Below are 72089 nucleotides of genomic sequence, written 5' to 3'. Positions count from 1 at the left end.
CCCATAGGTTTTGGTATGTTGTGTTCTCATTTTCATTCGTCTCTATATATTTAGCAATTTCTCTTGCTATTTCTTCTTTAACCCACTGATTGTTTAGGAGTGTGTTGTTTAACCTCCAGGTATTTGTGAATTTTCTAAGTCTCTGATGGTTATCGACTTCTAATTGTATTCCATTGTGGTCAGAGAATGTGCTTTGAATAATTTCAATCTTTTTAAATTTATTGAGGCTTGTTTTATGTCCCAGCATATGATCTATTCTGGAGAAAGTTCCATGAGCACTAGAAAAGTATGTGTATCCTGGTGATTTGGGATGTAATGTCCTGTAGATGTCTGTTAAATCTAATTCATTTATCAGATTGTTTAGGTTTTCAATTTCCTTATTGGTCTTCTGTCTGGTTGATCTATCTATAGGAGAGAGTGATGTGTTGAAGTCTCCCACAATTATTGTGGAAACATCAATTGCTTCCTTTAGTTTTGCCAGTGTTTCTCTCATGTATTTTGTGGCACCTTGATTGGGTGCATAGACATTTACGATTGTTATTTCTTCTTGCTGAATTGCCCCTTTTATTAGTATGTAGTGGCCTTCTTTGTCTCTCAAAACATCCCTGCATTTGAAGTCTATTTTATCTGAGATTAATATTGCTACACCTGCTTTCTTTTGGCTGTAGCTTGCATGAAATATTTTTTTCCATCCTTTCACTTTCAGTTTCTTTGTGTCCCTGTGTCTAAGATGAGTCTCTTGTATGCAACATATTGATGGTTCATTTTTTTTGATCCATTCTGCGAATCTATATCTTTTTTTTTTTTTTTTTGAGATGTTATGTGTTTTATTGAGATATTATGTATTAAGCAATGTTCTAAGGTTTTTACAGAGATTTACTTAATTCTTACTACAACCCTTAAAGTAAATATTATTACTCCATTTGGTAGGTGCACAGAGATGTTAAATAACTGGCTCAATTTCACTGAATTCACAACCTTTTGTTTGTCTGGATGTTCTACTTGTGGAAGCCGATGATATGAAGAATGCAGATGATGGTGTTTTGGATCTTGTTTTGCTTATATATTGTTGGAAATAAACTTAAAAATGCAGTGATGGGGCACAAAAACAATTCTATCTCTCCTCATTTTTTGTGGATGGAGCATCCAAAGTGTACTTTTGGCAATTGCTAGTCATTGGAGATATTTTAACATTTTGCAATTAACAAATTACTTTTATAATATTTAAAGTGAACCAAGCACATCAATTAAAAATAGTCCCAAGACTTACAAAGAATACATAGTGGAGACTTTATTTTGTAACGCAAACTCCAAAAATAGAGTACATTTTAATGTATCCTAGAGCATTCATGTTTCCTAAAGAGGAAATTAGCTTGAGATAAGCTAGCTTTCTGCCAAAGTTAGCAAAACCTATGAGAATTAATGGCAGGAGCACTCTGTTTTGCCCTAATAGTAACTCTAAAAGTTCTTAAATATAGGAAGCCCACAAATTCTGAATAGGTTGTATTTTATGTGTTTAACAAAAGGTAGTGATTTTGTAGTTATGTTTGGTATGGTTTTCCAGCTAATAGTAGAATAAACAACTTTCCAAGCCAATAAAAACTTCTACAGAATTCTATGACTGCATAATATTCCAAAGAATTTAAAGAGAGTACCAATTTGTCTTCCTGAAGTACTATATTGTTTTGACCTTCCACTAGCATTTCAGGATTTTAATTTAAAACCATCTCTGTCAGTTTGCAGGGGGGAAGAGATATTGTTCAAATTTACATGATTTTGCTTAGTAATGAATCTGACCTTCTCTCACATACTTCATTTTGTCAATTACCTGATTTGGGATGGGGGAGGGGTAGGGAAGCAGTGTCCCTCCTTTTCTCTTCCTAAGATATTGCCCATTTTTCTGATGTATGTTCATATCTCCTCACAGTTTTTGGCAGGACTTTTGATTTCACATCTAGTGCTTTCTATTACTTTTTTTTTTTTTTTTTTTTTTTAACAATTAAACAGGCATTAAACATTTACTATACCTAAGTAACACATCAATTAACAGTTAAACAGTCATACTTAATTTCATTAAATATCAATTAATTATTGGATTACTTATTTTCCAGGAGTATACTCAACTGACAAACTCAGAGCAGGGTCTTGAACCCTGTTCAGACAAACACAGGTCAGGGCCTCGAACTCCATACGGAATGGTACCCAGAACACAGAAAGGTAAAGAGGTCAGAGCAGGGGGATTGATTCTGGAAGTTGGACCCAGGACCTCAAGCCCAGGTCCAGAGGCCATGAACCGCCGTACTCTTCCCAATCCACTTTTTTTTTTTTTTTTTTTTTTTTTTAAATCATCATTTTATTGAGATATATTCACATACCACGCAGTCATACAAAACAAATTGTACATTCGATTGTTTACAGTACCATTACATAGTTGTACATTCATCACCTAAATCAATCCCTGACACCTTCATTAGCACACACACAAAAATAACAAGAATAATAATTAGAGTGAAAAAGAGCAATTGAAGTAAAAAAGAACACTGGGTACCTTTGTCTGTCTGTTTCCCTCCCCTACTTTTCTACACATCCATCCATAAACCAGACAAAGTGGTGTTTGGTCCTTATGGCTTTCCCAATCCCATTGTCACCCCTCATAAGCTACATTTTTATACAACTGTCTTCGAGATTCATGGGTTCTGGGTTGTAGTTTGATAGTTTCAGGTATCCACCACCAGCTACCCCAATTCTTTAGAACCTAAAAAGGGTTGTCTAAAGTGTGCATAAGAGTGCCCACCAGAGTGACCTCTCGGCTCCTTTTGGAATCTCTCTGCCACTGAAGCTTATTTCATTTCCTTTCACATCCCCCTTTTGGTCAAGAAGATGTTCTCCGTCCCACGGTGCCAGGTCTACATTCCTCCCTGGGAGTCATATTCCACGTTGCCAGGGAGATTCACTTCCCTGGGTGTCTGATCCCACGTAGGGGGGAGGGCAGTGATTTCACCTTTCAAGTTGGCTTAGCCAGAGAGAGAGGGCCACATCTGAGCAACAAAGAGGCATTCAGGAGGAGACTCTTAGGCACAAATACAGGGAGGCCTAGCCTCTCCTTTGCAGCAACCGTCTTCCCAAGGGTAAAACTTATGGTAGAGGGCTCAACCCATCAAACCACCAGTCCCCTATGTCTGTGGTCATGTTAGCAACCATGGAGGTGGGGTAGGCGAATACCCCTGCATTCTCCACAGGCTCCTCAAGGGGGCACTATATCTTTTTTTTTTTTTTTTTTTTCCCCTTGTTTGTCTTTTTTCTTTTTTTTTTTTTTTTTTTTTTTTTTTCAACTTTCCCTTCTTTTTTCAAATCACCTCTATGAAAAAAAAAAGTTAAAAAGAAAACAAACATACAATAAAAGAGCATTTCAAAGAGACCATAGCAAGGGAGTAAGAAAAAGACAACTAACCTAAGATAACTGCTTAACTTCCAACATGTTCCTACTTTACCCCAAGAAAGTTACATAATATAGCAACATTTCAGTGAACTTGTTCCTACTACAACCATCAGAAATTAACAGACCATAGTCATTTCTGGGCATCCCCAGAACGTTAAATAGCTTATCTGTTCTTCCTGGATTATTGTTCCCCCTTCCTTAATTGCTCTCTACTGCTAGTTCTCCTACATTCTACATTATAAACCATTTGTTTTACATTTTTCAAAGTTCACATTAGTGGTAGCATATAATATTTCTCTTTTTGTGCCTGGCTTATTTCGCTCAGCATTATGTCTTCAAGGTTCATCCATGTTGTCATATGTTTCACCAGATCGTTCCTTCTTACTGCCGCGTAGTATTCCATCGTGTGTATATACCACATTTTATTTATCCACTCATCTGTTGAAGGACATTTGGGTTGTTTCCATCTCTTGGCAATTGTGAATAATGCTGCTATGAACATTGGCGTGCAGATATCTGTTCGTGTCACTGCTTTCCGATCTTCCGGGTATATACCGAGGAGTGCAGTCGCTGGATCGAATGGTAGCTCTATATCTAGTTTTCTAAGGAACTGCCAGACTGACTTCCAGAGTGGCTGAACCATTATACAGTCCCACCAACAATGAATAAGAGTTCCAATTTCTCCACATCCCCTCCAGCATTTGTAGTTTCCTGTTTGTTTAATGGCAGCCATTCTAACCGGTGTTAGATGGTATCTCATTGTGGTCTTAATTTGCATCTCTCTAATAGCTAGTGAAGCTGAACATTTTTTCATGTGTTTCTTGGTCATTTGTATTTCCTCTTCAGAGAACTGTCTTTTCATATCTTTTGCCCATTTTATAATTGGGCTGTCTGTACTATTGTCATTGAGTTGTAGGATTTCTTTGTATATGCAAGATATCAGTCTTTTGTCAGATACATGGTTTCCAAAAATTTTTTCCCATTGAGTTGGCTGCCTCTTTACCTTTTTGAGAAATTCCTTTGAGGTGCAGAAACTTCTAAGCTTGAGGAGTTCCCATTTATCTATTTTCTCTTTTGTTGCTTGTGCTTTGGGTGTAAAGTCTAGGAAGTGGCCTCCTAATACAAGGTCTTGAAGATGTTTTCCTACATTATCTTCTAGGAGTTTTATGGTACTTTCTCTTATATTGAGATCTTTGGTCCATTTTGAGTTAATTTTTGTGTAGGGGGTGAGGTAGGGGTCCTCTTTCATTCTTTTGGATATGGATATCCAACTCTCCCAGCCCCATTTGTTGAAAAGACCATTATGGCTCAGTTCGGTGACTTTGGGGGCCTTATCAAAGATCAGTCGGCCATAGATCTGAGGGTCTATCTCTGAATTCTCAATTCGATTCCATTGATCTATATGTCTATCTTTGTGCCAGTACCATGCTGTCTTGGCAACTGTGGCTTTATAATAAGCTTCAAAGTCAGGGAGTGTAAGTCCTCCCACTTCGTTTTTCTTTTTTAGAGTGTCTTTAGCAATTCGAGGCATCTTCCCTTTCCAAATAAATTTGATAACTAGCTTTTCCAAGTCTGCAAAGTAGGTTGTTGGAATTTTGATTGGGATTGCATTGAATCTGTAGATGAGTTTGGGTAGAATTGACATCTTAATGACATTTAGCCTTCCTATCCATGAACATGGAATATTTTTCCATCTTTTAAGGTCCCCTTCTATTTCTTTTAGTAGAGTTATGTAGTTTTCTTTGTATAGGTCTTTTACATCTTTGGTTAAGTTGATTCCTAGGTACTTGATTTTTTTAGTTGCTATTGAAAATGGTATCTTTTTCTTGAGTGTCTCTTCAGTTTGTTCATTTCTAGCATATAGAAACATTACTGAATTATGTGCATTAATCTTGTATCCCGCTACTTTGCTAAATTTGTTTATTAGCTCTAGTAGGTGTATCGTTGATTTCTCAGGGTTTTCTAGATATAAGATCATATCATCTGCAAACAATGACAGTTTTACTTCTTCTTTTCCAATTTGGATGCCTTTTATTTCTTTGTCTTGCCGGATTGCCCTGGCTAGCACTTCCAGCACAATGTTGAATAACAGTGGTGACAGCGGGCATCCTTGTCTTGTTCCTGATCTTAGAGGGAAGGCTTTCAGTCTCTCACCATTGAGTACTATGCTGGCTGTGGGTTTTTCATATATGCTCTTTATCATGTTGAGGAAGTTTCCTTCAATTCCTACCTTTTGAAGTGTTTTTATCAAAAAGGGATGTTGGATTTTGTCAAATGCTTTTTCAGCATCTATTGAGATGATCAATTGATTTTTCCCTTTCGAGTTTTTAATGTGTTGTAATACATTGATTGTTTTTCTGATGTTGAACCATCCTTGCATGCCTGGAATGAACCCCACTTGGTCATGGTGTATGATTTTTTTAATGTGTCTTTGGATTCGATTTGCAAGTATTTTGTTGAGGATTTTTGCATCTATATTCATTAGGGAGATTGGCCGGTAGTTTTCCTTTTTTGTAGCATCTTTGCCTGGTTTTGGTATTAGATTGATGTTAGCTTCATAAAATGAGTTAGGTAGTGTTCCATTTTTTTCAATGTTTTGAAAGAGTTTGAGTAAGATTGGTGTCAGTTCTTTCTGGAAAGTTTGGTAGAATTCCCCTGTGAAGCCATCTGGCCCTGGGCATTTATTTGTGGGAAGATTTTTGATGACTGATTGGATCTCTTTGCTTGTGATGGGTTGGTTGAGGTCTTCTATTTCTTCTCTGGTCAGTCTAGGTTGTTCATATGTTTCCAGGAAATTGTCCATTTCTTCTACATTATCCAGTTTGTTGCCATACAGTTGTTCATAATATCCTCTTATAATTTTTTTAATTTCTTCAGGATCTGCCGTTATGTCACCTTTTTCATTCATTATTTTGTTTATATGGGTCTTCTCTCTTTTTGATTTTGTCAGTCTAGCTAGGGGCTTGTCAATCTTGTTGATCTTCTCAAAGAACCAACTTTTGGTGATATTTATCCTTTCTATTGTTTTTTTGTTCTCTATGTCATTTATTTCTGCTTTAATCCTTGTTATTTCTTTTCTTCTACTTGGTTTAGGATTGGTTTGCTGTTCATTTTCTAGCTTCTTCAGTTGATCCATTAGTTCTTTGATTTTGGCTCTTTCTTCCTTTTTAATATATGCGTTTAGTGCTATAAATTTCCCCCTTAGCACTGCTTTTGCTGCATCCCATAGGTTTTGGTATGTTGTGTTCTCATTTTCATTCGTCTCTATATATTTAGCAATTTCTCTTGCTATTTCTTCTTTAACCCACTGATTGTTTAGGAGTGTGTTGTTTAACCTCCAGGTATTTGTGAATTTTCTAAGTCTCTGATGGTTATTGACTTCTAATTGTATTCCATTGTGGTCAGAGAATGTGCTTTGAATGATTTCAATCTTTTTAAATTTATTGAGGCTTGTTTTATGTCCCAGCATATGATCTATTCTGGAGAAAGTTCCGTGAGCACTAGAAAAGTATGTGTATCCTGGTGATTTTGGATGTAATGTCCTGTAGATGTCTGTTAAATCTAATTCATTTATCAGATTGTTTAGGTTTTCAATTTCCTTATTGGTCTTCTGTCTGGTTGATCTATCTATAGGAGAGAGTGATGTGTTGAAGTCTCCCACAATTATTGTGGAAACATCAATTGCTTCCTTTAGTTTTGCCAATGTTTCTCTCATGTATTTTGTGGCACCTTGATTGGGTGCATAGACATTTACGATTGTTATTTCTTCTTGCTGAATTGCCCCTTTTATTAGTATGTAGTGGCCTTCTTTGTCTCTCAAAACATCCCTGCATTTGAAGTCTATTTTATCTGAGATTAATATTGCTACACCTGCTTTCTTTTGGCTGTAGCTTGCATGAAATATTTTTTTCCATCCTTTCACTTTCAATTTCTTTGTGTCCCTGTGTCTAAGATGAGTCTCTTGTATGCAACATATTGATGGTTCATTTTTTTTGATCCATTCTGCGAATCTATATCTTTTAATTGGGGAGTTTAATCCATTTACATTCAACGTTAAAACCGTGAAGGCATTTCTTGAATCGGCCATCTTATCCTTTGGTTTATGTTTGCCATATTTTTCCCTCTCTCTATTAATATCCTTTATTGTACCCATACCGAATCTCTTTAGTACTGAACCTTTCTCCAAGTCTCTCTGTCCTGTCTTTGTTTCTCTGTCTGTAGGGCTCCCTTGAGTATCTCCAGTAGGGCAGGTCTCTTGTTAGCAAATTCTCTCAGCATTTGTTTGTCTGTGAAAAATTTAAGCTCTCCCTCAAATTTGAAGGAGAGCTTTGCTGGATAAAGTATTCTTGGCTAGAAATTTTTCTCACTCAGAATTTTAAATATATCGTGCCACTGCTTTCTCGCCTCCATGGTGGCTGCTGAGTAGTCACTACTTAGTCTTATGCTGTTTCCTTTGTATGTGGTGCATTGCTTTCTCTTCCTGCTTTCAGAACTTGCTCCTTCTCTTCTGTGTTTGACAGTGTGATCAGTATATGTCTTGGAGTGGGTTTATTTGGATTTATTCTATTTGGAGTTCGCTGAGCATTTATGATTTGTGTATTTATGTTGTTTAGAAGATTTGGGAAGTTTTCCCCAACAATTTCTTTGAATACTCTTCCTAGACCTTTACCCTTTTCTTCCCCTTCTGGGACACCAATGAGTCTTATATTTGGACGTTTCATATTATCTATCATATCCCTGAGGTCCATTTCGATTTTTTCAATTTTTTTCCCCATTCTTTCTTTTATGCTTTCATTTTCCATTCTGTCATCTTCCAGGTCACTGATTCGTTGTTCAACTTCCTCTAGTCTTGTACTATGAGTGTCCAGAATGTTTTTAATTTGGTCAACAGTTTCTTTAATTTCCATAAGATCATCCATTTTTTTATTTAGTCTTGCAATGTCTTCTTTATGCTCTTCTAGGGTCTTCTTGATTTCCTTCATATCCCGTACTATGGTCTCATTGTTCATCTTTAGTTCTTTGAGTAGCTGCTCTAGGTGATGTGTCTCTTCTGGTCTTTTGATTTGGGTGCTTGGGCTTGGGTTATCCATATCATCTGGTTTTTTCATATGCTTTATAATTTTTTGTTGTTTTTGGCCTCGTGGCATTTGCTGAACTTGATAGGGTTCTTTTAGGGTTTGTAGACCTATTGAAGTCCTTATCTCTAATTTATCAGATCTACAGCTTCGTGGAGTACACTTTCTCTAACTAACCAGCAGGTGGCGTCCACGAGCCACCTGTTCTCCACAAGCCAGCTCTCCCCTGCTTAGCCTTTTTTTTGGTGAGTGGGGGAGTGAGTCTTGTGGGGCCCAATTGGTGTACCAAGCTTGCGTGTGTAGTTGGTGTTGCCTGCCCTGTATGTGGGGCGTGTTTCTGGGCAGTCGGGGAGGGGGGGGTGGCCCTAACAATCAAATCTCCCTGATGATCCTAGAGTTTTAAAGCTGCTGCAATAGTCTAATCCTTCAGTTCAGTCCTGCCACAGTTTGTCTCTGCCACTGACCCACAAGTCTTTGGTATTGGCGTATGGCTCCTGAGACTTGCAAGTGGGCCCCTCTTCCAGGCCGTGCACCCCGGGTCCTCTGTTGAGGGATGACTGTGCTATGTCACAGGTGAGTGCCGTCTCCCCAGGGCAGTTCTGGGCTGCTGGGCTGTGTAGGGAGGCTCCCAGTCTGCTCAAATGATGGCTGAATGGGGCTTTGTTAATTCACACTGCTCCACCTTCCCAGCTCTGGGACAATCAGCTGAGGTTGCAGGGAAGGCTAATGTCCACGCCCAGTTTGTGGTGTGTGCCTGTTATTTGAAGCACTTCCATCACACTGGGTTGTCTAGGGCAGCTCTGGGCTATGGGGCTGGCAATGGGCAGGAGTGTTTCCTGTCCACCAGGATGGTGGCTGTGAGCGGACACCCCCCTTTTCTTGGGAAGTTGTGTTGTTTAGTGAATTTTCTCAGCCACTGGATTATTGCCTTTTGTCTCAGAGCTCTCTTAGTTCTGCTCTTGACTTGACGTGCCCAAATTGCAATTCTTTGAAGCTTTCTGTATTGGGCTTCTTAGAGTAATTGTTTTAGAAAAAGAAAAAAGGATTAAAAAAAAAAAAAAAAAAGGGCCCTCCTCAGAGATCTAATGGGTTATTGAAATGCTAATAGACAAAGCAACCAGGGCCATTAAGGAAAGGTCCACAGGGCAGAGAGATCAGCTTTTCTTCGGGATTTGCATATGCGCCTCAATGCCTGAGCTCCGCCCTTCCCCTTTCTGCGTTCACCAGAACTCCAAAAATCCTCTGCTTTTATTTTGGAGTTTTTCGTGTTATTTTTTTTTTCTATGGCTCTCTCCTCTCTGCTGGGCTGGCAGCTCTCAGATTCTCTGGTGTCTGGTCTCAGTCTATCTATGGTTGGAATTTGAATCAGTAGAATGAGTTTCCGAGAAGGGCTACCACTGCAGTTCTCCCTTCTCCTTCCCGGAGCTGGCAGCCCCTCCTCCCACGGGACTGAGCCTGGCAGGGAGGGGCGCGGGTCCCCTGGCCGCAAAAACTTACAGATTTCACTGATCTCAGCAGTTCGACATTTTCATGAGTTTTGTATGAAGTATGCCCAAAGACAGATTGCTCTGTGGTGTCCAGTCCACGCAGTTCCTGGCTTTTTACCTACTTTCCTGGAGGAGTAACTAAAACTTACAGCTCACCAGTCTGCCATCTTGCCCCGCCTCTCATTTACTTTTTAAAGATTGAATCATTGACCAGTAAGCTGCTTGAGTAGCTCAATTTAATATTCAGATTTTGGCTGCTTTTTTAAAACTTAAGAGGGATTTTACTTTGCTACAATAAAGTACTTACATAATGACAATATAAAATCTGGACCAAAATATTGTGAATTCATGGAAGTTTAACCTAAATATACCTGATACGAGTATATATAGTCAAGAAGGAAGCAAAAATAATCAAATAATCCTTGAGAGTTCAAGGTTCATTTATTTATTCATTCAATGAAATTACTGAATATCTACCACGTATTGTACTCAGGTTGGATACTGGAAACAAATATGATATTTGCATTCATGGAGTTTAAATTCTATAGAAGAGATGGATACTAAATACTTAATAACATGTAGATAATACAAAATATGGCATGACTTGAGAAGAAAAAACTGTAGAGAGCTATGAGAATAAAACAGATTCGATTGAAGAAAGCAAGAAGGCCTCTCTGACAATGTGTAATTTATGGTGGGAGACAAAGAATGATTAGAGGTGAGTCAGATTTATAGGAAGAGGAAGACAGCTCCAGCAGAGAGAGGAAATGTTCAAAAGTCCCTAGATGGGAATCAGAGTGGATGGTTTGAGAAGTGGGAAGATCAGTACAGCTAGAACTTAGTGAAAAAGAGGAAAAAGAATAGAAAAATGAGACTGTAGAGATGATAAGGAAAACCAAATAATGCAGGACCATGGTATAGACATGTTTAAATTTGGCAGAGTGATTGAAGACATATATATATATATATATATATATATATATATATATATATATATATATATATATATATGATGTATGAGATATGTATCTGATACATATGTAATATACATGATATATATATCTATTGAGATCTCTTATCCATTTTTAATTGGGTTGTTTGTTTTCTTTTGCTGAGTTTTAAGAGTCCTTTTTATATTTTGGATACAAGTCCCTTATCAGACATATGTTTTCAAAATGTTTCCTCCTTGTCTGTGGCTTGTCTTTTAATATTCTTAACAGTGTCTTTTGCAGAGCAGAAGTTTTTTGTTTTTTTTTTCAATTAAATTCAGTTTTATTGAGATATATTCACATACCATACAATCATCCATGGTGTACAATCAACTGTTCACAGTACCATCATTTCATCACCCCAATCTATTTTTGAACATTTTCCCTGCACCAGAAAGAATAAGAATAAAAAATAAAAGTAAAAAAGAACACTCAAATCATCTGCCCATCCCACCCTATTTTTCATTTAGATTTTGTCCCCATATTAGAGCAGAAGTTTTAAATTTAATAAAATTCAACTTATCAAAATTTTTCTTTCATGGATTTTGCTTTTTAGTGTTGTATCTAAAAACTCATTGCTAAACCCAAGGTCACATAGATTTTCTTCTATCTTTTCTTCTAGAAGTTTAATAGTATTGTGTTTTCCATTTATATCCATGACCCATTTTGAGTTATTTTTTGAAAAAAATTTAAAATCTGTATCTATATTCATTTTTATTTTTGCCATGTTGATGTCCAGTCATTCCAGCACCATTTGTTGAAAAGACTTCTTTCTTCATTGAATTACCTTTGCTCCTTTGTCATAGATTAGCTGACTCTATTGTTGTAGGAGGACTGGTATAGCATGAACAATATCATTGGGTTGTAATTTTACACCATAAAATTCACTGAGTGAAGTATACAATTCAATAAATTTTATAAATGTATCGAGTTGTGCAATTGCCCCCACAATTCAGTTTTAGAGCATTTCAACCACTGATCAATGATCTCTTGTCCCATTTTTCATTTATTCCCCACTCTGACCCTCAGCCCTAGGCAACCCCTAATCTGTTTCGGTTTCTCTAGATTTGCCTTTTCAGGACATTTGATATGAATGATATAAATGAAACCATACAATTTATAGTGTTTTGCATCTGATTTATTTCACTTCATAATGATTTTCAGGTTCATCTGTGTTATGGCATATATTAATATCATGTTCTCTATGTCTCTCAGTCATCTCTGCATTCACCTTCTTCAATTCCTCTTTTCAAGGAGGGTGATGAAACCTTAGAGTCATCTTTGTTTTTTCTCTCTCTCTAATACCTCATGTTTGACCCAGCAGTAAATCTTGAGAGCTCTACATAGCAGATAATAAGGTCCAAGAATCGAAAGAATGGATGATAGGAGATTAATTAAAAGGCTGTTGAAATAGTTCCCACATAAGAGGATGATGGCTGGCACATGATGGTAGTAGCAGAGATGGAAATAAATGAATAGATTTGAAATATATTCCGGAGGTTAGAACTACCGTGATTTGGGGATGGACCGAATACAAGCAAATGGATCATGCGAGAGCCATTTACTGAGAGAGGGAAACTGAATGAAGAGTGGGTTTGTGGGAAAGAGTTCAAGAGATGGGTAAGATACATAAGTAGGTATTTTAAACATTATTATTAAAGCTTATATGTGAATGCTTCACTCTGATTCTGCTACTCAAAGCAGTGGTCATTTCATAGACCCTATCTTCCTCAACTTGTCAGCAGGTTTTCCTTTTTGAAACAGTTTCTTCACTCATCTTCTAGGATACCACACACTCCTGATTCTTTTCCTATTTCATTAATATCGATTCAGCCTCCTTTGCTAGATTCTTCTTTCCAAGAATTCCCAATATTGGAAAGTTTTGGGATTTTTTCTTATACTTTTTTTTCCCTCTATCTTTACTTACTCTCTAGTTGATATCACCTAGTCTCATTGATTTTAATTCTATCTCCAATGTGATAACTCCCAAACTTTTATCTCTTGCCAGAACTTTCATCTGCACTACAGAATCACTTTGTCAAGTCCACTTGTATTTCTGGTAGGCAGCTTAAATTTAGCTTGTGAAAATCTGAAGCCTTGATTTCCTTGCTTGTTTCTCCCCATCCAAATTTACCTTTCTCCCTATGCTCTCCACTACCCCTCCCAATAAGTGACATCACCATTGATCTGGTTGCTCAGGCCAAACACCTGGGAGGCAACTTGATTTCTCTCTTCCTCTCATATCCCATGCCTAACCTAGCATTAAATCTAGTGCATGTATTTTCAAAATATATCTTGTCTTCTACCATTTCTCACCACATCCGCCATGTCTACCCTGGTCCAAAACTGTGTTATTCTGGTTTCACTTACACTACTCTTGTTTCTTAAAATCTATTTACCATAGAACCATCACAGTGATATTTAAACACTTAAGTCAAACTTACTACTTCCTTTCCTTAAACCACTCAGTGACTCCTCACTCAGAGTAAAAACCAAAATCTTCACATGGTCTACAATGTGCCACATTATCTGGATCTTTTTCAACTCCTAGCCTACTCTGCTTTCACTTTGCTCCAACTACTCAGATTTTCTCAAGCATGCTCTGCTCCTGTTTCACATTTTAGTGGCCTTGAAGAGGACCTCGCCATAAAAGACATTTGTTGATGAGTACATTAATGCATTTCTTGTTAAACATAACCATAAACAATATTAACTTATTTTTCCCACCAAAGCATACTGAAAATCACAAACCAGGAAGAGGGGTTGGAAGAAGAGGTGACACTAGAGCTAGATATAGCAACAGTAGTGATACGTAGCAAGAAGGCAAAGGGGCGATTACAGAAATTCTATAATGATAAATACTCTAACTCAAAGTCCTATAAGCAAGTCAATTCCCCTGCACACTGTTACAGGCACTGAACCCTTAGTTGTAGACTCATTGAGAGTCACAAGTATATCCCTGAATCACAGAGAAAAGGTTAATAGACTAACAACATCAGGAAAGCAAGAAAGGAGCTAAAACAATTTAGGAAAAAAAGTGAATTTTGAAAGTTCATTTTATTTTCCAAAAAAATGTATTGCTTACAAAAATGACTTCTTTTTTTGGAGATTCAGGATTGAGCTTTTTCTCTCTTTTTGCATTAACCCAGTTAAGTGAAATAACTCATATCCAGGGTATGTCAATTGTTTTTGCCCAGATACCATTAGGATGTATAATTGGAGATTTTGTATTAGTATTGGCATAAAGAGATTCAAGATAAATAATAATTCTTTATTTAGCATTAAATTAATGTTTTGCTTTTCAAACATTGCAGCCATGCTATTTTTCTTTATAAAACTTTTCTTCAAAACAGGAAAATAATTCAGTGTCACCTTTTCTCAAAATAATTTATTCTACTTATAAGAAATGTAGAAATAATGGAAAAAATCATCTATTTTTCCATTGCCAAAAGACAAACACAATTAAAATATATGTGTGTGTCATTTCAGTCTTTGTAAATATTGTATGCTCTTCCAGAAGTTCCTCATATTACTTAATTTTTTATTATTGGTATGAATTAAAGTTATTACCATTTGCATAGCCAAACCCATGCAACACCTCAATTTTGTACTTTAAAAAATTAAATCATTTTAATATCCCAGAAGATATGGCTAATATAGTCTAACTATGAATATTGTCCTTGTTTATCTAACAAAGTCTGCAATTTGTTTTGTTTTAAATACTTTATGAAAATATTCTCTCATAATATTAAGAACAAATAAAACTAAGAGAATCTAACATTTGAGTTATAGCATAAAATACTTAGATTGCAAAAATGTAAACAAGTGTGAAATATAAGTAGCTATTTACTCACATCAGTGACTTAATTAGAAAACAAACTTAATTCCAATTTAAAATGTGTTAAAGCTACATAGGTAAGTTAGGATCCCCACATGAAATACAAAACTATTGTTTTAAAATGTTGGAATTTAATAGTTACTTATACTGCCAAAATTGTGGAAAGGACATGTAGTTCATCACCAAAATGGAATAGTGTATTGCCATTCAAATTAAACATTTTGTTTCTTCTTTGAAGGGCACTCTAATTTCGCAAATAAAATTAAGTTGGAATAATCTACTTACACATGCAGAAGTGCTTTACCAAGCTTTTACTCAGGAAATCCTTAATGTTACATTTTTATCTCACTGTCTCTACCCTTGAGAGACACGACAATTTGTTTTCCAAGCTTCTTTGAATAAGTTCCAATGCTTAAACTATGACAATAATCAGAATTGTAAGATGTAATTTGCTCTTACTGGATCTTTTAAATAATTTTACATTTAAAAGACGTTGCAGAGGTCATCGAGGTCCGTTAGCTTCTTGCAGAAATCATTTCTGTGATGTCCCTTACAAGTGCCATCCAGCCTTGGTGGGACATTCCTGGGGCTCATACCTCACAAGCCATTCTCTCCGTAATTACTTATTCATCCTTTCAATATTCATTCTTTCATTATTCATGCATTTAGCCAGTATTTTTGGATATCTACTGTTTTCCTGCCACTGTACTTGACATTGAACACATAAAGGTGAATGAACCTGGAGAAACATGAACCTTATTAAAATGTTTGTTTCTTAAATTGAGTTTATACGTGTCTTCTTGCCACTTCTGCCCATTTGCCCTAAATATAAAACTGGGAGCTGTGAAGAATAATTAAAATTTTTTTTGTTAACATCTAATTTTTTTTTTATTAAGTAAGGTAAAAAAAAAAAGTAAATGTAAAGCACTTCTGTTTTCCAAGAGACAGTCATGCATCCTTTTCTTTCCTCCTTCCAATTATAGTCATCGTCACCCTGTCTACACAGCATGGACACAAATACAAATGCAAACACCTTACACTTCTAGGCTAAAAATATTTGTATTTTTTTTCATGTGGCACATTTTCCAATAGGATTACCATATTTAAAACTACCTTTTGTCTTACAATGTCTGTAATATGCTTTTAAATATGGTAACTGGAACTAAAAATGTAACCAAATCTTTCAAATATGTAACCAAAACTAAACATAGATTTCCATTTGTAGTCTAACCAATAGAGTGGCTCTGTATCCTCGGGTTTTAACACTAGTAGTTTAGTTTAAATTCCAGTAGCTTTTGGACTGGGATGAGCAGGGCGGCCAATCTCTCTCCTGATTCATCTTGAACTTGTGGAGAAATAAAGTACTATGCATTATTCACAGGGACCATTGATAAACTAAGTTTTTGTTTTTGTTTTTATTGCTATGTAAGATTTTGCTTTATCCTTTCTACATTTCATTGTGCAGTTTTAATTGCATCCTTTTGGCCTAGTAACTTTTGGAATCATGATTTTGTCATAGTACAGTTAGCTATGCCTCGTTATTTTAAAGCATTTATACATTTGATACTCTCTGTAACTTCAAGGTATTTTAAAGAAATGTCAACTAGGTTAGGGAGATGGACAAAACTCCTGAAGAAAAAAGATACATCCCTTCAACTTGATAATGAAACAATAATTAGTATTTTTGATCCCAAAAGTCACAGGAAGATCTTACTGTTCAGAATTTTCAATCTTATAAAAGATATCTACAAATGTCTTAATAATAACCTGAAGGCATGCAATATTTGCAGCATTTTCTAGATTGATTAGTCAAATTACCCTACTTAAAAAAGAAAATTACGTTTGTAAAACTTTTCATGCACCTCATGCTAACTCCCAGTTATCCTCATTATTATCATTATTGTTGTTATTATTATTATTATATTTTTATTTGTCAGTAGTAGTGGACCACATCTTTGATGATGTGTACTGGAATTTCATCAGCAATAGATCTCTATTTTATTTTCTTCCTTATCATTTATTTTTAAATTTTTCTAATTTTACATGGAATGAATTTTGTAAGAGAGCACATACTTTGAATTTTCTTTTCTTTTTTTTGGAAACTGGAGATCAGATTAGATCATCTAATCCAATCTCATTTTTAAAATGAACAAATTGAGGCATAGAGAGATACATTTATGTCAGTGTAAATTTAATCATGCATTTCATTTAGTGAGGTCCTTCACCATTTGCCAAGGGCAATCTTAATTTACTCAAAGAAGTTAACTTCCAAGCTGAAGATACCCTCGGAATTTCCAGATATGACTTTTAATCATTATGAAGTTAAGCATTTCTCATAACTATAGTCAAGGGAGTTTATGATGGCCTGACTCCATCTATTCCACATAACTTAAATATATAAGAATTATCATTAGATGAGAAAGGGATAAATTGGATACAGCCATTACATTAAGGATAAAAGGATAATATGCCAAACTGTTGACCTTGCATCGATTACTGAGGGACAGACCAGAAAAAGACTGAGGTGTCTGTAATGTGAGCTGCAAGGCAGACCCAATGTTACTGATGTTTCTGTGATATAAACTTGTTACAGAGAATTTAACATTTTATCTAGAAATAATTCCTTATTTGAATTTTTCAGAGCTTATTTGCAGAGGTTTCCAATCAGCATTAACTGCATAATCATTTGGACAATTCAAAATAAAAAAAGTTATGGCAATTTATTTTTGCTTATTTTTCAAATAAATTCTACTTCTGTCAGCTACACAAGCATAGTATATGAATGTGATTCATTTAGACAAATCAAAATAAAACATGAATAAATAAAACAAAAAGATGCCGTCCTTAAAATGCTAATTCTCTTCTTGCCCTTTATGTCTGAAAATGTACTGCCCTTTGCAAATATCAGCTCTATGTTGGTTAGGCCAGGTCTTCTGAAGTAAAGTATGGTGAAGGATTGAGCTTTTTCTTTCTTTTTGCATTAACCCAGAGAGCTACTTCTGGTGATTGGGAAACTATGCAAGCTTCCACTTTGCTTTGGTTATATGAAACTTGTTTGAAAGTTTTAGTTAAAAAATCATGCACTTATGTGGGAAAGCAAATGAATGTCAACCATGTAGAAATTTGAAAAAGGGATGGTATTCAGGAAAAAACATAATCAAAGCAAACTGGAGTCTATGGTCATCAGTAACATTGTAATATACCTCCATTAAATGTAACAAAGGCAATATGCCAATGCTAAATGTATATGAGAGGGGGATATAGGGGAGTAATATAGGATTCTTGGTAGTGGTGTTATTTGCTGTCCTTAGTAGTATATTGTATTGTATGACATGATATTTTTCTTTTTATCATTTTTTCTTATTGCTAAAAAAAAAAAAATTTTCTTGTAGTAATCAGTATGTTCAAGTGCTGATTCTGGTGATAAATGTACAACTTTATGATGATACCATGAACAACTGATTGCACACTGTGGATAAATGTATGGTATGTGAATATAACTCTATAAAATTGTAGGAAAATATATATATAGGAGTAAAAGTGTTGGAGAAAACATGGTGAGAGGGATGATGCCTCACCAATATGGACTAACTACAATGTGTAAACTCAGAATTGAATCTTAGAACATAGCCTAACGTGGACATAATAATTGTAATAGTCCCTAGATTGTAAGCTCTTACAGCAGTTAACTCTATCCCTGAATTGTAAGGCCTATCTCTAAACTTTGAGATGCTGATCTCCTAGCATATAACCTGATTGGTCTCTGGAACAATGCATATCTCTGAGACACCTGAAACTCAGAGCTAGAGCTCGGCAGATAGGAATGTCAGTATTAGTGCATACAGCCACTGTCAAAAAAAAAAAAAAGCTGAAAAAGAGCCCAGACTTCAATTAGTGATATGAATGAAGCAGGTCTGATTAAGACCAGGGCAAGCCAGGCCAAAGGATAAAGGTTGAAACTGATTGTGTTTTAAAACTTCAACTTTCATATGAGACCAAGGGAATAGATATCTATTTAGTACAGGATCTAAATTTTCTAAACGGTACAACTCTACAGTCGATTTGTTCAAACACCACAATTGCATGTAACTTTGAATAGGAAGTGAGATACGGTAGGTTAGTATAGGCTGGAGTGAAATAGTGACACATCCTAGAGTAATTTGGGCAGATAACAAAAAATATATTTACAGCCTCCCCCTCCCCAGCCCCGAGGATCTGGGGGAAGGTGCGGATGTGTTGGACATCCTCACCTGGACTGGTGTTGATGTTGTCACATACATTGGGACTGGCGGTTTGATGTGCTGAGCCCTCGAGCATGGGACTTGCCCTTATGAAGCTCATTACCGCAAAGGAGAGTCTAAAGTTGTATGCAATGGTGCCTAAGAGTCTCCCCCTGAGTACCTCTTTGTTGCTCAGATGTGGCCCTCTCTCTCTCTAACTGAGCCATCTCGACAGGTGAATACGCTGCCCTCCCCCCTACGAGGGACCCGACTCCCAGGGGTGTAAATCTCCCTGGCAACGCAGAGTATGACTCCCGGGGATGAATGTGGACCTGGCGTCATGGGACTGAGAGTATCTTCTTGACCAAAAGGGGGATGCAAAATGAGATGAAATAGTTTCAGTGGCTGAGAGATTCCAAATGGAGTCGAAAGGTCACTCTGGTGGACATTCTTATGCACTATATAGATAACACCTCTTAGGCTTTAATGTATTGGAATAGCTAGAAGTAAATACCTGAAACTACCAAACTCCAACCCAGCAGTCTGGACTCCTGAAGACAATTATATAATAATGTAGATTACAAGGGGTGACAGTGTGATTGTGAAGACCTTGTGGATCACACCCCGTTTATCTAGTGTATGGATGAGTGGAGGAATGGGGATAAAAACTAAAGGACAAATGGGGTGGGATGGGGGGATGATTTGGGTGTTCTTTTTTCACTTTTATTTTTTATTCTTGCTCTGGTTCTTTCTGATGTAAGGAAAATGTTCAGGGATAGACTGTGGTGATGAACGCATAACTGTTATACTGTGGACAGTGGATTGTATACCATGGATGATTGTATGGTGTGTGAATGTATTTCAATAAAACTGAATTTAATAAAAATAAATCATGCACTTAAAGCAGGAGCATCCCACTTATCAGAAAAGTAGACTCTTGGTGCCTTAAGAGTATATAATTTAATATATATAATTTCAAGGTTAATCATTGTACTAGTATGTACAATAACAGCAGTTATTTATTGAGCACTTCCAATAAACCATATCATATTATTTTTATTAAACTTTAAAATTTCACAATCAATATGTGAATGCATTCTCACTGTAAATCATTCAGTCAATACACATAAATAAAATTCAACAATGATGATAGTCTGTGACTCCAGCCTCCACACATATGCTTCTCTCCAGAACTGACCATTGTTTCTATGCATTTACACACACACACACACACGCATGCATGTATGTATTTACATATGTTTATATATATTTGGTTTTACATAAGTTCTGTAAATGTTTCATATATTATAGGGTCTATCCTCATTATCTATGGATTCCATATTTGCAAATTCACCTACTTGCTAAAACATATTTGTAACCACCATATTGATACTTGTAGAGTTTTTGAAGTCATCCACAGACACGTGCTGGGCAGCAAAAAATTTGAGTCACTCAGCATGCATATTCCCAGCTGAAGTGGAAGAAGATGGCCTTCTGCCTTTTTATTTCAGCCCTCATTCTGTAAATGAGTGTGCTTTTCATAGTATATTTAGTGCCACAGTTTCACATTTTTGCGCTTTTATTTTGGTGATTTTGCTGTTTAAAATGACCTCCAAGCATAGTGAAGCAATGTTCCTAAGCTCAGGAAGGCTGTGAAGTGCCTTACAGAGAAACATGTGTTAGACAGCTTTGTTCAGGCATGAATTATAGTGCTATTGGCTGTGAGCCCAAAGTTAATGAATCAACAATGTATATTAGTACGGTGTTTTTAAACAGAAACACACATATTGATCAGTTGACAAAAATATTGTGACTGAATGCTCACAGGAACCTAACCCTGTATTTCCCGTAGGAGCAATTGTTCAGTATTTGCTAGTTCAGTGTTTGTGGCAAATTTATAGAACATAGTTATCACAGATAATGAGAATTGAATGTATGTTATATATATAAATCATATATTTCATATTGTTTTGTATTGTGGGCTTTTAAAAAACATGCATTTTAATTTACATGCCTTTGATTACTACCATTTAAGGATTTTTGCTTACATTTGCTTCTGTGAATTGGCCATTCATGTTACTTCTTCTACAAATTGCCTGTGTCTACCTTTTGCTCATTTGCAAATTGGATTGTTTGTATTTTAAAAATTAATTTTAAAATAGTTCTTCAAATATTAAAATATCATAGATATTATGTTTTTGTGTAATAATAATAATAATAAATACAATAGCTACTAATGGTCTTTGAACCCAGGCACTGTTCTGAGCACTTTGTGTATATTAACTCATTTAATCTTTGCTGAACAATGAGTCAAGCACTATTGTCCCTATTTTACAAACGAGGAATATTAGACACAGGTAGCTTAAAGACCTTACCCAAGGTCACATGGTTGATAGGTGTAGAGCTGGGTACCAACTCAGACAGTCAAGTTCAGAGTTTACTCTGTTAACCAATGTACAATACTGCTTTTATCCATGCTACATATAGTGAAAAATTTTCTCCAAGACTGTCACTTGTTTCTGTTTATGGAGCTTCCTTTATTACAAAGAAGTTTATATTTTATGTTGTCAAATTTGTCAGTCTTTCCTTTGTTGTTTTATCCCCTTTATGACTTTCAAGGTCTTCCATATTTTAAAAATTTCTTCTATATTTTCTTCTAATAATTTTTTTATTCAATCTGGAATATATGACATGTGATCTTTTTATCTCATATGTTGATAGCCAGGATTTTAAACCAGATTTATTGTGTTTTCCTAGCAATAATTTTCCACTTAATTGAAAGATTCTCCATATCATCCTCTAAATGGCTTTATGCACATGGATCTCCTTCTGTATTCTCTATTCTGTTACACTGATTGTTGTTTCTTCTCTTGTACCAAAACCACACTCAAAACAGTAATTACATATTAGTATTAAAACCGTCACTATAACTTTATGGTATGTTTTTATGTCTTTAAGAATTATTTCCTTACCCCTACCCTCAGCCTTATGTTTTTTAAAAAATTCCTTTGTTTATGTTTCCTAATTCCATTCTTCCAGATGAACCTTAAGACTCTGTTTGTCAAGTTTCTTTGAAATGCTGCTAAGTTTTTATTTTAATTGAATTGAATTGATTGATTTGGGGAGAATAGTCATCTCTATTATATTGAAATCTCCTAACCTGACACAGAGTATATGTTCATTTGTTTACACCTTCCTCTATGCTCCTAAATAAAATTTTGTGATTTTCTTTGTGTTAGGAGTCACAAACTTCTTGTTAGATTTATTCCTAACTCTTTAACAATGTTGCTAATGTGACTAGCAGTTTTTAAGTTATATTATCAAATTGGTTTTTGCTGATGTTATTAATATTTGTCTGATTTATTTTATATGGTGATTTGGATAAAGCCGCTTGTCAATCTGTCAATTGCTTTTCTTGATTTTTCTAGGTAGAATGTCTTTTCTTTCTCTCCAATAATTATATTGTTAAGGTATTTATCTTGTATTTTATTTGTGAGGACTTCCAACACAGTATTGAATAGTACTGGTGTATGGTTTGAAGCTAAATGTACCCCAGAAAAGATCATGATCTTAAAGCTAATCCATTCTCGTGGGTATGAGCCCACTGTAAATAGGATCTTTCCATGAGTAGGATCTTAACTGAAGATGTGAAGCACCTCATTCAGAGTGGGTTTTAATCTTTTTGCTGATGTCCTTTGTAAGGATGAGATCCAGAGAGAAACACAAAGAAGCTGAGAGAGAAAATCTAGAGCATCCAGGAGACGGAGCACCAAAAGATGAAGCAACGAATTCCAAGGGAGAATGACCAGCAGACGCCGCCATGTGCCGTCCTATAAGACAGAGGAGTCCCAGATCGCCAGTAGCTTTTCCTCAGGAAGAAGGTATCATTCTGTTGATGCCTTGATTTGGACATTTTCACTGCCTCAGAACCTTAAGCTTGTAAGTTGTTAAATCCCTATTGTAAAAGCCAACCCATTTCTGGTATATTGCATTTTATCAGCTTTAGCAAAGTAAAACAACAGGTGATAGTGGGTATTTGTCTTCTTGCTGGAATATTTAATGAGTGCTTCTAATGTTTCACTGCCGAGAATGAAGTTGGTTAACTATTCCAGGCACCAATTCTTTGTCAAGAAGTTGTCATCTACTTTTTGTTTAGTTGCTTTATTTGTTTGCTGGTTTGATTGTTTGCATTTAGGAAATTGAGTGGGTTTTATCTAGAATCATTCTTACCTTTAAAACTCTTAATGACCATGTAATTCCAGAGGGGAAAGTGAGGTTCAAAGAGAGGTGGTTAGAGGGGCACAAGGAGCATCGAGAACACTGGAGAAAGGGAGGAGCTCTTAGGAACTAAATGAAACGAATGAGAGGAAACTGTTTCCTCTCCTTCCTGACGCTCCTCTGATGCTCCCCACCCCCCTCCAAAAAAATCAGATGGAAACTGGCTCTAATGGGGGGACTGGCATCTTAAAACCCAAACTCTATACCAGCCCAAGATACTCGACATCTCTATTGTTGTGGTCCAGACCAAAGTTACAGAACCATTATCTGAATTATTCTTGGCATATAGATGTATCCTGTGTCTGATATTTCTGATTCTTGCTATTTGCTTAAACTAAATGGAAGAACTGTTGTAAATTGCATCAACCAAATTGTCCCGGGCCAATTTGGCATTTGTCATACAGATTTAACTGCAGTGTTCATTTGGGTAGAAACGTGTTACCTAAGATTAAAATGTTTGGTAAATATCACTGATTTTGATAATGTATGTCATGCTTTATGATTTCTTTAAAAACTAAATATATATTCTCTTTGGGTATCATTGTGAAATGTCTTCTTAACTATTTTTATGGCTATTGTTATCCATGAACTCTTCAAATTTTCTATTTTTCTGTGAGACTATGGATCCCATATTTTCAATCTCTGTCTAAAATATATACCATGTCTCATCATTTGAATATTTCCCCAAAAGTATTTCTTATTTAGATTCCAGACCCATTTTTTTTTCTTTTAGGAAAAATACAAAGTTATATTCAATAATCAAAAGGAAAACTGTCTTCAAGAAAGAATTTCTAATAACTATAGAAGAATTTTCTGGTTCTGTTTAACCTAATGTCCTTCCACAATAAAAATTTACTTCAGTTTGGGTAAGAAGCTATTCAATAGCCTACAAAGACTATATGTGAAAGGAAGCCAACAATCCTAAGATTGCTGAAATTTATCAGAAACACTATAGGAAAGATGCAAAATCCCCTTGAGTTTTTTTTTTTTTCTCCGCCTTTGGACTAGACTATACCCATAAGATACTATACTGTCTTACACAAAAAAGGAAATGTGCTTCTTTCCCAGGGAGAAGCTCTTCCTAATAATTCCATTGTTTTTCACTAAGCAATAAATGCTAATACTCTCAGGAATAGGGAACCTGCACAGTGCTATTCCTGCAAAAATTTATGATTATCTTACCCCATACAATACTACTTTTCTTCCTGCTGGAATAAATGCAATTGGAAAGGCTGGTATGACACATGAACATCTTATTTTCAGAAAAGACTGCTGGGATAAATTGGCCAAAAATGTAAACTTTTCCATAAAGGAGAAACTATAAATGGTAAATATATACATATACACACACAGATATGTGTGTGTGTGTGTATATATGGGAGACAATTTCATAGTAATTGAAGAGATTCAAATTTAATAGATAGATATTACATGTAATAATTTTTCATTTAATCAAAAATGCCCAAATCTGATGAAACAGAAATGATCATATACCACTGACAGTAACAAAATTAATTCAGTCTTTTTAAAAAGCAATTTGGCAAACCATATCAAGAACAAAAATGATGGATAGCCATTGGTGCATAAATCCATACTTATGGGGTTTTATTCTAAGCAAATATTTCCAAAGAATGAAAAGTTATTATACAAAATCACATTCATTTTATTATCATTGATCATGGTAAAAAATGTAGAAACATCTAGCATCCACAAATTGAGGTTGGTTAAGTAAATTATGGCACCTACACAAAATCCTCAGCAATCTTACTTGCATGAAATTCATCCAAAGGAGATACACTAAAGAATGCAAAATCTAATTACAAAATAATCTCTATTATAGTTTAGTTGCTATATTGGAAAAGCAGGACTCTTGGGATACAATCAGATAATAACATTACGTCTGCCTACTTCCTGTTGAAACTATTCTGTGGGGCTGATTGTTCCCACTTTCTTGGAGAACAGTTAGCTCAGAGCTTAATGATTCTTCCAGATAATGAAAAGACTTCCAGATTTCCATTTTCTGGAAGAGCTTGAAGGTTGTCACTCCGACCTTACAACAAGAATAAAGGTGAGAAACTGAAAATCAACAACTCTGCTTCAATCCATCAGACAACTGAGGTCACAGAGCAAACCACTGCCTACCCCTTCCCCCCATCAAAACTGGAGAGAGAGAGGCAGATACAGAGAATCAGAGCTCACTGGCAGAAGGAACAGATGTAGGGGCCAGGATCTTGTAGGGATAATAAAAGGATAACAGACTAATTCCTGGAGACTGAGCAAGGGGCTGGCTTGAGAGAGAAAATTCCTGGAGGCCCAGATTTAGGAGAGACCCCCACTTTTCTAAGTTTACTTCTAGGAGACCCATTAAATCCCCATGGTAAAGATCAGAGAAAAGTCCCTTCATGCTACTAGAATGAAGCACCCCCAGAGCTTCTGTGGTTCTGTCCTGTGATGGGAAGGAGGGAGCATGGGAGATTTATTTTCTCTTTTCCTACTTTGAACTTCTAGCTTATCTTCACACATTACCTTCCACTTTTTAAGGGGTGTGAAATGTTTTACCTGACTGATATTATTATGAGAAGGCATAAACACTCTTTGGGGCTGGCAGGTATTGAAACTGTCCCATCCTGCATATAAATGCTTACATGGGTTCTTTGGAGCCCTCTTACTTCTTTGGAGCCCTCTTGTTATTGGTGAATTGTCTTTTCTGATAGGTTACTGGCAATTACACCAATCTCTGAGGCATCTTGAATTCTTTATGCTTTTGACATTCTCTAGAAACATTTAAGATACTTTTATATCCTTTGCCCAACAATGTAGTAACCATTCCTTACCAACCATAGTCTCTTATAGTTGAGATTTCCCATGTGTGAGCCATACCAAGCTGCTGTGTCCCAATTCTAGGAAACTCAGTGTCAACAATTTGAAATAGCTTTTCATGTCTTGAAGTGAGAAGACACCCCTATCCTCCTTCATGAGGAGTGGGATAGATGTCATATTTCATGATAGCTCTCTCTAAAAATCGATTTGTCTCTTCCCTTAGTCTCCTAAACTACTGGGGCCCTTTCTTTACAAGTATTTCAGGGTTTCTTGCATTTCACTTAGGATGATATCCATTGTCTTGAGACTTCATAGAAATTGAGTCTAAAACAGTCACATTTTAAAGCCCTAAACCAATTGCATTGTATGATATAATTACAAAGCAGAAGAATTCTAAATATCCAACAATAGTGAAATAGTTAAGTAAATTATTACTTAGATTGACTACAATGTGATCATTAAAAAATGACAGCAAATGTTTAGGATATAATGCTAGGTATAAACCAAATGATACTAAATTACTCTATGAATACAGTTATGTCAAATATATGCATTAAAATATTGATAAACTTTTAAATAATATATTTTTTAGAGAAGAAGAAATTTGTATAAGTTAAAAAGAATTTCGCTTTTTTTCTTAGAATTTTATTGTGAAAGACTATTAACTCATGGCATCTGGAAAGTCTTATCTCTACTATAGAAATGTTATTTGCTGAAATTTGGGTTTAGGGAATATAGGTATTTTTTTTTCCTTTTTCAAATATTTTCTAATTTGTTTGACTTTTGAAATTAGCATTGTAATATTGGAAGCAGGACTCTATAGAAATTAAGACATCCAGGAAAATATCTCATTACTACAAGGTTCTGTTTTAGCACTCTAGAGTTACAAATTTTTTGACAGCAAGGATCATATTTATTTTTATATTCTCAGAACTTGTACATTTAGTGTACATATAAAGGACTCAATAAATACATATTAAAATTAGCAAATGAGATAGTTAATCAACTGTATATTTATAATGGGTCCTATTGTTCTTATTCTATTGTTTTTTTTTTTTTTGTGGCCTTAATTCAGGCTATGTGATCAAAGCATATATAATTAATTTATAGAGGTAAAATGCCTTATGTATATATTTCTCAAGGTGTCTAAGAATGTAGGATAACTTTTTGCTAAAGAATCATAACTTTGTTGTCTGTCTAGCTTAGTACACAACCTTCTCCCTAGTTATTTAACATATTCCTTGTCTAATGTCGAAAGAAGCTGTTTCTCCTGAAATGATAGCAAATTTGTGTTAGGGAGTAAAATTTTTCCTCTTATTTCAGTAAGAAAGTGAAATGCAAATATGAATCACTAGTTATGCAGATTATATGAGAAGCCAACTTGAATAGTTTAGGACAGGCATCATCTTTATGGTTTTGAATATCCAAAAGTTCTGCTTTCAGGTTTTGCTTCTTAATCAATTACCTGACAAGTTTTTACTTCATGTTTTGCTCTTTAGTGACCACTGTGAATAGCATATTAGAAAGAAAATAATCACCTTGGGTGCCGCCACAGCTTGGAACAAGCTTGGTTTGGTTTAAGGAGTGAGCTAACCTTTACAGGGTATCTACTACATCAAGTGTTTTCTATGCATTATCTTGCTTGTTCGTCACATCGTGATGGGTATGTATTACTGTTTCTGTTCTAAAAAAGAGGGAACTAAGGGTTAGGGAGGGTAGGTAACTTGCTCATGTTCACATGTTAAGTACAAAAGTCAGGATTTGAAACCAGATCTTTCTGGTCATAAGAGTCAATAGAGATGCTTTGTTCCCATTTTGTGTAGAACTTGACATGGGATTGGATAAAACGTTCACTCTCTTGGGCATTAGCGTCCTCATCCATAAAATAAAGTGATCAGATTAGATGACCCCTTAAGTTTCTTTCACTTCTAACTCCCATGATGGTGATATCTAAGGATATTATCAAGAGGATTTAGTCATTTTCAGATTCTGGCAAATAATAGCTTTGCTTTTTGGAACCTTTAAACACCAAGGATCACAAGCACTTCATCAACTTTCAGATTGATCATTATGTACTGTAGCATGGACAATTAAGGAGAGCACACACTACTGTGCAAAGAAACGCACACTTCGGAAGCCTTAGTGAACTTACGGTACTGTGGTAGGTGCAGTATCTGGTGCCAAGACGAGACTGTATCTGGTGATTGAGGAACATGGCCTCTTAGAGCCCTTTCCAAGACATTTCTTTCAAGTACATGGAAATGAACAAAGCAGATTGATCAAAGTGCTCTCCTTAAAACTCTTTGTAGTATGATTTCTGCAAACTATCCTTGTGGGAACATTCAGGGCCAGGTTTCTGTCATCTGTATTTTATAATATCCATGGATTGAGAATTCTTTATGTATATTACAAGCAGCTAGAGTGGGAGAGCCTATTACAATTTGGAAGGAGACCTTTAAAAGACATTTTTTAAAAACGCAAAGGCATTACTGCATTAGGTGTAGGATTAACAGTATAATTAGAGTAAATCAAATGGTTCTTACATCGGTTTCATTTTTAGGAAACGTTAATTGAATGTTACCTTGTGCTCTGTCTATATGATGGACTTCCTTAATTAGATTATGAATTTTGGTTTGAAGGTCCAACCTTGGGGTAATTAAAACACTAAGTAATTAACCATATTTACTCTTTGAAAATATTTTTCTCTCCATGCCTTTACCTCTCTTAATGAATGTATGATTCTGAACTTTTTCATCCTTATGAACAAACAGTGTGCGGATTATTGTGGATAGGCTGCTATTGTAGTAAGGAGCAGATTTTAATTTGGATAACATGCTCTTGTATTGGATATGCTATGTCTTTCAGAGAGTGTGGCTTGCATTGGTCATTTCAAAACCCTGCCTCTCTGTCTTGGATAACAGGAGCTCTTACTTATGCCAAGCAGTAAAGTATAATTTAATTGTTGGCATATTTCTGGTAGGTTCTTGGGAACTTGTAGATGTCATAAAGTAAAAGCAAAGGCTTACATGCTTGGGGAAAAAAAAGAGAGGGGGAAAGAAAAAGAGAGTGAACATGAAGTAAAAGATTATAAGGAAAAAAACAATAACAAAAAAACGTGATACTTAGATTCCAAGAGGACAAGTAAGATTATAGACACTTGTGAAATCAAATGAGAGGAAAGACCTGGCAGTGCAGTCCAAGGAAAGGGACTCTGGACAGAAGTGACTTTTGTCTGGGAGGAAAAATGATTCATCAAGATGACCAATGGCTTTCAGAAAATAGAGCCCTCTCATAACTGACTGGAGGCTCCAAGGAGTTCTGTTGTCACACATTTGGCTGTAATTTCCCTGGAGGTCAGCAGAAACAGGGCAGACACTCCTGGGACCCCAAACCTCCTGGGACCCATAGGATTGCAAACGCTGACCTCTTTCCCCCAAATAGCCAAATCTCGAGGTGGTGCTCTAGTGACAGAACACACCAACCACCGCTTTGCCATTTACTCTGGTTCAGGACACATTAGCTCACCACATGAAGCCGATTTCCTCACTGATTTTACAAGTGGACATCTAAATGGTCCTCACTCTCCTCCACCCAATGCACCAGAGCCATATTGACATTAGAACAGCACCACTTCCATCAGCTTCTTCCCTGTTCCCCCAAACCACGGTGGCTTAGAGCAATGCTTCATAATTTCCTGTGGCAAAGGACCCATTTCATTTTTAATTTACTGTTCACACGGAATAACACCTTTGTAAAATACAATAAAATGAATTACTACCAGAGTGAATAAAAAGACATACAAAATACAAGCCCCATCTTGAAACAGATATACATTTTCAACAGATATAAAATTACTCATCAAATCGTTGTCATTCTTAAGACTCTCACTTTCAATCTCTCCTCATGAAGGTAACAGTTTGGAGACTAGCACAGTCCACAGAGCACCCACTGAGTGGACAATTTCATTGACTCTGATGCTGATTCTATACCATGCCTATAGAGCACAATTACTGGAGGAGTTTTTTAAAAAATGAAGATCCCATGCCCCAAAGATCTAAAGAATAGAATCTCTGGGCATGGGCCAGGGCACAGGCATGTAAACAAAGCTGTAAAATTGATTCTGATAATCCATCAGGGCTGAGAACCATTGATTTATGGGGAAAAGTACAAACTTTCAATTCCCCATAATCTGGCTCCAGTCTATCTTTTAAATATTATCTAAATCACTCCCTTCACATGTCCTATAAGCAGTTGACCAGAGCATGTGGTCTTTCCAAAGTATTACCAGGTATTTCCCACCTCTGCCCTTTGGTCTGATACGTCCTCTCTACCATCTCCCTCTGAAATCCAATCCAGCCTTCAAGCACCCACTCTTGAAATAACCCTCATTTGTGAAACCGTTAGTAATCATCCTTGCAAGAATTCATTTTACCCTTATCTATGTTTCTCTACTGCTTTGGTACTTATGATACTTATCACAGTTTATTTTGGATTCTGGTTGCTGAGGTATCATGGTAGAGGGGGAAGAAAAAGATTTTATTCCGTTGGTGTCCAGATTCCACCTCTATCTAATTGTGTGACTTTAGGCAAATCCAGTAACTTACCCAAACATCAATTTCTTCTACTGCACATTGGGAATTAAAACCCTAACCTTTATCACAGGAGAAATGTTATAAGTAAACGAGATCATGTAGATTAACTCAGTATCAATATATTATAAACTCCTCTATTATATTATCAAATCCATATTATTTGATGTTTGGGACAAAAAATAATTAGTATAAATCTCTATATTTCTGTACATCCAGAAGGATATTTGACACAGAAAGAATTCAGAACATATTTTTTTTCAACTGAGTGAATTAATGAATAGGTGGATCCCTTACATAGTAAGACTTCTAGGTTGGTTCCCATTACTCTATCCCCAAAATTATTTCCCAGAAACTGACTTGATATTGATGCCTGAAATTCCATCATTAGAGATTTGCTCCTTTGGATTAGTATTGATTATACTGTAAAAGATAATTCATTGAGTCATTGAGAAAAGTTGACTAAGGTTAAATAAAATGACCTTTGAGTTATTCAGCCTATTGGTAATGGAAGGACAATCTGAACCCAGATTTGACACTAGAGCTCAAGCTCTTAATCATTAAACTCAAGTGCATTTTAAAGCAGACTGCCGGTGAATCCCCCAAAACAGTTACTGCCCTTCAATAATTGCTTAGTGACTATTAGGGGCTAAGGCTGAGTGTAAAAAGTATAAGATATACAGTCCCTGACCTCAAAGATCTTACAGTCTAGTGGAAGAAAAAGTCAAATAAAAACTACTTTAAGAAATTTAAGTACAGAGTTTGATGGCATCATGTAGGGAAACCTGACCATAGAGCCTGTCTGGGAAGGAGGAGGGCAGGCTTCCTGGAAGAGGCAACATCTGATAGCATCAAAAAGCATCTTCAGCATGAGCAGAAGATTGACAGAAAGAGGGAGTAAGGTTGAGAAGAGGAGAGTATTTTATGCTTAAGGGAAAACTGCAAAAGCCTGGAAGTAAAGGAAAGTATTGGCTGTTAAGGGAGACATATTCAAGGGATCGTGGCTGGGGATCTAGGTGGAAGATGGAGGTAGTGAGAGATGAGAAAGGAGATATAAGTGGGGGCCAGGAAAGGTTCAAAACAAAAGTTATTTTAGAGTTTGTTTACCCCATGTTTTAAGAAAAGAGAAGAAAGATGTCCATATTATTTGATCTTGAATTGGGATTTCTGGACAAAGCTAATATGTACTTAGTTCTTACTTGAAAAATAGTGTGATCCAGGACTTCTATCATGCTTCTCTATGCCTTGATTTCTGCCACTGATTTCAACCAGAGCCATAGAGTAAAAACCATATTAACATTTACCAAAAATAGATACTTGGAAGTCCAGAAAAGATTCATGATTTGGATTCAGGACATACCTTGCTTTAGTGAAATTCAATCTGTACCAGGATCAGTGCTAAATATTAAAATCAAGAAGATTCTAGGAATATGGCAGTTTGAACACATTCTGATTGCCCTTCTCTTCTAATTTCAATCAGCTGATCAACTACCTCTTCTGTGTTAAGCACCTTGGCATTTCTGGGGCTACTGGTGTCTTCCCCCAAAACCAATCCAGGAGAAACTGTAGCTATAAGGAAACAAAGATATCAGGAATAGGAAGGAACAAAGGAATGAAAGGAAGAAAAAGGAAGGAGAGAGGAAAGGAAGGAAGGAGAGAGGAAAGGAAGGAAGGAAAGAAGGAAAGAAGGAAGGAAGGAAGGAAGGAAGGAAGGAAGGAAGGAAGGAAGGAGCTAAGGCTGGGTATAAAAAGCATAAGACACACAGTCCCTGACCTCAAAGATCCTACAATCTAGTGGAAGAAAAAGTCAAAAAAAAAGGAAGGAAGAAAGGAAAGAGAAGAAAGGAAGAAAGAAAGAAAGAAAGAAAGAAAGAAAGAAAGAAAGAAAGAAAGGAAGGAAGGAAGGAAGGAAGGAAGGAAGGAAGGAAGGAAGGAAAGGAAGGAAAGGAAAGGAAAGGAAAGGAAAGGAAAGGAAAGGAAGGAAAGGAAAGGAAAGAAGAAAGGAAGAAGGGAAGGAAGGAGGGAGGGAAGGAAGGAAAACCTTGAAAACCTGGAAGACTGAAGGCTATCTTGAATTGATATGAGTGGGGAAAGTGGGTAGTTGAATACCCATTTTGGAAGGAAGGAAATGGCTGGACATTTGGAAGATTTAGCAAAACAGCAAAAGAATGGGTTGGAAGAAAGTGTTCTCAACTCTTTTTTTTTTTTAATATTCCACCAGAGTGGCAGAAATTAGCAACAGTCCAGATTTTCATAGAGGTGTCCTGAAGTTATATCAAGGCAGATCAAAAGTCATGCTGGGGCAGGGAATTTTTTTTAAAAGTGTGGATTTCCATGGCCTCCCTAAGACATTCACTCCTCTGGTCTCTTGCTCATTACTCTCAGAGCTGGTAGAGCCACAGGAGACTTCCTTCTTGCAGTGGTGCTTCATCTTAAATTTAAAATATAACCCTGGTCAGAGAGGTGGTCAGGTGGAACTACCATTAAGTGTCAGTGGTTCTATGGTACTGGGCCGTTTGTGTCTGTCTCAACCCCTCCTTCTTTCTGGAACTCACCCAACACTGGCAGAGAATATGGCCCAACCATAGACTTCTCTCTAATACATGTTGCATGAGTTCATAAGCCAAAATAAGAGAAATATGAAGAATTAGACAATCTTTACCTTTCAAATGACACTTATTAGAGTAGATAGATGAAGAATTTTAAATAGCTGAAACTGTCAGCCAAGATATTGGCAATATGAATAAAGACAAGAAACCATAAATTAGAATGTAGAAGTATTAAATATGGAAATGTAATGATTGATATAAAGAGCACAGTAGATGAGATAAATATTTTAATGGATACAGCTGAGAAGCAAGTAAGTGAGCTCAACTATCAGACTGGAGAACTCTCTAAGGGGCCACAGTTCAGAATAAACAGATAGACAATGTAAAAGAAGAGCTAAAAGATGGAGACTAGGATACACACCAATACCTCATGTGTCCCAAGAAGAGAGCAAAAAGAAAAGGGGGAAAAACGTGAATTAAACAAAGCTGAAAGAATTCAAATTGATACGGCTTAAGAGGGCCAAATTGAAAGATAAGGAAAAATTCACACCTTGGTATTATAATGAGAATTAAGAAATCAAAGGCAAAAAGAAAATTTAAAGAATTTCAGAAGAAAGATCATCTGCAAAGAAACAAAAATCAGATTTTCAGTAGACTTCTCAATAGCAAACTAAATATAAAAAGAAAATTGAGCATTATTTTTAATGTATTGAAGAAAAAGACCTGTGGACCTGTTATTCTAACAAGAGAAGCTGATATCTAAAGATGAGGGCTTAATAAAAATATTCTCATAAATAAAAGGCTACTGAAGTTTGGCCACAAAATAGTCCTCATTTAAAACATCGTTGAAAACAAATCCAGGAGATTCTATAGGAGAAATTGAAAGTAAGGATGAACAGATATGTCAGTAAAGTTTATTTTTATGTTAGAAACAAAAAAGCTAAGAATGGAATAAAACTAAATATAAATCCCTAGCAATCCAAAACTAATATTGCTGAGAATAATAACTTAAAAGGGAGAGGTAAGACAAAAGGAACATAGAAATGCTCCAGTTCTTGTTTTGTTAGGAGGAAAATACAAATATTTATAAGTTTAAGTAGTAAATAAAGATAAAAAAGTAGTATGTGTCTTGAGCTAAAGACAACAATCATAATTAAATAATAAATGTAAATAGAATATGTAATTTTTAAACCAGAAGGAGAAAATTCTATTCCATTAAAAGGAGGAAAGTATGAAGAAAAAATGTATACACAGAGAAGAATAAATGGAAAATATAAAATAAGATAGCAGAAATAAGTCAATTTACCAGTAATTATAATTTACATTTTAATTGAAAATTGAATTAAGATGGCAGAAATGAGATCTAGTTTAAAAGTAATTACACCAGTTAAAACCCAGAGTAAATTTACCAATTAAAAGACCAAGATTATCTGGATTGGCTGAAAAAAATATGTTATTAGGAAGATACAAACTGTAAACAAAAATACTCAGAAAACCTGAAAATAAAGGGCTAGAGCAATATATCAAGTAAATATAAACCAAAGAAAGCTTGGCATTTTCTTATAAATCCAAATACTGACAGACGGGAATGAGCAGTACTAGACAGCTAGCTAGAGAGTCAGACAAAGCAGTGGGAGGAGAGATTTAGGACAAATAAAGGGGATATTTGTGAGTCCAGATCAGGAACCTAGGACAAGTAACAGAGGTAAGATTGCAGTTCATGTGGGAGCCGCTGGACTGGAGAAGATGCTCACTGGCAGGAGCCAGGTGGATTTGATGGGGCATCCATGAGATCTAAACATTGACCTCCTGGTGAAATGACTACCGCACAGTATGGTGGGTCTCTGGACTCCTTGAGACAACCTGCTACAGAATATCTTATACCTACTGTAACTGGAGAATAAGCGTTTAAAAAATATGACTACATCTAAAAAAAAAATGGAAAGGTAAAGAAAGGGAGAGAAGATCAAAAGAAGAAAGAATGAGAGATGGGCAAAGGATGAAAGAGGGAAGGAAGAAAGGAAAAGGAAGGAAGGAAATAAAAGAATATGTTCTAATTAAGAATAAGAAATAGCAGAAATAATTACGAGGCAGAAATCCAGAGCTTTTCCACCAATTGTGGTTATGGGCTTTGCTTTGCCTATAAAGTAGCTCTATCTGTACTTTAGATGACAAGCAGATTGTTTTTTATGTAGTCCTAAATATTTGAATGTTCATTATCTTGTTTATGGGTGTATCTCAGATGACAGCAGGCTCTATTATAAGTAAAACAAAACCAAAACGAAAGAGAAAACATTTTGGACTTGGTAGCCAAAGCAGCCAAAACTTGGTTTCCTCACCTTGGGTAGATGAGGGACAGAAACACAGACCTTTACTGAGAATAACCTTTTCCATACCTGTTCTGAAAGTTCCTAAGTAGATGTTTTGTATCATTGGATATTGCTTTCATCAGAACTGACTCTGGCTTCAGCTTTCTATGGCATCTGTAGCTATAGCTCAGAGAGGAGAGAATTTATAAATATTTTGTTTTTTTAAAAGATAGAACAAGGGAAAACAGATGTGCAGTTTGATTCTACAAAAGTTTTCTTCTAAGGAAAGGATTTATAGAGCACAGATTAACTTTTCCCATTATGAGAAATTTTCATTTGGAAAATGGCGGAAGGCAGAAGCTCATTCTAAAATGAACGTTAAAAGCATTCCTTACCATTTTTGTTATTGTTTTAACATTAATTTTTAGTAAGTATTTGATTTTGCATGTGAGAAGATGGAAATACCTATCTCATGTTGTCTTTTTGCAGTCAACATCAAGGAAAAAAAATAAAATAAAATACCCATACCTTGATCTGTCTAGTTTTCATTATTGCCCATAATAATTTAATTTTCCTCTTTAAAGAGACCATGAATGTTTTCAAAGTAGCAACTCTGGAATCATTATTGATATTACTGGGGATTGTTAATACTCAGTTTACAGCATAATATTGCATTTGAGAATTGGGTTGCTCATTTAAAGTAAAACCTGAAGGTAAATTTAATTTCAAATTGTTTTAATTTTTTCATGGGAGTTGCTTCAGAAGGATATCTCATGCATGGAGATAGATATTTAATGTGATATTTAAGAAAGAAAAATGGACAGAGAGAAAGAGGTTTGTCAGTAATGCTTTGTGGGGCTCTGCCCTTTTAAAAATGAGTTAATAACTTTTGCTTCATGACCCACTTCTAATGGTAGTATGGTCTTTTCAAAGAGGACGTCACTGTCAAAGTGCAGTGGTATTAGGCAGCCACACCGCTGTGGCACATTAAAAGCAAGTGGGTAAGACTTAAATGTTAAACACCTCACAGAATAAAAGGCCACCAACTAGTTAAATAGAGAAATTGTTTGCAGACAATGGATTATAAAGATGTAGTGGAAAAATGTCTTCATGGTCAAATTCTGTTTTAAAACATTATAGTTACAATATAGCATAAAAGTGAAACCTTTTAAAGTTCACAGCATTTCTAATTCAAATACCATATCATTGAAGATCATGTGTTCTAGCGCAGATTGTATTTTGTTTATAGAAGGGCAATTCACTTAGCTTCAGCTGATTTTGCTTCATTTGAGTTTTGATTTTGAAACTTCAGGGAAGTACTATGATTATCCCTCATTTGTGACTATAAAATACTCCTTGTGATTCAGGTTGTAAATCAAGTCAAGTTGATGACAATAATTGATTTCACTTTATAGATTTGTTTTTTGTAATTGATAGACCAAGCACTGATCTAAGAATCAAAATCCTATGTTATCTAGTCCCATCATTGAAATGGACTTAAAAGTTATTTAGTATCTCCTATCAAGGAATTTCTCTTCGAAAAATATATTTTAACTGTCCTTCTATTACAAGACAGTAAATTCAACTAGGTATATTTATTTACTGCTCTCTGTAATGAACACCCCGAGGAAAATTCAAGGCAATAATTGAGCCAACATATGATTACTTGTCAAAGGGAATTTATAGCAAGAGAATGATTTTCATAGGTGAATGTTAGGAATGACTTTATGCAGGAAATTTTGGGGAGCTTGGACGTCTCATTTATTTCTCAGCTCTTACACTCATTCTTAGTGGCTGGTTATTCACAGAAATCACTCTCTTAGAAAGGTTGTGTTGGGTTCCTTGAAGAGTATTTCAAATATGATGCTATATATAAAGTAACAAGTGACATACAGGCCAGAAATATATCAAACGTAACCTAGATACAGGGGCTGTATCCATCATGTCTTATTCTGAGTCCCTTTTTCTTGGAGCTCTCTCATCTGCCATTTGAGCTTAGCATATCACTTCTTTTATGAAGATGTGTTCCTTCTTTTCCTGGCTATTCACAGTGTCTCTAAGATTTCTAGCTCTGGATCAAGTCAGATATGAATTAGAATCCCGACTCTTATCTTATTTTCTATAACCAGACTTGTACTTTAATTTTGGTGACAGCAAGTTGAAGACAATAGAAGAGGGAGAGACTGGAGGTAGAAAGAGTAATTTTGTGATTATTACAAAACCTTAGGAGAGAGGTTAAGAGGACTTGAATTTAGACACAGGGAGTGAAGAGGAGACAGACCCAATAAGTACTTGTGAAGAAGACTACCTGTTCCGGTTTGCTAATGCCGCCATTATGCAAAATACCAGAAATGGATTGGCTTTTATAAAGTGGGTTTATTTGGTTACGAAGTTACAGTGTCCAAGGTAAGGAATCAACAATAGGGTAACTTCACTGAAGGTATGGCTTCTGAAAAACCTGTTAGCTGGGAAGGCACATGGCTGGTGTCTGCTCCAGGTTCTGGTTTCAAAATGGCTTTCTCCCAGGATGTTCCTCTCCAGGCATCTGCTTGCTCCTGGGTTGCTTTCTCCAAAATGTCTCTGTAAGCTGCAGTGTTGCTGACAGGGTGGCTCAGGAATGAGACGCAGACACAAAGTTAAAAATTAAGGGAGCAGGGGACCCACTGCATCTCGTGCTAAGTGGATGATAATTCACCTTTGCTCCAGCTATTTATTTCAGAAGATAAGAGAGTATATGCTAAGTGTCCTAAGGCATGGAAGAGCCCACAAGATGCCTATGTTTACATCCTGTTGCATATCAGAAGGAACAATCTAGGTTTAGGACAATGGTAAAAGTTGTTGTCATAGTCACAAGACACATATCTTTACAAGGCGTCCATGCAGGCCTGCGGCTTAGCATTCCAAGCCACCACCCCAGATATGGCTCAGGCAACATGGAAGACTCAGTTTCCCACACTGCAGCCCCTCCAAAATGTCAATCTCAGTTGCCTTGGGTTGCTTCTGTCTGTAAACTCTCTTATAGAACTCCAGTGATCTAATTAAGAGCCACCCTGAATGGGCAGGGCCCATATCTCCATTGAAATTATCCAATCAATGTTTCACTCACTGTTGATTGAGTCACATCTCCATGGAAACACTCAATCAAAGGATTCCAACCTAATCAACACTAATATGTCTGGCCCCACAAGATTGCATCGAAGAACATGGCGTTTTGGGGAAAATAATACATCCAAACCAGCACACTACCCAAACTTGGTAAACAATTAGATGTGAAAGGAGAACCTTTGTCTATCTCATAAACCTAGTTAATCCAGTGCAGGTATGGGAGCTCCACAGTCATTGGTGACCTCAACTCTTGCTGCTTCATGACTCTTTGACCTACAGCTTTGCCTTGAAGTACAAAGGAGCTGCTCTATATCTGTCATCACATATGCATTCCTGACAGAAGAAGAGAGAAAAGAAAAAGAAAAGAACGTGCTCCCTTCTGAAGGAGCAGGTTCTGGAACTGTCATTTCAAGGGAAGAAAGTAGATATAATCTTTATTCTAAGTGGCCACATACTCACCTGAAATTAAGGATTTTATTAATAAGGAAGAAGTAGAGAACAGCTGTTGGGAACAATTCCCTGTCATAAAAAGAAAGAGGGTTTCCCCCACTCCAGCCACCCATTATAGTAGAAGATTGAAGAAAATCCAGAACTGTTTTCTTGGACCAGTGGTAGACAAGTTTACTTGTGTGTGTGTGTCCGTGTGTGTGTATTTGAAGGACAATAATGTTTGGGCAAACCACCCTACACCCTACTCACATATTGACTTGAATTATTCTTTTACAAGAGGCTAAAAAAAGGAATAAAACACTTAGGTTGAGTTATAAGTACCCCCCTGAGAAAGGTATTACTCAAACCAAATGGCATCCAAATTCTCTATGGTTTAAGATATAAAATTGTTTTAGTTCACCAGGACTGCTATGACAAATAGCACAAACTGGTTGGTTTAAACCACAGTAATTTAGTGTCTCACACTTTTGGAGAGTAGAAGTCCAACATCAAGTTATTGGCAGCACTTGCTTTTTCCCAGAGTCCAGTGTTCTGGCAATCCTTCATCACATGGCAATCTCTTTCTCCTTATATATGCTCCTCTGATTTCTGCTCACTTCTAGCTTCTATTTCTGAATCCAATTTCCTTTGTTTATGAGGACTTCAGTCATTTTGAATTAAGGCCCACCTCATTCAGTTTGGCCACACCTTAACTAATAATAACAGCTTCAGATGTCTATTTACAAATGGGTTCACATCTATAGGAATGCAGATTAAAACTCAAACATGTCTATTGTGGGGTACATGAATCAATCCCCAGCAAAAATGATTTCCTTTAAGTTGGGGTAGAAATGGAGGGCTTTATGGGGGAGAACAGAGCTGGTAGGGCATTACCATAAACATGCAGTGCTACAAAAACATATAAGTAATATTCTTTTTAAAGAATTTAAATTTAAATCATTAAATTTCTATTAAAGATAAAGACACTATGTTTCCAGATATATCTTAAAATGTATTGGTATATTCCTTTTTATCATTGTACAGTTTGTATGGTACTCATCATTATCATTAGAAAATGCAGTGATTTAATTTTCATTCCATAAGCTAGTATACCGAACACCGCACAAATAAAATGTGAATCTACTAATTTTCTCTTTGCAAAATTCAATTTAGTACATTTCAAAGCAATAGAATAAACCAGGACCTCTTTATTATAGCTATATCCTATTATATATCCTAAGATTGAGGATTACTGTCCAAGAATTTTATGGCTTGGTTTTGTTGGTTTTTTTAAAACACAATTACTGCTTTTGGCCATTTCCTGCACAAGGAATCATGAAGTGTGAAAAAGAAACAGATTTAGTGGGTATCTCACTGTAGAATCCACCCCATTTAGGGAAGTAGCTATGGCATGAAAGCCTTAGATATTTCACGGTGGATGTGTTTGGAAAAGAGAGCCAAGCTCTGCACCCTAAGTGGCAGAGATGATAACCAGACAGGTCTCTTATAGCATTTTTTTTCAGGGAGATAAGAATGTTAATGAGGTCAGAGAGCAGTTCAATAATGGCATAATAAGTCATGCAGATATTGCACTGAAGAAAAGATGAAAAGGAGTTTAAGGAAGAAAATAAGATGTGAATCTTTGTATTTGAAAGAACTTCACCATTACTTACTCTGGGGTTACTCCTTCTAGACTAAGTAGCAGGACCAATAATGTCTGATTCCACAGCTTACATTCCAACAGCACTGATACTAAATTGCCTCATTTTAAACTTCAGAAATTTCATAGAAATACATGCTCTGGGTCACTTTGGAACAAAAAGTCCAAGAAAACTTATAACATTATAGGAAGGAAAAGAGAAGACTTGTTTTGGCTATGGCATACACATTCTAACTGCTTTAAAGCAGAGCCATTTTGTCCACACAGAAAACCTTCCTCATTGCCATCAAGACTGTCACGGCTTTTTATAGCTATTGTTTTTATGGGTTGGAGGAACAGAAAGTCACAATATTTGGAATTTACTAAATAGTCAATGAGGCTGAGCAGTCATTTTACAGTTTTCATTATTAAAGGCTATTTTAAGGGTTACTTTGTAATATGTCTAATTTTCAAATTATCTGAATAATTTTGGTCAGATATTTTATGCTTCAATAATCTCACTTTCTTACCCATGTACCACATACGTTTCGTGGGAAGATTATGAGTCTGTGTATATGAAAGCATTTTATAAACCATTAAGTACTGTCTGAAAGTGAATTGCTGTCATTTTAGAGTGAATATTAAAGGAAACCAGTATTGTACAACAAGAGGAAAGAGTCTGGACTACAAAACCAAAGTATTTGACCCTCAAATAATCTAGACTTCCCTTTCTTCATGATTAAAATGATATGGTTGGACTCAATGATCACCAAGAACTCTTTTCATCTTGAACATTCAAATGATTAGAAAAGGAAAATCCAGCCTGAAAGTCAAATGGTAGTAAGAAAAAATTTTTAAAAAGGAAATGAAAATATTACTTGGCAACAGAAAGTGACGTATCGATACATGCTGTAGCATGCATGAACCTCATAAACATTATGCTAAAAGAAAGAAGCTAGATGCAAAACATTCAGTATGTGTGATTCCGTTTGTTGGAAATGTCCAGAATAGACAAATCTTTAGAGACAGAAAATAGATTAGTGGCTGCTTAAGGCTGTGGGTAGGAATGGGGGAATGTAAGGTTTCTTTTTAAAGTAAAGAAAATGTTGTAAAATTGTTTGTAGGGATTAATTGGGTGAATATACTGAAAGCCATTGAACCGTACACTTTTTAAAAATTCAGTTTTATTAAGATATATCACAAACCATAGTCATCCACAGTGTACAATTAATTGTTCACACTACCATTATAGAGTTGTGCTTCATCACCACAATTAATTTTTGAACTTTTTCATTACCACAAAAAAAGAATAAGAATAAAAAATTAAAGTAAAAAAGGACACCCAAAACATCCCATATTCCCATCCCTCCAATATTATTCATTTACTTTTTGTCCTCATTTTTCTACTCACCTGTCTACACACTGGATAAAGGGAGTGGGAGCTATAAGGTTTTCACAATCACACGGTCATGCAGTTTAAGCTACATAGTCATACAATTGTCTTCAAGAATCAAGGCTACTGGGTTGCAGTTCAACAGTTTAGGTATATACCCAATAATAAGGTTGCAGGGCCATATGGCAACCCCATGCTTAGCTTCCTGTGGAACCATCACACTGCCCTCCAGATGGGCTGCACCATTCTACTTCCCCACCAACGGTGATTAGGTACATCCCTTTCTCCACATTTTCTCCAGCACTTGTATCCCTCTGTTTATTTTTTAGACAATTTTATTCACAGACCATACAATCCCTCCTACATAAACAATGGTTCCCTGTATAATCACATAGTTATGCATTCACCACCACTATCTATATGAGGACATTTCCATTTCTTCCACAAAGAAAAAGTAAGAGATGAAAAAAGAAAAAAAGAAAAAGAAACAAAAAATGACAACTAAAAAGTGAAAAAATATAATTAAAATAAAATACAATAAAAGTTCAGACAACAACACCAACACCAAGAATCCCATACCACTCCCTTACATCCCCCTTATCGACATTTAGATTTGGTATATTGCCTTTGTTGCAATTAATGGAAGCATTTTACAATGTTACTGTTAACTATAGACTCTAGTTTGCCTTGATTGCATTTTTCCCCAATACCATTCATTTTCAACTCCTTGCAAAGTTGACTTTCATTTATTCTCCCTCATGTTAAAACATTCTTATATTTGTATATTTAATCACAATCATTGACCACTCTAGGTTTCACTAAGTTATACCATTCCATTCTTTATCTTCTATCTGTCCTTCAGGTGTCCTACATGTCCCTAACCTTGCTCCTTCAACCGTACTCACAGTTATCTTTGTTCAGTGTACTTACAATATTGTGCTACTATCACCCAATATTGTGCTCTCTATTTCTGGTTCTATACAATCAATCCTGTTGAACATTTTGTACTCCTTCAGCATCAAATGCCCAATCTTTTCCCTCTTTCTATCTCCTGGTATCTTTATTTCTACATTCTTCTCCAAACCTCTCTTTCCTGTCTGTTCCTATCTGTCTGTAGCACTCCCTTTAGTATTTCATGTAGAGGAGGTCTCCTGTTCACAAACTCTCTCAGTCTCTGTTTATTTGTAAATATTTTAAACTCTCCATCATTTCTGAAGGACAGTTTTGCTGGATATAGGATTCTTGGTTGACTGAACTGTACACTTTTAAGGCATGATTTGTGTGGCATGTGAATTATATGTCAATCAAACTGTGAAAAAAATGTGCATCTTTTGTCTTGCCAAGGATAGACACTGGAAGCATCATAATGGTTCTCATTACTGTGATGCTTGTCTCCAGTTAGAAATTACTTGATTGTCCTCACTAATGAAGATGGCCATTAGCATGCAAAATATAAGATAGAGGTGATAGAAATTCATCTCAATTGCTCTCTTACTGCCTCCTATCAACCAAGGTTTGTTGCCAATGCCTTTACCTTCTATTAGGGTTATTGTTTTCATCAGTTCTCATTTGACAATGAAGTACTTATTACTGTGGCCTCTTACATCCCAATCTGTGCTTCAGACTGTAGGCACTTCTACCTATCAAAACCATGGATCTAGACTCTGCTTCTACAGTGAATATCCCAGCCAAAAAAGCTTATCTGAAGAAAGGTTAGGTCACAGGTAAGCAATGATAGCATGTGTATTTGCATAGCATATGCTTCCTCTTCAACTTAAAGTTCTGAGAAGTGATTAGAGGAGGTGTTATTATCCCCAATTTATAGAAGAATAAACCAAGGACCAGAGAGGCTAAATGTTTTGTCCAAAGTCAAGCAGTTAAGAAGTTGTAAATCTTGTATCAGAATATAGTCCTATCTGATATGAAAAGCCATGTTCTTTTTTTCACATTGTGCTGACTCCTTACCAGAAGGAAAAACCACTACCCTTTTGGCATACCACTTTTAAAACAGCTTTATATAAAATCTCCTAATACTGGATATAGACCAGAAACCTTGAAGGCACACTAAAACTTGAAACTTTTTGCAACAAAGAAGATAATTAAAAGATTTTTAAATTTACAAAAAGATTCCGCAGAGTGCCTTTAGAGAGTTCTCATACACATTAAAAATATGATTTAAATTATAGAAATCTGAGGCAGTCACTTTGTTGAAATTTGAATAAGAGAAACTAAATTGAACATCTAGTTCTTCCATTAACTAGTTGTAAGCTCTGGAGTAAGTTGTAAAGCCTCCAGGGGCTTCAATTTTTTCAATAAAAAAATACAGGTTTAGGAATTATCTTTTACTCATGCATTCATCCATTTTTCTAGGTGATATGAATTCCACAGTATAGAAGACAGAATAAAACTCTCATGTACAGACCAACTGCTGATTTGCTTTCAGCTCATATCTTGCCTTCTCATGATCTGCTGTGTGCCGCCAGGATTGACATTTCTGTAAGCTCTCTTGTCCTTTGGCTTCTGGGTAATTTCAGCCTGTAAGAGACACTGGCCGAAAATTATGGAGTGGGATGTGTGGAAAAGCCAAAGTGTATCTCCTACAGCCACTTCCTTTAGTAGACCCTGCTCCTGCCAGGAAACCCCATAATAGTTCTACTTTCTGGAAATACTACCTCCTTCTATTGTCTCTGCAGCCATAAGAGGAGTAACTGCTTCTCACTGCTACTAATATTAAGGCACCTCATTAACAACTCTTCTGATGAAAAGTACAAACTTATAGATCCAGGAATATCTACAAACCTCAAACAAGATAAACACAAAGGAAAATACACCAAGGCACATTATAATCAAATCATTGAAAACCAATTACAAAGGTGAACTCTTGAAAGGAGCCAGAGATAAAAGGAAAACAAAGATGAGAAATACTGCTGACTTTTCATCAGAAACACGGAATGAGGGACAACAGGGCATCTTTAGGGTGCTTAAAAACAAAAACAGCAAAGGTCTTTCCCAACCTAGAATTCTATTTCTGGCAAAAAATATCCTTCAGTATTGAAAGTGGAATAAAAATGTTTTCAAGGAAGAACTGAGAGAATTTGTCATCAGCTGACCTACTCTTGAAAAAATGTGAAAGGAAACTCTTCAGATTAGATGAAAATTATTCTAGGTGGATACTGGAATCTATATAAAGGAATGAAGAACAATAGAAATTATATATGCTTGGGTAAATACAAAATACTCTTTCCTCATTTTTAAAACTTCATTAAAATATTTTATTTGTAAAGCAAACCATAGTAAAACATTATGTGCTTTATAACATATGTAGAAAATAATGTAAAAGGTATGTCAACAATGGCCTAAATGATGGGGGAGGAGAATTTGGAAGCATAATGTTGTAAGGTATCACATCATATGAAAAGTGCTACAGTATTATTTGAAGTTAGACAGTGATAAGCTAAAGATGCATGTGGGAAACCCTAGATAAGCAACTAAAATATAAAACAAAGCAGTGTAGATGATAAGCCAAAACAAAACCATTCAAAAATCTATTCTAGTTGGTAAACTACACCTGCTTAGGTTTTATTTTAAAAAACTGGTTAATTTGAACTATTTCAGAATTCAAATGTAAAATTGTAAAGAGCGCACACATTTCTAATTTCAGATGAGGAAGAAAAACTGAAAGAAGCACACTGCTAGAAATGCAGGCAACTTCCAAACCTTTCACGCTCATCCCCTTAAAATATCCTGGTCACTCAATATTTCAAGTCTCTTCATGCAAGTGGTTCTTCAATTACATTATAACCTTGGATTTCCACAGTTCTTGTGTGATACTAAGCTGTCAACACTAGCTCTATTGGCTTTTTGAAAGTTGTTGGTATTTCCAAGGCTGTGTAGGTATGATATTTGGGTGTTCTTTGGTTTGCTAAGTTTCATTTTATTCAAGTTGAGGTCTGATTAATTTTAAGTTTCAGTGTTCAATGTACAGTGCACAATTCTATTTTGCCTCCCATCTGGCACATTGTTTAAGGGTTGGAGTGTTTCTATGTTTTTGATAATAATTTAGAACAGAAACATGAAAGGGTTATTCTCAAAGCCTTGTCAGAGAAACAGGTAAAAATGTCAAACGTACAAATTGTTTGGCTGAAATTTTTAATTATATTTCTTATGTAACTCTTCTGTTACTGTCATAAAGTTGAGAACACATATCCATACATTCAGATTTCTTTGTGAAAGAAAATAATACCTCTCTTCATCTTGACATGTCTCATTCTGAAATTTCACTGAGAAATGCAGGCTGCAGTTTTAAATGCAGAGATAGCATAACACCTCAATAAGTTTGGTAGGAACACAATGATAGTTTCCAGTATGAATTGTAGGTCAACTATCATACCAATACAACATTTATTCACAGTAAAATAAGTGCTTATTAAAAGTTTTACACATGCTGAGTGCTGTAGAGGATACCTTCAAGCCCTAAAGTCTCATAATACCTACATACATATATTAGAGTTCATAGACTAGTATATTTGAGAGAGAATATTCAAGGTATAAAAAGATGGAGGATGGTGAGGGATGCGATGGAGAGAAAAAGAGGGAGAGAGAACACAGATATTGGGAATGAGGAAGGAAGTGGGGGGCAGAGAAGAGAAAGAGAGAGAGAGATCAAGTGCAAAGTACGTACCAAAGAGATTGTAAAATAATTTTACTGTCTTTCAACTTTCTGATTTGAGGTTTAAATCATTAGACCAGAAGGAATATGGATCAGGTAGTTGAAACAAATTTAGATTACCTTTTTTATATGTCCTCAGAGGGCTAAAGGTTCATTGACATCTTAAAAAGTTCTGAGTACTATTTTTCAGTGTTGGCTCTTAAATTTGGTTAAAGGGATACTGAGCTAAGAAGAAAGGAAGGAATGTTGAAAGAGTCAGGGATAAAAGAGAAAATTGTAACTTGTTCTTTCCTTTTATCTACCCATCATTCAAAAGACAAATTTACATTGAGTTTTCTTAAGGAAAACTTAATCACCAGATGGTCTTAAAGCTCTTGATAGTTTTCAAATGGTTGTGGTTGATATTTCAAATATGAAATAAAAATTTTGTGTTTGTTTAAATGCACAAAAATGTGCTGAATATATTGAATAGAGAAATTTATTTAATTCCAAATATTTCCTTAAGAAAAATAACTCAATGAGTAGAATAGATGTAAGAAATTTATCATTCACCAAATCATTTACATGGTTAGAGAATAAGAAAATTGGAGAGCTTAGTATATTTTTATTAGTATAAAATGGAGCATCAAAATTTTTCCTATTCAACATTTGCTCCATCAACCATTCAGTTACATTTTTACTATATCCTGCAATTGATCATGACTCATGTACTTGGTTCTTGCTAACAAAATTTTAGCATGTAATCTAGGCATGCTAAAAGCATGAATTTTTCTGAAGAGGCACTGCAAATAAGAAAAGTCACAAATTTGAGATTAGCTACTGCTATAGGTTGAACTGTATCCCACCCCCCCCCCACAAAAATATATGTTAATCCCCAGTACCTCAGAATGTGACCTTATTTGGAAATAAGGCTGTTACAGGTGGCATTAAGCAAGTTAAAATGAGGCTATATTGGAGTCGAGTGGGCCCTTAATCCAATATGGCTGGTGTCCTTACAATAGTGGAGAAGTGGACACAGAGAGCTAGACACAGGGGAGAATGCTGTGTTATGACTGAGGCAGAGATTGAAATCTAGGGCTTGTCAGCAAACCACCAGTAGCTAAAAGATGAAGGAAATATTTCTCCCTACAGATTTAGGACTTTCAGAAGCCAGAACTGTGAGATAAAAACATTTCTGTTGTCAGAGGTACTTTATAAGGCAGTCCTAGCAAACTAAGAAAGTTACTTTAATCAGTTACCTGTTGTCACAAAAGTGCTGTTTAAAAATCCCCAAACTCAATGTCTTATAAGAACAATCATTTATTATTTCTCACAAGTTCATGGACTTGATGGGTCTAAGCAGAATGTGCATGAGATGTTCTGCTAGTCTTGCTTGGACCAACTCACAAAAATGCAGGCAGCCCAGGGTTGGCCATCTCCATCAGGTTGGAGTGCCCGGGTGTGGTGTATTCCAAATGTCTCTTAACCTCCTCCTGGGACTCAAAGGCCGGCTGGCACAGAGGCATAAAAGGACAAGCAGAAACATGCATGACCTCTTAGTACCCAAGCACATTGTCAATTCCATCCCATTCTATTGACCAAAACAAATAACATAGCTGAACTCAAGGTGGGAGAAACTGCAAATCCACATGGCAGAGGGGGTGAATACAGGGAAAGGTGAATAATTTGAGCCATTCATGAATTTACGTAATGTATGCTACAAATGGAGAGAACTGTAAGTCACATTTGAGTGTGGGTCAACCATTGAATAGTCCATCAATATTGTTTGGATTTACTAAAGCTGATGAAATGTAATATACCAGAAATGGGTTGGCTTTTACAATGGGGATTTATTAACTTACAGTTTACAGTTCTTAGGCCATGAAAATGTCCAACTCAAGGCATCAACAGGATGATACCTGGATTCTGAAGACAGGCTGCCAGCATCTGGAACACCTCTATCACACGGGAAGGCACATGAATGATGGTCCCTAGCTCCTGGGTTTTGTTGCTTTCAGCTTCTGGCTTCAGTGGCTTCCTTTCTGTTTTCTGTGGGTCCCCTCTTAGCTTCTCTGGGGCTTTTCTCTATGAGCTTCTCTTAATTTCATCTCTCAGCTTCTCAGGGCTTCTCTGAGCTCTCTGGGCTTTTTTCTGTGTCTTTTATCCTCTTATAAAGGACTCCAGTAAGGGGAATAAGACCCACCTTGAATGAGGTGGATCACGTCTCAATTGAAACAACCTAATTAAAGGGTCCCACATACATTAGTTCTGCACCACAGGAATGGATTAAAAGAACATGCCCTTTTCTGGGGTACATAACAGCCTCAAACTATCACAGATATTATTAAGAGGTTCTACTTCCCAAGCCTCTGTAATTAGATTCCAACATTCAAGGCCTTCACTGGGCATATCTTTCTCTTTATTATTTTCTTGCCACCTTTGGAAGCAATGTCCTATAGGTGAGCTGGTCACAAAATTAGACAGGATTGCAGTGTACATGTAGTAGAGCTCCTATTTGTACACTGAATTTTGCCACCATAGCACCAGTCCATACATCTCGTGTTCCAGCGGTTGTGCTAGCCTCATTATTGTAAAACTTTAAGACTTTCTACTAATTCTGTTGTAAACGGAAAGTATGAAGAAACCTCATCTAAAGTTTCTTCTATGACCATTTCTTCCTCCTCCAATTCTTCTTGGAAACAATACCAAAGAAAAAAAACAATATTTGGGATTAGAAGGCAATACAGCAATTTTTTTTTTTCTTAATAGGGTCTGTGGAATGAAAGAAAACCAGAGACATGGCAAAGGAAGGGAGGTTCAGCCAAGAAGGTGTATTTTCATTTATATTTTACTTCCTTTGCCATATTTAGCTTGTAACACATGCAATTTAAAAGCGCTTGTTTTCCAATGTGATGTTTAAATCTGTTACTTGATATGCTCCTAGAATAAATAGTAGTTGTTAAAAAAAGTCTAAGTGCAAAGGCATCAAGTGTACTCTAGTTCTTATTCATAAATGCTCAATGCTATTTGTGCCAATAATGTAAGGTATATCATCTTATGAGACATACTCTCTGTTTTACTGTACATTTTATTTTTATGTGTTTTTCAGCAAATGAAAACTGAAACTGCATATCACAGATAATAAAATAAAATATTTTGATGCTGACTACTGCTTTCTAGACTCTTAAATTAAAAAAAAAATCTCTACTGCAATAATGTTCAGAAGTTGAAAATATTTTCTCCTACAACAGCTAGACAGGTTTATATTTAATTAGTTTTTAAGCAGCCAAAATCTGTGTTAAGGGTTTTTCTTTTTTTGCAATTAAAAAAAAATGAGGCAGTAACTTGATCTATTTAGCAGTGGTTAAGTTTTTTTCTTTCCTTTCCTTTTTTTTTTTCTCCCTTGAATATACATCTCAAAACTATTGGATAATATTTTGTAGTGGAAAATGTAAATTAAGAAGTTTCATTAAAACGAACAGAAAATTTTAGCCTTAAAGTTATAGTTATATGCTTACAATTCACACAGAAAGCACTTCCAGCTCCATTTCTCTGTGATTCAAAGAGGTGACTTGTTCAAAGTTATTTAGCAAGTAAGATGGAGAGCCCACAACCACATCTTCTGATATTAAACCTCATATTCTTGAAAAACAATCTTTCACATGCTCTGTCTGGAGAGATTAAGAGTTTGAAACTATCACAAGAGATCTTACCTGCTATGATGTTCTCAATTTACCTGTAAAGACAAAATGTATCATCAGTATAACAATTAAGGACCTTAACAATGTATGTAGTCTACATTGACTTTACATGATTTTGAAAGAAAATAAGGAGTAGAGAGGTTTCAGCAAGGTTGTAGAGATTGACTGACTATAAAGAAATGTGAAGTCATTAGGGTAATTTATAATATTTCATAGTTTAAACTAATTTGAAGTTTCTTTGACTTAATATGCAGGACTTAGCTTGCACAATATGCATCCCTAAACCAAGGGCTCTGTAGCAGTAAATGGCATTGAATTTCTAGAAGATATGGAGAGAGCCTCATATAAGCAGAGTTTGCCGATTTTGTTGCTTCTGGCTATCTTTCTTAGACTTAAATTAATTCTCTTACTTCCCACTTGGTAAAGTTCCCAAATCTCCTTCTTACAAAATGAATTTCTGTTTTTCTCCTCTGAATGTTGAAAGGCTTCCAAAAGGTCCTGAAAGCACAGTATTTCTTCTCCTGGAGTGTCAATGAAATTTTTTTCTTAATAGCTCAGTGAAACTGGAGAATAATTACTTTTTCAGTTAATATTAAACTGATGGCATTTTAAAACAAAAAGCTGGCAGCAAGCATTATGTCAAACTGTGGTGCACTGAAGAGCGGTTTGGCCACTTTGCAACTCACCTCTGAAACATCAGACTACCTTTGTCGTGCCAAGGATAGCATTAAGAAATAACACAATGAAGACAAGGGGGACCCTGGGATATTTGCTCTAGGCCTGGGTTCCTGTGTCTCCACAAACTATTATAGGACCCTGAGTCTCTGAATCTTTTTATAAACAGACAGTCCTTTTGTAAAGACCTCAAGTTCCACTTTCTCACAGTTGGAGAAATGCGTAGCTATAAGTAGGTGAATATTAATAAGCCATTTAAAGCGTTTAACTTCCCTCTGGTTTGTTTAAAACTTGGGACTAATTCAGACTCTTTGCCAAAAAGCCTAAAGAAGACAGGAAGGTAACATTTTCCCCCAGCAACTCAGGCATCTGTGCATACTATTCAGGTAACTGAAATGAACTATAACACTGTCAAATGTTCCTATTACAAGTGAAAAATTCAAACGTGAAAATTCTGTTTATGCAAAACCAAAATCTAAAAGGAACACATTTCTTTTTCTTTCAGACACCTAATCTATAAAGTGTGACGTTTATTGCCCAATCCCCAGTTCCAGTTTTGAGGTAGACAAAGATATTGTTTAAGAGGTTATGCTCTGGTGGGAACTGATGGGATCTGGGTTTCAATCAATGCCATATTCCATAAAATGAAGTAATATAGCAGTATGTGCACTGTAGAAATAATAATAGAATTTAATAATATGACATATGGAAGTCTCCTAAATATACATGCTTAATAATCAATAAATGTTACTTATATCTGAACAAAATAAAATTAAAGATTATTTTTAACCTGAAATTTTAATATTAATTTCATTTTTGTTTATTGTTTTCCTCTATATAACCATAATACAGAATATTACGGAAAACAGAAAAGAGAAGCATCACTAATCCCAGGATACTTCTTTAGTATTTCGGTATAATTTTTCAAGTGTTTTTCCCCCATGCATTTTTTTTGAACTTGAAAAAAAACCCACCTTGAAACAAAATGTATTTCTTTGCATCAATTTCATGTACAACTTTATCATGAGCATTTTCCTGTGTGCTGTGTATTTTCAATCACCAACATTATCATTGATTGTGTTACATTCCCAGTGGGTTATTTAACATATACCCAATTATTCCCTAAATATTGTTGTCCAATTCAGTTGTCTCCAATGCCTGAAACTAAAAAGAAGAGCCTGTGATTAATGTTTTTGTGCTGATGGCTTTTCCCCCGGTATTTTTATATTTTTTATATTTACCTTTATTTCCTTAGGTTGAATTTCAAAAAGAGGAGCTACCTTTTTCAACTGGCATAAACATTTTTAAGGCTTTTGATATTTGTTGCCAATTTGTTTCCCTAGTAAGTGTTAAAACAGTATATGAAAATATCAGTCATGCGTTGTCTTTAAGAAGTAAGTCAGTGTCATAATCAATCAACATTTTTGCCTTAATTTTTTATCTGCCATTGTTTATCTGTCTTCTTTCAAAGTCAATTAGAGAAAAAAAATAAAGAAAATTATGAGGCATTTAGTAAGCTAAAGCTCCTTAACATAAAACTTAAATACAGGAGAAGCTATTAGGATCTCATTCTAAATCTTAACTGGCATGAAAACATGACAACTTAATACATACTATTTTGTTTCATTTAATACAATACACACAGGTGGGGATGTGTCTTTTTTTTTTATTTCTCCCTCTGAACCAGAAGCTTGCAGTATCCTAAGGTCCACATCACTGGGCCATTTTAAACTTAGATTGTTCAATGAGACCAAATACAGGTGACTGTATCCCTAAAGATTTAATGTGGCTTCAGGAGAAAAGTTGGTAATGGCTAATTTAAAGCAGAAAGTGAGGCTACCTTCCCAGATTGGTTTTAGAGTTTTAGCCATTGTGAAACTTCAGTCCTATGGTTTGGATACCCATGGCTGTCGCTTCTATTTGGTAGGTACTCACCATGATCAACTCTAATATCACTGAAAATATCTATGAAAGTTTTATATTCATTTGTTGGTACCAAATATGCCAATGTATACAGAGCTCCTAGTACTTTCAAGTCACCAGTGGTACAACAGTAAACAGAACTAGTCTCTGCCCTCAAAGAACTCGTCTACTTTCTCTACAGGGCTGGTTTATGCTAAGCTTGATTTACAATCAACTTGGGGCAGCACCAATTGTAGGATACTTCTCTGATACCAGTTTGATTCCTCATCTTCTAAAACGCACGACATTTCTTGCATAAATAGGCCACACGAGAAAGAACTGTGTCTCCTCATTCATTGTATTAAATTCATCAGTACATGATTTTACAATTGTTCATAAATTACCCAGTCAACTAATATCAACAAATATTGATACTCCCCTGTTCTCTGTTCAATGACATGGGTTTTTTTTCCCCTCAATTCATTAGGTATGCTTTTTAAATATTGGTCTGCTAATGGATGGACCAATTTGAACTGATGAGCATAGTGAAAGTATCCAAGATAGTATTGGTATTACCACATGGCATTTTAGTGAGAACTGAATGGAAAGAGATATACATACACACACACACACACACACACACACACACACACATATGTATATATATATATGTATTTTTTTGCTCTATGACCAGAATTTTGCTAAATACTATATATATAATGCTAATACTATGCTAATGTATTATGCTATGCCAATACATTATACTAATGTACATGCTAATACTGTATGTGTGTGTGTGTGTATATATATATGTATATATATAGTCTTTAGCACAATGCTGACCCATAGAAAAAAATAAACATCAAATTGAATTAGCAGTAGCAGACGTTGTCTTTATCTTCAACTTCAAGATAACAAGCCCACTGCAGCCACTTTGGAAAATAGTTTGGCAGTTTCTTTAAATGCTAAATGTACAACTACCATATGGCCCAGCAATTCCATCCCTAACTGTCTACCCAGGAGAAATAAAAATATACATCTACACAAAGATTTGGCACAAATGTTCATATCAGCATTATAAATAGCAGTCAAAAAATGGGAAACACCCTAAATGCCCATCAATTGGTAAATGGATAAACAAAATGAAGACTATCCACACAATGGAACACTATTGGACAATAAAAAACAACAAACTACTGATACACGCTATACCATGGATGAATCTCAAAAACAGTGAAAGAAACCAGACACAAGAGACTAGATACTCAGTGGCTCCATTTATAATAAATTTCCAGAAAAGTCAAATCCACAGAGGCAAAAAGTAGATTAGTGGTTGCCTGGGGCTGAGGGTGGGAAAGGGGGGGATTAACTATAAATTGGAATGAAGGAGTCTTGGGGGGTATGAATTTGTTCTAAAATTGATTTATGGCAATGGGTGCACCACTAAGCAAAGTTAAAAATCATTGAATTCTCTACTTGAAATGGGTGAACTTTACGATATGTAAAATATACCTCAATAAAATTGTTTTTTAAAGAACAGGATCTAAGCCAAAGTATATAAATTTTCTGGTTGCCTCGTTTATATATTTAGAAAACTTTGGTCCATTAAAATTACATTTCCCCAGAGAAAGTGAAATTAAGAAATGGTATCCAGTTGATTAATATCAATGACTATAATGGATAATTTGAGATGTAAAGTGATTTGTAGATCCTGAATGATGAATATACATTTTGTAACTGATTTCTAGATCCCATACAGCCTTATTCCACACATACACATGGTGATAATCAGACTTAGCACAATTTAATCCTCCGTGCATGCATGCACACACACAAATAAAACCACCATCTGTGCCAGCAGAATTGGGCATAACCTTTCATTACTCAAATAGCATCTCTCCTTGTGATCCTCGTGCCCCATAAATGAGCCAGCCCAAAACAAACACCTAAAATCCAATGCGCCACAAAAATTGCTCAGTTGTCATCCTGATCTTCTGAATTCCCAACTCTGTGACCTCAGCCTTGATTCCTGACCATGGATCATGGCTTAGAATTGATCTTTCTCACTTTGGATTTTGTCTCGGGTGTGTCTACCTCTGGAAGAAATCTACAGCTCAGGTCATATCACCTTAATCCTGACCAGATCCTCTGGCTCTACTACACTAATTCATCACCGTCCCTCAGCCCCTTGAAAGAGATTGCCTCTTCATCCTCTCACACACAAAACATTGTTTTCTGTATATCTACCATTGCACTTCATGCTTTCAACCATACATTAATATAGTTATTCCTGTAGTTGCCCTTACAGTATGTAACCAGAGCCTTGCCGATCAAAAAGTATATTTGCAGATGTGTACTGATGAGTTGACATATCTATTAAGTCATTATGAAGGGATTAGCTCTGATATAGTTCATTTCATTTATCCATATAGTATGCACAGATGCCTAAGTTGCTGTGGGGGAAATTTACTGTTTACATAGAGGAAAATTAAGCCGATCGTGGGATCAGAACTTGGGGTGAGCAAAAGTTCTTGGCATGTTTCCTCGCAACTAATTTTACTTTTCTCCCCCACCCCACTTTAAACTTTGATCACTTTCTTTTCTGGCCTCAAATCTGTCGGTTCAGTTTCCTGGGGATAGAATTAGCTGACCATATTTGGTATTTGTGGACAATTTTCCAGCTTCCAAATAGGAGAGTTTTTGGAAACATGCACAGTCTGTACACAAGGAAATAGAGTAATATTTCCTCCACAGGGAATTGTAAAGGCCAAGCACTACTGTACTCGGACCTTCATCCAAGGTCAGAGCCAGATTTTGGGTGATGTTTGGAATGGGACTTTCAAGGAGCGGGTGGGTGCTATTTCCCTTCCCTTTCGTTAGGATTGTCTGGCTCCCCCTGTCTGATCAGCAGAGGCTATCCTCTAAAAACAACTCTGAAAGGGAATTACAGTAACGTGTCTGTCTGACAACAAAAAGAAGCAGATATTTCTCCCAGCCAATGAGTCTGGTCTGGAGATGAGCCCAAAGCAATTTTACACTAGCGCATTTGAATTTCTCTAAAAAAAATTTGTTTATACTGACTGTTTGGAATTTGAGTGGGGAGTGGGAGGATCCAGCTGGCAACAGTGTTTATCTGAACTCGATGGGTAAACAGGGAGCGTGGATTCTGAGAAAGAACTTCTTTTCATTCGGAAATGACCACATGGCTCTCCCACTCTCTCCTTTAGAATGGGTTTGAGGCTTTTCTTTTGGTTAAAAAAACAAAGCAAAATAAAAACAAAAGCAAAGAGAAGTTAATATAATGTGGCAGCTATTTTCCTCTTACACAGTAGGGTAGGTAAGAGTGGCTTTGGGAAGGAAGGAAAGAACGACATGGTGCTCTTGCTGTTTAGAACATTTCATCGAGTCCAAAAGGAAGCTGGCATGTTCAGACCTAATATAGAAAATTGATGAACTGCATAGATTTGGGTGGAATAACGTCTAGAGCCGGTATCATCAGTTCACAGTAAAGAGCTGTGTGGTGAGTAAAAACACAGCCCTTCTTTCTTACATGGCCCACACTCAATCCTCTCCTTGAATTTCCAGAACTTTATCCAGTAAAGTGGTTTTTGACCTCAACCCCCAAATGCATATGTTCTCTGCTCCTTCTGCTCCAGAGAATAGCAATTTGTAGCAATTTACCTGCTAATATATAAATGATCCTACTGTGAAGAACAAAGGACGTTTAATCATGGAATTTGTGTTGTATCCTTAATGAACATTGATTACCATCATGAATATAATGATTGTGATCTGTTCCAATAAATTTTTAAGTAAACACCGCTGCACCTGCATGCAGCCAGAGGAAGATTTGAAACCAATTCAGCAACAAAAGTTTTCCTTCTAACTTCCCACGTTCTGAACTACCATTTGTTTTGAAAGGGAGTTTTAATGAACATTAAGCATTTCACAAAACTTGCTTTTTGTGCTCAATAATTTATTTCTTAATAGAACAGTCTTTCAGGCTAATTAAGATGAATTGTTTGTAATTAACAGAAACCTGGCATTCATAGATTGGCTTGAAGTCTGAATTCTAAATGACTAAAAGAATAGGAACCTTGAAATTAGAAAATGATTGCGTATTTTGTAATTTGCTGGCCAAAGAGAGTGCATACTCATGCTTCAAATTACCACACATATTTAGGTTCTGTTTTCGAAAGCAGTATCAATATTTAAGACAAAACTCACTTGCTAATTAAGGGTAAAAGAAAAGTCTTTAAAAGGACCAGGGGTTCAATTTGAGTACATCAAGAAAAAGTAGAACTTTGCTCTGAAATATGCTAGTTGATTTCCTTCAGAGATCTGTTTCTTTCCTTTCACTTTCTCCTTTCAGATTTTTTTCATTTCTTCAATTCTTGTCTGAATGACATCTCATAAACGAATGTTTAACTGACTGAACTCAGTAACCTTGGTTAAATTTAAATAACATATTTTTTTCTCTTTTAAAAAAGGAATAGGGTTAAACTAGATGATCTCTAGAGCCTGTTTCAGCTCCTAAAATTCCATAGTTCCTATTAGTTTTTCCTCTTTCATGTATATTCTCACTGCACTTGGAAAAACTTGTTTCTGTATTTGCTATCTGTGAAGATCCAACTCAGTGGTTCCCTGACTATATTATGAGCAAGAAGTACTGGGTGGGGGAAAGCGTGTTATTCAGATTGCTTAGCTCTGTCCCCACGTCCTCAGGTTTTATAGACCCAGGGTGGGCTTAGGAATCAACAGGTTATGAGACCACCTACTTTGATTTTGTGGCAGGTATTCTGTGCACCTCTCTCTGTGGGCCAACTGGCTTAAGTGCTTGTTTACCAGTTTTATTTAAAAAGAGTTGATTAATTTTGCAAATTACACAAAAACCAGCTGGCCTGTGCTGGTCAGCATCTATTGTAAGCAATCAAGTTTAGTTAACATTACACAAACCAATTTTTCTGTTCCTCAGAAAGTTGAAAATAGAATTATCATAAGACCCACCAATCTAACTTCTTGGTATATATTTAAAAGAATTAGAAGAAGTGACTCAAACAGATATTTGTACACCAATGTTTGTAGCAGCATTATGCACAATAGCTAAAAGGTGGAAGCAACCCAAATTCATCAACAGATGAATAGATAAATAAAATGTGATATATCCATACAATGGAGTATTATTCAGCTGTAAAAAGGAATGAAGTCCTGATGCATGCTGTAACTTGGTTGAATCTTTTTTTTTTCATTTTTATGTTTTTTATATACACACATACATATACATATACACATAAATGTATCTATATACAAAAATAAAATATATATTATTTTTTATCTTCATTTTATTGAGATATGTTCACATACCACGCAGTCATACAAAACAAATCGTACATTCGATTGTTCACAATACCATTACATAGTTGTACATTCATCACCTAAATCAATCCCTGACACCTTCATTACCACACACACAAAAATAACAAGAATAATAATTAGAGTGAAAAAGAGCAATTGAAGTAAAAAAGAACACTGGGTACCTTTGTCTGTTTGTTTCCTTCCCCTATTTTTCTACTCATCCATCCATAAACTAGACAAAGTAGAGTGTGGTCCTTATGGCTTTCCCAATCCCATTGTCACCCCTCATAAGCTACATTTTTATACAATTGTCTTCGAGATTCATGGGTTCTGGGTTGTAGTTTGATAGTTTCAGGTATCCACCACCAGCTACCCCAATTCTTTAGAACCTAAAAAGGGTTGTCTAAAGTGTGCGCAAGAGTGCCCACCAGAGTGACCTCTCGGCTCCTTTTGTAATCTCTCTGCCACTGAAGCTTATTTCATTTCCTTTCACATCCCCCTTTTGGTCAAGAAGATGTTCTCCGTCCCACGATGCCAGGTCTACATTCCTCCCCGGGAGTCATATTCCACGTTGCCAGGGAGATTCACTCCCTTGGGTGTCTGATCCCATGTAGGGGGGAGGGCAGTGATTTCACCTTTCAAGTTGGCTTAGCTAGAGAGAGAGGGCCACATCTGAGCAACAAAGAGGCATTCGGAAGGAGGCTCTTAGGCACAATTATAGGGAGGCCTAGCCTCTCCTTTGCAGCAACCATCTTCCCAAGGGTAAAACTTATGGTAGAGGGCTCAACCCATCAAACCACCAGTCCCCTATGTCTGTGGTCATGTTAGCAACCATTGAGGTGGGGTAGGCCAATACCCCTGGCATTCTCTTGGTTGAATCTTGAAGACATCATGTTGAGTGAAATAAATTAGACACACACACAAAAATACTGTAGGATCTCACTTATATGAATTACAAGGAAGAAGCAGATTTCTAGAACCAGATAGTAGATTATAGGTTACCAGGGCCAGGGGTAGAGGAGGAAGAGAGAGTTTATTAATGAATGGTATAGAGTTTCTGTTTGAGGTGATAAAAATTTCAGGGTAATGGATATTGGTGATGGTAGTACAATATTGTGCATGTAATTAATACAATTGCACTGTGCCATTGAAAGTGGTTGAAATGTGAAATTTTGAGTTGAATATATGTTACAATAATAAATGTAATAATAAAAAAAGAAAGCCAAATTTTAACGAATTCCACTTAATTGGGATGTCTAGTTTTCTGGAAACAGCTTTTTATCAAGGGGTATAAAAGGAAGAAGATATTGAAAAAAGGAATAAGACCTCAGTTCTAACTACCAGAAAATCATGTGTCAGTCTCTGGTGAAAAATCTGGTTCAAGAGCTAAGATTCTGTGTGGCCTGGCCAGATTTAAATTAAGAAACCCACTAAATATAACTTGTTGGGAATTATTTTAAGCCATCAAAAATCAGCTGGATCATTTTGTTTACATCTTAGCACGTTATGTTCTAAAGCAGTTCAAGATTTCTGGAGCAGAGCTTCCTGGTTTATTCACATGTCAGCAGAACTCTGGTTGGCCCAGGAGAGCTGAGTGACATCCTCAGCCCTCGACAATCTGGGAATGCATTGCCATTTCCTCACCTCGTCAGCACTAGCAGTCTCCATGACCACTGGCATGGAGAAATCTATCCCTCACTGTCCTTCACTGAAATCCACTGCCATCAACACTTTCCTGAGTTTTCAGACTTACGCTGAAGATTTGAGGGGGTCAGGGAGGGCTCGTGTGTGTACAGTTTTCTGACTTCTTTCCCCAGCTGTCTGCTGTCTTCTCTCCTCCTTTTCTCATCTTTGAAAGTAGAAATTGTTTTCCTGTTTCAGAAAGGGCAGTTTCCTTGACACGCAACTTCGTTTTATCAAGATATGTTTTCCGGAAAACTGTGGTGCTCTCCTAAAGATATTCTGATAAATATATCTCCCCCTCCCAACCTTTTTATTCATGGGACTTCTGGGATGTTAATAGATACTCTATGTAAAAGTTTGGAATGCCAATTTTAAAAAAATGAATTTCCTTATTCTAAAACTTTTCACACTCTTTAATGTGCTGTTGAATGTTTTGAAACTCCTGGGTGAGAGGAGGAGTGAGAACTATAATAAGTTTCATTGACCAAACTTAGGAAATCTTTTTTCATAGAACCCTTAACACCTTATAGTACAATCGTGCCTTTAGGAGCGCAGCTTTGGGAAACCTCTCAGGAAACCCTGCCTTGGGGTAGCCCTGTAGGGGACTGTGAACCTAGGAGGAACAGAGAGTGGCCAGAGGTAAAATGGGATGTTTCTCCCACATATTTGGGAGTTGGGTACAGTTTTCTCATTGGGATCCTCTTACACAGTCATTCTTAACCTTTTACGTATATGAACACTCATCTTTCACATCAAAATTTTGAGTATTCCTATGCAATAAAGTAATTATACATTTTTTTGGTATCTATGTACTGAGGAAACATAGTGATAAAAAGCTTTATGAGGACTTTAGTAACCCAATTAAGTTAATTTGCAACCTAATAATAAGAGCAGCAGTTTGTGATTCAATAGTGCTTGGTGTAGACTGGGGGGGGGGGCTTCAGGTGGTTGTTGGGGATGGGCAGATGGGGAAGTATTGCCTTATGTTAAAATGGCCTAATCTGGAGCTTTTCCGACTCTGGTACCACAGTACTAGTACTGTACAAAGTCTCAGTCTGCACAGGTTACTTTCCCTGAATATAAACAGTATTTTCTTTCACACATCTGCTACTTACATATTGATATTTTACGTAAAATTCTTCACCAAAGGGGAATTATCACAGAAACTTAGCATAAGCATCAGCTCCAAGCATACATAGAACACCTGCCTCGGACTCCCTATTTTCAAAACTTTGACCATATGAAGTTTCAACATCAGCCTCTACTCATTGGCCTCAGTTGTGACTCAGTAGGCCAAATATATGTGGTCCACAACAACAAAAGACTTGGCCTAGAAAGCTCTTTTTAATGACCTAACACAGCATTTAAGATGTTCTATTGAGATATCTGCTAGTTTGGAATTTAGATTATTAATTTGCAATCAGAACCTGCTTCTGGTTAATCACTGGAAAGCATTTAATTTAATGTATATAAGCATATATTTATTGCTCTCATAAAGATACACTATTATGAAAAACCTGTTATCTACCAGGAAATTGTGTTGGTAGTTTTCATGTATTATTAATGATTTCACAATAATCCTGCAAGATAGCTGTTGTGCCATTTTACAGATTAAGAGACTGAGACCCAAGGAAGTTAAGAAATTTGATGATGAGGACACAGCTCACATGTGGTAGAGATTTGGACCCAAACCTATCCAATGTTTAAATGATGCTGATGATGATGCTGTTAAGATTAATTTCTGTAGTTTTAGACAAGGACTAATTCTTTCACAAAATATTGATTATAACACCTACTGGCTACTGGTTAAGAGCCCAAGCTCTGGAGCCAGACTACCAGGATTGGAGTCCGGATTCCACAACTTGCATGCTGTGTGATTTTTGGCAAGCTACTTAACTGCTCTGTGTTCCCATTTCCCCATCTTAAGTTGGGGATAATAATTTACTTATATCATAGAATTGCCATGAGAATGAAATGAATTCATATATGTAAATATGCTATTTAGAACAGTGCCTGGCACAGAGTAAGCATTCAATACTATTAACTATTATTATTATTGAAGATAAAAATAATAAAAATTGGGGGAGACATTCTTACAATACTGTTACTGTGAGCGTTTACAAGTCTTCAGTGCCAGTGACCACTGATTGAAATTCTGATTACTCAATATTCTCCATTAAGCATAGAACTCCCTGGAACTGGCAAGGTCCCTGCCCTTAACAGGTTTGATTGGATTCATCGCTGAGCACTTCATTCAGCACCTTCATGTTGCTGGGCAGCCACCACCTCACTGATTGTAGAAATGACACACATTTGAAAGATCCTTAAAATGAAGGCTGGGGAGCCAAAAATTTCTATTTTTGAAAATCCTATGAAGCATAAGCTGCATAACGTACTTTTACTGCAAAGAAGATGAGATTATTCTTATCTGTTTACTTACAATATTGGTACCTGGGATGACTTAGCGTTAGTGTTGATAAGGACTCAAGGTTTTATGAAGGAGGTTTAGAAATGTATTTGTGAGTCCTGATATTCTATAAGAAAAATGTTTTAAAACCTCATGGTTGCTCTATATTAGGTTACATAGTTTGAAATTACCTTAGTGGTAAATACATCAGCTTTGCTGACATCAGATACATTTCTCCCTGAGAGGAAGATTGAAAACACCATTAGGAGGCAGTTAACCAGAGCAAGATGCGGTAGTTTTGATACAGCCTGATATTCATTCACTGTGACTAATCTGATTACATTCAGCATCTCATGTACGAAACATAGGTGACTTGTTTGTGGCAGTCTCTTTCTTCCCCTGATATATTAACATCAAAATTTAAATTTCTAAGGCCGTGTTTTCAAACCATGATTAGCCTGGGTTTGTATTATTCTTTGATCTTAAAAGAGTCTTTTTGTTTCTCCAATAGCAACATTAAAACATACACTATACGGTTGCATGCCAACTCTGTATTCAAAGAAGACAGATTTTACACAGGCTGACATTGAATGCCACTAAAGTAAATAGATGCATATGAAGTATATTTCATTTTCTGTTGGGTCATTAGTAGCAATATGTATGAGAGAACTTAGGTTCTTAGAAGCTACAACCGAGAATACTGTTTTATAATTAACTTGTAATTTATTTTTTTAAATAAAGATGTATAGATAATTTGGAGGAAATAGCTCACTAAGTGAATTCAAGTTGCCTTAAACTGGCCTTAGTTATTTTATCTCCTATGGATGGCACAAAACAAATATGTCATATGACATGTGTTTAATGGTGAAAACAAGAAAAGAAGATAATTCTTAAACTGAAAACCACTCCGCAAGATTTTATCAGGTGAAGGCCATCAAGAAATGCAGACAAAATGCTTCTCATTCTGATCCCAGACTCCCTGAGGCGAGGCTTACATCAGAAAAGGAATGTGCATCTCATTAAAAACTGTAGTCTTGAATATGTTGTAAATCTTTCATCTCCTCTTATAGGGAGACATTTCCTGCTCAAGAAATGTAGTCCTCCAGCCTGACAGACAGGAAAGGGAAGCCAAGGTTTTTTCCCCTCCTTTTCTTAAATTAATTAAGAGTCTACTGTATCTTTAAAGTGTTTTTATTCTTACAAAGAAAGAAAATGATGGAAAGTGTGTTAAAAAATATAATAGATGTTTCATCAAAGAAATTAACATAAAACATTTGGGAATAGTATTACTGCAAAATGAAAATTTTAAATATAGCATTTTAAACGAATATAATCAGATGAGCATGGCTAGAATATGTGAATTTAAATAAATATTCTGTTAGTACCTGCAGCATTTGTGGAAACTTCTGAATACAGTAATTGAGTAATTTAGGTAGACTGTGAAACATATTATTTCTATTCTATTGGACTCTGAGATGGATAAATGTGAACTGGAAAATCGTGATAATAACTAAATGGAGTATCATGAGTAGATATTATTAGTTTGTATTATTCTTTGGTCTTAAAAGAGTCTTTTTGTTTTTCCAATAGCAACATGAAAACATACACTATACGGTTACTTATTATCATCAGTAATAAATGTATTTTACAACAACAAAATACTACAAGCAATTAGTACAAAAAATATTGGGCAATGAATTCAGGAAATTGTGGCATGTCTTTATGAAAAGAATTGATGCGGTGGCCCCATCTGGTTCTTAGTGCTCATACTGAGGGTGTCACCAAATGAACAAATTCTCAAGGAAGCATGTTAAGGGTACCTGAAATGAGCAGTCCTTTGATTTATCTACTTTTTCCTCATTCTCTCTAGAATATCTGCAAAAGTCTTTCCAATTAGACTTGCAAAGGAAACAAACATATGTGCGATCCAACTGGAGGAGTCGGAAAGCACTGATGATACAGGAACACATATTCCGAATTTTGCCAACACCCTTTCTGTTAGTAATTGCGATCCATTTAGTACAGTTTTTTTCAAATCCAGAATAGTGAGTGAACTATTCACCACTAATCCGCAAACTCCTTATTACTGTTTTGTGATTCTATAAATAAAGAAATTGTAACTAAGTACTTAGAAGCTTTTATAGCAATTTTAACAGGGTTATGATTTACCTATTGATTCTAATAAAAAATAATTGGAGCATGTATTTTGTATGCCTTTGTTTTTTTAATTTCATTTTTGTAGTAATTCATTTTTCATTTCATTTTAAAAATATTGATTCTGGAACAAATTGGAGAAAAAATACTGGTCCTTTATCACAGATAGTTGAGAAAGATATGATTAGATGCTAGTTAAATGGAAGCAGACTTGATAGCAAACTACAACCCATAAGCCAAATCTAGTCTACCTCCTGTTTTTTATGGCCCATCAACTAATCTGTCTTTAAAGATGAACATTTGCAATTGATTTGATGATAGGGAAATCTAACTTTAAGCCCCAATTAAGCAAAATATTATCCCCTCCCCCCAAAATATATTCCAGTCTCATTAGTAGACCTGTATTAATAAAAAAGTGTATTCAATTTTTATTATTATATTTGTAATAAAAATTTGTGGAAATTTATTTTCTTCCTTGATATATATATGTCTCTCTGTGTGTGCGTGCGTGTGTGTGTGTGTGTGTGTGTGTGTGTGTGTATGTACATAGTACCCTCAATTTTTTCTCTTGAGCCACAGAGCCTATATTATTTATTATCTGGCCCTTTACAGAAAAAAACTGATAAATTCTTGAGATAAAGAATTGTTTTCCTACCTGTGAGAGTTCCCACATGTGCAAAAAAGTTATGTGCTCTAAGTTCATATAATAGATGCAATATATATATATATATATATATATATATATATATATAATTTAAATAAAGATACTATTTTGAGTAAGACTACCCAAATTAATTAAAACTTTTCTAAATTTGCAGCTTTTTAATTAAGCTTTTTAGTTTCATGTAGTTATATGCACAGTTTTTATTATCAAGTAATACATTAAAATTGTTTTTAAAAAGTTAGAGAAGGGTGTCAAATGAAAGATAAAAATCTTCCTTCAATTATTTTCCAAACCCAATATCACTCTCTGGAGATAAATTTTAGCCACTTCTCCTTTAAATACTGCTCTTGCTTACTTCCATAATTCTGAATAACATGCTTTTCATAATTTATTGATTTTAGATACTGTTTTAGCTTCCTGGCTGCTAACACAAATACATGCAATGGGAGGACTTCAGAAACGGGAATTTATTGGCTCACGATTTTGAGGCTAGAAGAAATCCAGAACCAAGGCTTTGGTAAGGCTATGCTTTCTCTCAGAAGACTGTGGCATTCTGGGACTGGCTACTGGTGATCTTTGGTCCTTGGCTTTTCTGTCACATGTCAGTGCACATGGAAGTGTCTTCTCCTTTCTCTTCTGAATTCTGTTGACTTCCAGCTTCTGGCAACTCTTGTAGCTTCTCTCTCTGACTTTCACTCTGCCTACAAAGTCCTCTAGGAATCTGGATTCCATGGGGCCTCATCTTAACGGACATAACGTCTTAAAGAGATTTATTTACAATGGGTCCACATCCACGAGAGTAGGGGCCAAGAGCTAGAGCATGCCCAAACTGGGGTACACAGTTCAATCCACTGCAAATAATGTCTTAATTCCTTGCTACACCGGGGGAGAGATTTAGCTTCCTTAACACTATCCTACTCCCCCTTTCTCCTCTTAAATTATTGAAAGTTAGTCCTCTAACTCTTCTATAGGTATTATTGTACCAGAAATGATGTACATAAATGTTTAGTTCTTTTTACCCAACAACTTTAAACATCTCTTGATGGCCCAACTTGTTAAGGCACCTATTCTTTTCCTTGTCTCTTTCCCAGTTCTTTCTCTTCTCTTTTGTCAGCTGTAACTTTGTATTTGCATCGGCAAGATTGATAACATTTGTATCTGTAAATGTATTAGGTCTTTGTGTCTTTAAGCCAATTTTAAGGTGTGAAAATGAATATTTGACTTTTACTTTTTCACTGGTAATTGCTGATATTTCAGTAGTAATTGCTTCAGGGTTAGGCACAAAACTCACGTTAGTCCAGTGAGAGTCAATCCCTGTACTTTTTTTTAATCATCGGAAAAAAGACACACATCACTTTTCACAGATCTCTCCCTCAGAAACTTCTGTTAGATGCTTACCAGACCATCTGGATCAAGCCTCCACTTCTCTTAACTTTCTCTCATGTTATCTCTGACTTTTTATTCTTTATTCTGGGAAGTTTCCTGTAGTTTTCTTTTCCTTTTTTTCTTTTTCCTCAGCTAACTGATTTGATGTTCACCTAAATGGCTACCTCAGTTTTAATTTCCAAGAACTATTTCTTATTCTCTGATTACTCTTTCTCATAGCAACCTCTTCTTGTTTTATGGTTATAAATAAATATTTCTACAAATATTTTATATTTATATAAAATATTTTATATATATAATATATAAATATATATAAATATATATTTTATTTATATAAAATACTTTATATTTATATAAAATATTTTATATTTATATAAAATACTTTATATTTATATAAAGTATATACAATACTTTATATTTATATAAAGTATATACAAATACTTTATATTTGTATGTAAACATAAATAAATACTTCAAATCTCTTAGAAACTTGGAATTGCTTAAAGTTTCCTTATTTCTTACTTTATTATTGTTGTTTCTCACAGGCTCAGTTGTCTTCATTGTTTGTGGTGTTTCCCTTTCATAATCTGGTGTTTCTCAAATGTCTGGTGTCCTTGGAGTCTGGCCTGTGGTGGGCCCTATGGCTCCCCTGCCATCTTCCTTCTCCATGGAACATCCTAGATGTGCCTTGCAGAGCCAGGGCAGAAGGCACGTAAGCAAGAGAAGGTGACCTTTCCCACAAAGAGAAGGCTCCTTTCAGGCATCCCCAAGTCAGAGAGGGCATTGCTGATAGGTGGGTGCAAAGAAATTTCTCACTCTAACTCACCTAGAATATTGGCCTCCATTTGGCTATATGCCAGCTAGAAGAATATGTGGGAGAAATTCAAAGCTGTGATGAACACTCCAATTGGCTGACATATAATGACAGCCCAGACAGACTGGCCTTAGAAAAAGATTTAGTACTCTAAACAGACTGGCATGTACAAATGCCTTGGTAAAATGTGGACAAAGACCGTCTTTACATACTGAAAGCTCAGGGACACTGATTATTCCAAAGAAGCTGATAATTCCGAACCTACCAAGTGTCTCAATGTATTGAACCCTTAATACAAAATGACAATTCTCAATGCAAAAGAAAGGCAGACTACCCCAGACATACCGAGCACACTCAAAAGCCCCAGAAGGCCCCTGCCCACCTTACTGGGGAAGGGGTTGGACTGAAATCATCAGTACCACATTTTATATTCTTCCTTCTACTTATAAAATGCTTACAAATATTTCCCTAAGGTTCATCTGGGCTGGAATTTTACCTTCTCACTTAAACCAATGTGCATTCAAGCATTCAGTGATAGTGAGAAACCATGTCAATTTAGAAATATTATAACGACATGGTCAGTAATAACAGTTCTGAAGAATTGCATGCATTTATAGGGCTTACTTAAGCTTTTTGAAATTTGTCAATTTCTACCAGCATGCAATTGTTTAACATATGTCATTATTTTCACTCTAAGGCATATATTGATGACTGTATTATATTATCTATTTATTACAGTATCATTTGTATATGTCCTATTCTTCTCAATCTGCTACTAGGACTACTTCAGCAGAATTTGCTCATCCCTTCCAAAACCTGATTTAGTCATTGACCTAATGTTACTCACTAAGTGCAATATGGAGAAGAACAAAATCATTAACTGTATTACTCACAGAGTACATGAACAAATAAATAAATGTATTAATATTATATTAATAACCATTGAGAAATGTTAGGTGAAAAGTAATGGCCAGAAGGTGTAATGACTGACCTGATTAAGGTAGCTGAAATCACTCTCACAGGGCAGATATCGAGAATCTATGGTAGAGGTGACATATTTTTATGAGGAAAATATTGTTAATCTCATTTCACGCTGTTACAAAACTTATTAAGACCAAGTCTGAAAAGGAAAAATATCTTTAAAGCAATAGGTACACTATCTAAAATGAAGTTAAAAAGATCAAATGGAATAGACCGTTCACTGTGTTCATTGTTCTCCCTCTTACTGAATATTTAAAAAGATAAGGTTTGTATTTAAAGTCTCAAATATGTATTGTATTAGATACTATGTTTAGTAAAGTAAACTTTGGTTTGAAAAAGCATGGACAAATTTACATTTCAACAAAATACATTTTATGCATCTCAATAAATCTGATACATTTATGGCACTCATTTCCCGTTTTCTTCTACAGCATTCCAGCTGTCCCAATTCCAAAATGACTTCTATATTATCATTTTTATGATTCCTTGCAATCTCTATCATCACTAAAACTATTCTTGTGAACAGTTGTCATACATTTCTTACCACACTAATGAGGCTAAATTATACTTCGTGGCCCATTATTTGAAATCGTGCATTCATGTTGTCTTCTAGGATCGAGTGACTTACTTTCATGGCCTTAAAATTGTTTTAATCTTAGGTTTAAATGGAAAAGAATGTTCCAATGACTAATTATTTATTTATTTGTTTTAATGCATGATCTTATTTGTTACTCTTAGAAAACATTATTTTTTCACCAGACTCAGACTTAGAGATAGAAGTTCTGAGAAAGGACAACCTCTGTCTCTTGGCAATCTGTTCCTGGCATTTTTCTTTAGTCTCTTTCATTCCTTTCCTTGGCCAAAAGTTTAATGTATTCTGGGGCCTTGCCCTATTTTTCTTAGTATATTGTTTCTGCCAAACGATAGGCTGATGTTTGTGCTTCAGGACACGTGGATTCACAAGATACTGAATCTTGGGTGCTTTGGTCATAGGTTTTCCTTGCCTTCTTTGTTCTTATCTTTTTAGTTCTTACAGCATACTGGTGCATACCATCTTTTTTTAGAGACATTGAAAAGTTTGTGAATTACACTAGCTCTTTTGGGCCCAGGCAACTGGGAACAATAGTATTGGTCAGTCTAAGAATATCCTCTCCTTTTATTTACAATAACCATGTTGATAAGACTCAGATTGGCAACAACAATGTAATCCCAAACAGATTGCACTTTTCTTCTCCAATTCTTCTTGGATACTAAAGGTACTTCTGGTGAGGCCTTAGAAGAAAATGAATGTGTTACTGGAAACTGGAAGAAAGTGGCGAAGAACTTGGTGAAGTTGAGTTCTGATGTCAGATGGTAGAACTTGAAAGTGGTAAAACTTGGTTATTTACCAGAGGAGATTTTTGAGACTAAGTGTGGAAAGTGCAGTCTTGTTTCTCCTTGCAGCTTATAGTAAAATGTGAGAGGAAAGGGATAAGTTGAGAATTAAACTCCTGGTTACAAATAAAACCAGAAATTGAAGGTTTGGAAAATTCTGAGCTTTTGGAAAGCAAGTCCCCAGAGAATAGTGAGGCTTTAACTGAACATGGAACCAGTCAGCAATTTCAGGGGAATTCAAGATTGGAAATGCAGTTATGCAGGAAAGATCTATGGACACCTCTATGGTCTGATAGTTTGGACTCCTGTGAATTACAGGTAAAACAAACAAGGTTTTGTGAACTTTATATGAGCAGAACCACTTCCAGCCTGCACTGAAAAGGGCAGAGAATGGACAAATTGAAGGAAGACTGGCTTCAAGGGCAGAAACATGGAATCTAAGGTGGACTGAAGACATCTGAGATGGACTGAAGACTTCTCCTCAGGCCAAGAGAGCAGGTCCACCCATGTGTGTGGAAGGGGCTGGTCTGTTCTAGTGCTTGGAGATGGTGGGGCTTCCACCCCCTTGTTCAGGGAGAGTGCTGCCACCTCAATGTTCAGAGATGGTGAAGACTGCACCCCAGTGTTCATGGAAGTCTGTCCACCTCCCCAGTGCTCAGAGAAGGTGGAGCATTCTCGGAGAACCTGGCTGCCATCATGATGCTTAGAGAGGGTGGAACCTTCACCCCAGTATTCAGCGAGAGCTTGGCCACTGTGCAAGCATTGGAAGGGGTGGATTTGCCACTTCAACAGTCTCAGAGGACAAAACATCATTCCTAGATGACTCTCAGACCTTGAAATCTAATGGAGTTTGCCCTGCTGGTCAGAATTGTTTGGGACTTGTGGCCCCTGTTTTCCTTTTAATTTCACCCTATGGGAAAGGGAATATTTATCCTTTGCTTGACCCTCCATTGTGTATTGGAAGCAGATAACTTGTTCTCTGAGTTTCACAGGTTCACTGATAGAGGGCAATTGTGGCCCAGGGCGGATGATAACCTATAACTGATTTTGGTGACACTTTGTACGTAGCACTGTTACTGAAATGACTTAAGCCTTTTGGGATGTTGTAATGGAATGAATGTATTTGCATGCAGAAAGAACATGTCTTCTTTTTTTTTTTTGATCTAGAGTGTAGACAGTAGTGGCTTGAAGCTGTATGTACCCCAGAAAAACATGTTCTTAAACCTAAACCATTACTATGGGTGTGAACCCATTGTAAGCAGGAACTTTTGATGAGATTTCTTCAGGTAGGAGTAGCCCAACTAAATCAAGATGGTCTTAATCCTATTACTGGAGACCTTGATAAACTGAATGAAATTCCAACAGAGAGTGAGAAAAGCCAGAGGGAGTGGCCAGAAGTTGAATATCAATAGAACCTGGAAAGAAGGGAGAGACTCTGCCATGTGCCATGCTAAGGACCAAGGGTTACCAGCAGCCAGCCCCAGGAAGCCACAGTCTTCACAGAGGAATCATTCATTGTATTGACTTTGGACTTTTCCCTAACCTCAAATCCATGAGTGAATAAATTCCCATTGTTTAACCTGACTTATTTTATAGTAGTTGCTTGAGCAGCCCAGGAAACTAAAACAGTGGATATTTCTCCCAGTCTGGCTAAATGTTCATTTTCTTTATATTGAGTTTTAAAGTGCAGAATTAATTTGAATAAATCCATTTTATCATTAAAAAAAGTGTTTATTGCTTTTTGTGTTCTCTAATAAATCTTAACCTACATCAAGGCCACAATAATTTTCTTTTGTTTCCTTTTTAAAATCTTGTAGTTATAGCATCTACATTTAGGTCTATGACCCATTTTGAATTAAGGTTTGTGTTGGTGTCAGGTACAGTTAGGGCTCTTTTTTTTTTCTCATATTGATGGCCGGGTTTTTTTTTAATCACCATACTCCAGTTTTTCTTTATTAAATTGTCTTCATGTCTTAATTAAAAAATCAATTGCCCATTTGTATGGGTCTACTTGGGACTCTCTATGCTGATTAATTGATCTATAGATCTATCTTCAAGCCACTATCAACCTGTCTTGCTTACTGTATCCCTTGAAATCAGGTTGTTTGCTTTCTAATGTTGTTCTTTTTAATGCCCATCTTGTCAGCAGATCTTCAAACCTACCCCTGGTGCTATGAGCACTGTGT

The sequence above is a fragment of the Choloepus didactylus genome, chromosome 3 (genome assembly GCF_015220235.1).
Source record: "Choloepus didactylus isolate mChoDid1 chromosome 3, mChoDid1.pri, whole genome shotgun sequence".
NCBI classification, from domain to species: domain Eukaryota; kingdom Metazoa; phylum Chordata; class Mammalia; order Pilosa; family Megalonychidae; genus Choloepus; species Choloepus didactylus.
The sequence above is the reverse complement of the archived record's forward strand: the minus strand, read 5'-3'. Positions refer to the sequence as shown.